The sequence below is a fragment of the Myxine glutinosa genome, unplaced genomic scaffold, assembly GCF_964187855.1.
Source record: "Myxine glutinosa unplaced genomic scaffold, kmMyxGlut1.1 SCAFFOLD_2440, whole genome shotgun sequence".
NCBI lineage: Eukaryota > Metazoa > Chordata > Myxini > Myxiniformes > Myxinidae > Myxine > Myxine glutinosa.
The window spans coordinates 1-67,500 of NW_027618534.1; the positions used below are offsets into that span (position 1 = coordinate 1).

Here is a 67,500-nt window from a genome sequence, read left to right on the forward strand (position 1 = left end):
TGAATTACCATTCAGGTCTTTGCTTATCAATGTGTAGTAGATTAAGGGTTGTTGTGGTTGGAGGGTCAGGAGCCCTTCTGAAAAACAGACCGGAAACGGAAGAAAAAAAAACACGAGGAAGAAAAGCGACGAGGATTCTTCTTCCTCGCCCCGCTCCGACGAAAAGTGGGATCGACCTTGCGCCGCGTGGAAAAGCGGCGTTCCCAAGCCCGTCTGGCGAGAGGAGTTACCGGGACGTGTACCTACCCGGTGGAGACGTCAAGTTGCCGTGGGGCCGTGCACCGACCCCGCGTCTGGCACCGTTCGCGGCACCGTCTACAAAGACGCGTACGGGTCGCACGTTGGGGCCTAAAACGCGGTGCAAGCGGCGTGTGGCTTTTGCTTGCTTTACAGTACCCGCTTCGCGTGGCCACGAGGGGGCTGCAGCCGTGGTCCCCGGTACGATACCTGCCCGGTGGAAACACGTCCACCCGGGGTTCGTTCAACCGCCCGAGTGCGGCGAAGCCGACCATCATCTTGGTCAGGAGGGGCCCAGAGACATTGTGAGGGACAGAGACCAAAAGGGGGTCGTGAGTACAAAAGGGGACACACATATATAAGATGGCCATCTTAATCATCTAGGGGATTGATTGTGGATTGTGAATTGTTGATGGTGGATTGCTCGGGGAAAATATCCTTGATTGTAGCATTGAAATTGTATGGTATCATTACCCTTGAAATATATCATTGAAACTCAGTTTTCTCGGGTGGAATTCATATGGATTGCGTGGCGAAAGCGCATAGGTGATACAACTTTCTGGCGAAGTTCCTCTCACGGTCCGGGGGTCACCGAGACCAGGTAGTCACCGAGGGGACCACGTAACAACAGCGTCAGTCATGTACATGAGGTAATTCGGGCGGACGCTCCTCCTTCAACAAACCACTCGGTCCAAAGCACTAAGAGTCCATGAACTGTCGCCCCACCTTCTCCTCACAGTCAAACAGGCCACGAACGCGAGACAACAGCGCCCACTCAAGCCAAGAACCAGAACGAGAGAGCGAGAGACAAGGTTGCGACCACTCGCCACGCACGCCAGGACCAGAGTGAGAGAAAATGTCGTCTCCTGTTGCTTTTCCTCGGAGCGTCACAATGACGTCATCTTTTTGACCAATCGGCCAGTGCGGACAAATCGCCCCAACCAATCGTCCTTCAGGGCATGGACTCACGACCATTCTTGGTGCCAATGACAAAGGTCGAGGCATGGCCCCCCCCATCACGAGTCATAGTCTAATCTCTCAAGAATGTTCGGATGACGTCGACGGCACGAGGCGGGGTTTACTGGCACGATCGGCAAATGTGCTGGGTTTTTGTTAGTCCTGACGGCATTGGTTGTGAATGGAACGTTTGTGGCATGGCTTTTTATTTGTTATAAATACAGAGGGAAGATCACAGGGAGAAAATTACACACTGGGGAATTAATCTTTAAGTTCTATAATTAATAAGCACAAAGCCACGCCCCTTATGGTGACATGCAAACGCTCTTACACGGACAGTCGGTCTACTTAGGTACATCGAGATCCTTCTACGCGACACTCGGAGCATGCTAAATCTACACAATTCTAAATTCCCTAAGGTATTTCATCCCTACCCCCACAAACGTAACAATACCTACTGCAATAAACGTAATAACACAGCATAATTTACAAATAATGACCACTCAATTGCCACATTGTGCAACAAAATTATGACGTCACTTCAAAATACACTCTTTTGGTTTCGTTTTGGGAAAATAAAGTACAATGCCCCTAATTAAAGCTTACAAACGGGGAGGAACAACAGATAATAATCACCACGGTCTAACCAGAGTGGCCTCAAAATAAATATCACTGGTTAGATCTCGACCTTTAGGGTGACCATCCTCAATAAGGTGACCATCCCCACCAGAGCAACATACACAACTGCCATGCAGACTTCTCCGTGCTGTTTAACCCTCCGGGGATCTTTGCCTGGACGAGGGTTAACCATGACCATCACCGCCGCGCCTCAGCACATTGCACCATTCCTGTGTGTTTTATATTTCACGGCGATGGCCCCGCTTCACACAGGGGTGACAAAGGCATCATCGGCTTGAGGTTGGTGAATGAACCTCCAACGATCTACTCATCCTCACAACAAGGTGAGTTGTTGTTTTCCTTTTTTTTTTTTTTTTTTTTTTCTATACAAGATCGAGGCTCGTGAAAGAGCGAACATTAATCACACAGAAAGACAAACCGACACATAAAACATATAACATCGGGAGCGGTAGACAAGATGGGGAGAGAGGGGGAAGGACACAAACACAACATTTGAGAGCAGGGACCGAGAGACATGGAGACATCGAGAGATCTGAGAGAGGGCGAGGGCTTTGGGGGGGGGGCATGGGAGGGCTTTGTTTGTGATCGTACTGCTTTGAGCTCCCAAGGTTAATCACAACCAAAAAGGGTATTTCTCCCCCCCCCCACCCTGAGAGGACACGTTCCTTTGAAGCTGTCCATGCGCTCACGCTTTCAAAGTTAAGTAATTTTTTCACAATTGTGTTTTTGTCGTAACTGTATCTATCTTTCGGTGTGTATACTTATAGTGTATCTTTAGTAAGATTCTCGGTGTTAATTTTTCATACCTGCATACAAAATCGTCGGTTAATTCGTGTCGCGTATTCTGAGGCCTAGTAGTAGTAGGCTACCGTGTCCAACCTTGAGGCTTTGTTTTTCTCTCAGCGGTTCGTCGATTGCGCTGCAATTACTTTCGTTCCCTGTTTTTTGTACCAGGCTTTCACCCCATACTTCCTTGTAGTCCGGCAGCTAAGCTAAATATAGCATAACAATTGTGCATTTTGTGAGGAAAGCACCAAATTTTGGCACACTAGTAGACTATCATATTATGAAAAGATCTGGATATTGGGCCATCTCAGATTCAGAGATTTGATTTTTGCAAGATTTGCAGATTTTGCAGATTTGCAAGCTGAGATTGCAACGCCAGGGACGGCCGACTCCTTCCTGCTAGCTGCCCACGTCACCCGCACAAGAAGAGCTGATCAAATCACTGCAGCGGCACTGCACATCCTGCAACACCGTGCGTATGAACGCCACTGTATGACATATGCTGATGATGCAGAAGACCTGCCTGAGTTCGAAGACTGGTGTCACCAGAGAGGAGAAGACATTCCCAACTTTCAGTACTGGGCAACTGTGCTGGAACTAGAGATGTTGGTACTGGTCTACGTGTGTTCTCTGCGGCAGGCTTCATTCACGATGTACCTTGATGCCCTGACGGAACTGGTCCCATGGTTCCATGCCTTAGACCACACACACTATGCCAGGTGGGTCCCTGTTCACCTGAGGGACATGGTTGCACTCCCAATGAAGCACCCAGATGTAGCCAGATAATTCAGGGCTGGCAACTTCACTGTACAGAAGACGAAGAAGGTGTTCTCTTCGATCCCAATCGACCAGGCGCATGAACAGAATAACGCCTGCATCAAAGGAGATGGTGGAGCAGTCGGCCTCACTGACAACCCAAGTGCCCTGCGGGCGTTGGATGATTGCCAGGCCAGAAGTTGCCAGGGCCATAGAAGAGTTCCAAGATGGCCATCAACACTGGGGGAGGCGAGAGGACACACGTCATCATGACCAGACACCAAGTGTGCAGACCTCTTTCGCCAAGGATGTCCGTGCCCTTGTCAACGTCATAGAAGAGCTTGGCAACCCCTTTGAGGAAGAGAGCATGGATCTGGTTGTCCTTGACACAAAGGAAATTGCAGGTCCTGCTGCAGTTGAGACTGTCAGGAATGTGAAGAAGATTGGCCAAGAGCAGTTCCAGGCTTTCACCAGAGAATGTCTGGTGGAAAGGACCAAGCCAATTGATGATGCAATTTGGCGGAACAAGCTGAAGGTGTCATTTTGGAAAATGGCTGCCACAGCCATCAGGGGCTGAATTTGAGATGGCCCAATATCTAAATCTGTTCATAATAGGATAGTCTACTAGTGTGCCAAATTTGGTGCTTTCCTCACAAAATGCACAATTGTTATGCTAAGTTGCCCCACTATTGTTTAAAATCTCAACTCAGGAAAAAAAAAAAAAAATTATTTCCTTCTCTGCTCTTATTCGTTTATTCGTTGTTCTTATTTGTTCGTTCGTTCTTCGACCACGTTGTTCATGATCTCGTGATCACGTTGTTAAAAATGTTTAAACTTTCCCCTCAAGTTCTGTATTCTGTCGTATATTATAACACCTTTTTCTTCTTCTTCTATAAAAGGATGCTTTCGACTTGCTCAGCAAATCTATTGATTCCAAAAAAAAATTCAATCTCTTACAGTTCCTCTTTTCTACATTCCCCAAACTCTCCTGCACTCCTTCAGCATCCTCAAACGTATTTTTGACTCGAAGGTCTCAAGAAACTCATTTTGCAATAAGTGTTCGTTTCCCATTGATCGTACACTTTTCAAAATCCAATCTGACCCCTCCCCTCCAAATCTTCCCCATCACCCCTTCCCTCCAAAACTTCCCCATCACCCCTCCCCTCCAAAACTTCCCCATCACCCCTCCCCTCTAAATCTACCCACTTGCCCCTCCCCTCCAAATCTTCCCCATCACACATCTCTTTCAAATCTTCCCCCTTGCCCCTCCCCTCCAAATCTTCCCCATCACCCATCCCTTTCAAATCTCCCCCCTTGCCCCTTCCCTCCTAAACTCCCCCCACACTCTTCCCCTCCGAGACTCTCCCTCACTCCTCCCCTCCTAGACTCCCTTCTCACCCCTCCTCCTCAAAGCGTCCTCCCTGCTTCTTCCCCCTTCCAACTTTCAACTTCATCTCCCCCAACCTTCTGCCTCGCTCTTCCCCCTCCTCAAATAACACCTCACTGTGCCTCACCCAATCACCATCAAACCTTTTGTCCACCCCATTCTTCCCTTTCTCCAAACTATTCTGAAATCTCTGACACACCTTCAACAGCTCTCCCTACCTCTTCCACATCTTAGCCTACCCCTCCCCCCCCCCTGTTCTGTATCCGATGCTCCCCCTTCCTCTTCATTAACGGTATGGACCTCAAAAATCCAGGGCCTTCGCTCTAACTTGACTGATCTCTCCATACAGGTTGCTTCTGACAAACCAGACGTGATCTGCTTCACAGAAACTTTCCTCCTTCATGATGTCTCTGATTCCTTGGTATCTCTCCCAGGTTACTCCCTCCTCTGGTATGATAGACCTGAGCCTCGTCCTGGAGGTGGGGTTGCTATCTTTATAAAAAAACCCTTTTCCTCACTCGCCCTGCACTGCCCTCTCTCCACCTCACCCCCAGGAATACCTTTGGCTATGGATTCCCCTTTGCTCCCACCTTTTGTTCATATGTGTGTTGTGCCGTCCACCAAACAGTGATGACTCCATCTACATCTCGATGTCTGATAATATGGACCAACTTTTATCTACCCATCCCAACTCTCTCTTCCTCACATGTGGTGATTTCAATTGTCACCATGCCAGTTGACTGGGTGTGGGTACCTCTCTCACCAGCCATGGCTCTTCAGCAAAGGACTTCTGCGACTCACTGGGACTGACACAATCTGTCAATTTCCTGACGCGGATCTCAGTCAACGGAGCATCTTCTCTGCTGGACTTGGTTATGAGTAACTTCCCTGAAAATGTCTGCTGCGCTACTTCTGCTCCAATCGGCTCATCTGATCATGTGCTTGCTAAAGTGGACATCTTTCTGACCATTCTCAGAGAGCCTCCTCAGCGTCGACGAGTCTGGCATTTCACTCAGGCCAACTGGCACAGTCTTCAAGCAGCCATCAATCATCTGGACTGGTCTCCCATCCCTACCGCCTCTGACATCAATTCATCCTGGGAATTCTTCCAAAGTAAATTGCTCTCTCTCATGCACAGATTTATCCCATCTCGTCTTCAGTTGTCATACCCTTCCTCCCATCCATGGCACACGGAATCTTGTGGTGAGGTTGTTGCCCAGAAACAACTTGCTTTTGTCTCCTGGAAAGCAAATCCAACGGAAGGAAATCTCATTTCCTTTCACAAAGCCTGAAACAAGTGTGTGTCCACCCTCAGGAGAGCCAGGAAACAATATCTCTCCATTCTCAAGACCGAACTCTCTTATCTGTCTCCCTCTTCCAAATCCTGGTGGCATCTGGTCAAATCTGTTTCTGGTGTTTGTTCCCCCTCCATCCCCTCCCTCACCTCAAACGGCTACCCTGCACGTGAAAAAGATGAATGCCTCAACTCTGTGTTTGCCTCTAAATCTTGTGTCCCAAACCCATCCCTCTCTGTACCCACCGTACCCAGTCGTACCCAGCTGCTCCTGGACTCTGTCTCCTTTCCTCCTGACAAGGTGGAAAAGTTTCTGTCAACCCTCGACTCTGATTCTGCAACTGGACCTGACTGCATCAGCCCACGGGCCCTAAAATCCTGTTCTTCTGCTCTTTCACTCCCTCTCTCTGTTCCCTTCACCCTCTCTTTTGTTCAAGGTCATCTGCCATCTGCTTGGAAATCAGCCAACATCACCGCTTTGCACAAAAAAGGTGCAAAAATAGATCCTAGCAACTTCAGACCAATCAGCCTTCTCCCAATTATCAGCAAAGTCATGGAATCCATCATTGCTTCGGAAATGAAATCTTTCCTCTTCTCCAACGGCTTGATCTCTGATCATCAATTTGGTTTCAGACCTGGTCACTCTACTCTGGACATGCTGCTTCTGCTTTCTCAACAATGGATGGAGGTCCTCAATGCCAAACAGGAAATTAGAGCTGTCTCCCTTGACATATCACGTGCGTTCGGTACGGTCTGGCACCCCGCTCTGCTCACCAAACTCTCCTCCTTTGGTATCCATGGAAATGTCCACACATGGTTGGCGGACTTCCTCTCTAGTCGTAGTCAACGTGTGGCCCTGAATGGGTTTCTCTCATCTCCTCTTCCTGTTCAGGCTGGAGTTCCCCAAGGCAGTGTTCTGGGCCCTGTGCTTTTTCTGGTCTTCATCAATTATCTCTCTTGATGGCTGCAGTGGATCTGCAGATCAATGATCTCTCTTCCCGGTGTGTACCCTGGTTAGAATAGGTGCACCGTATCCCTGCATGTCGTAAGAGGCGACAAAGAGGGTTGGCGTCAGGAAGGGCATCCGGCCATGAAAACATTGCCTCAAAAAGAGAACCATGACAATTACAACTACATATGGGCAGGGTACAGCCGGAAGTGGAGATCGGTTTCTGAGGTTTGGGACATGGAATGTAGGGACAATGACAGGGAGGTCAGGAGAAATGGTGGAAGTATTGATCAGAAGAAGAGTGGACATATGTTGTGTACAAGAGACGAGATGGAAGGGAAGTGGTGTGAGAATGGTGAAGGGTTGGCAGGGACAGAAATACAAGTTTGTGTGGCAAGGGTGCTCGGAAGGGCGTGAATGGTGTTGGTGTCCTGTTTTCTGAGGCGTTTGTAAACAGTGTGGTGAGTGTGACTAGAGTGAGTGAAAGGTTGATGATGGTGAAAATGATGATTGGAAAGCTCTTGGTGAACGTCATCTCGGGATCTGCTCCGCAGGTTGGTAGGAGCAATGAAGAGAAGGACAGGTTCTGGTGTGCGATAGAGAAGCTGATGGAAAACGTGAAAGATGAGGAAGTTATTGTGGTAGGAGGAGACCTAAATGGACATGTGGGAAGGAGTATGGACGGTTTTGAGGGAGTTCATGGGGGTTACGGATATGGTGTGAGAAATGGGGAAGGTGAAAGGATTTTGGCGTTTGCTGATGGAGCTGATTTGTTGATTTGTAATACTCAGTTCCAGAAAGGGGATAATAAGCTTGTTACATACACGTCAGGTGGGTCGACGACAACCGTTGACGACCTGATGGTGCGTAGGCGAGATAGGGGGCACCTCCAGGAAGACAAAGGTGATCCTGGGAGAGGAGGCTGTTTCACAGCACCACTTGGTTGTCTGCGACATAAGGGTGAAAGGTGCGAGGAGAGCTCGGCGGGTGAAGTACCAACTGAGAATGAAGGTGTGGAGGTTGAAAGAGGTGACAGTAAGGGAGGAATTAAAAGAGAGGCTGAGTAGGGTAGAGGATGATGTGGTAGAGCTTGAACGTGGTTGGATGTCAATGAAAGATAGTCTGTTGGGAGCCGTTGGTGAGGTATGTGGATGGACAAAAGGACCACCGAGGCACTCGGAAACATGGTGGTGGGATGATGAAGTTGGAAAGAGGATTGACGAGAAGAGGAAGAAGTTCAAGGAGTGGCAGAAGGCGAAGGGTACGGGAGCAGAAAAAGCAGAGCATGAAAGTTATAAGGCAGCCAAGAAGGCTGCAAAGAAAGAGTTAGCAAAGGCGCAGGAGGCATGTAGGAAAATGTTAGGAGAACGCTTGGATTCTGAAGAGGGTCAGAGAGCGATATTCAGGATTGCAAAGCAGATAGCGAAAGAGAGGTGTGATGTGATGGGGGTGAGTTGCTTGAAGGATGAAGTGGGACAAATCGTTGTGGATGCAGATGGAATTAAAGGAAGATGGAAGAGATATATGGAAATGCTGTTGAATACAGAGAATGAATGGGATAGCAACATAGAGAGTAACCCAGTTTTAGGACCGGCAGAGAAGATAACTGAGAAGGAAGTTGAGGAAGCGATAAAAGCAATGAAGAGTAGGAAAGCGGGAGGGCCGCCGGGAGTTGTGGGAGATATGTTGAATGCAGCAGGAAGTTGGTGTGTGAAGAGAATGACAGAGATCTGTAATCTGGTGGTGAAATAAGGCCACATTCCAGTGGATTGGGAACTGAGTACCCTCGTCCCTCTATACAAGGGGAAAGGTGACCCTCTGGAGTGTGGCTCATACCGGGCGATAAAGTTATTGGAGCATGGAATGGAGGTATTGGAAAGGGTGTTGCAGAGGAGGATAAGGAAGAAGGTGAAGATCGACGAAATGCAGTTTGGATTCATGCCAGGAAGAGGAACGACAGACGTGCTCTTTATTGTGAGGCAGTTGCAGGAGAAGTACATGGAGAAGAGGAAGAAGTTGTTTCTTGGGTTTGTTGATCTGGAGAAAGCATTCGATAGGGTTCCACGCTAAGTATTGACTTAGGCATTGAGGAAGTTAGAAGTGGAGGAATGGTTGATCAGAGTAGTGATGGCAATGTACAAAAGAGCGCGCACAGCTGCAAGGACAAATGACGGTAACAGTGGTGAGTTTGAGGTGAAGGCGGGAGTGCATCAGGGGTCGGTACTAAGTCCACTACTATTTGTAGCTGTGATGGAGGTGCTGGCTCAGAACGTAAAGGAGGGTTTACCATGGGAGTTGTTGTATGCAGATGATCTGGTGTTGATTGCGGATGATCTGGTGTTGATTGCGGAAAGTATGGATGGACTGAAGGAAAAGCTGAACAAGTGGAAGGAATGTATGGAAACAAAAGGTCTGAAGTTGAATATAGGAAAGACGAAGGTGATGGCAAGTGGTAAAGCATGTGGTGAGGTGGAAAGAACTGGGAAGTGGCCATGTGCTGTGTGCAGGAAGGGTGTCGGAGTGAACTCCCTTCAATGTACAATGTGCGCTGAGTGGGTTCATCAAAAATGTAGTGGTCTGAGAGGGTCATTAACCAGTGTGGCAGCTACATTCAAATGTAAGGTGTACACAGAGGGAGCTGCAGATGGAGGAAATGTTGAGTTGGATCTTGGAGACGGCGTGAAGCTGGAAGGTGTGAAAAGATTTTGCTACCTCGGAGACATGCTGAATGGAGAAGGTGGATCAGACTTGGCAATGGTTGCAAGAGTGAGATGTGCATGGAAGACGTTTCGGGAACTGAGTGGCGTGCTGATGAGGAGGGGAGTGTCATTGAAGCTGAAGGGAAAGGTGTATGCTGCATGTGTGAGAAGTGTTATGATTTATGGGAGCGAGACATGGGTCATGAATGTAGAGCAGCAATGAAGGCTGGAAAGGGTGGAAATGCGAATGGTTCGTTGGATGTGTGGAGTATCGTTGAGAGAGAGGAAGACAAATGATGAATTGCGAAAGATGATGGGAATAGAGCCTGTGATTGATGCTGTGAAGGGAAACAGGTTGAGATGGTTTGGTCATGTGTTGAGGAAGGATGAAAGTGACTGGTTGAGAAGAGTGATGGAAATGAATGTAGAAGGAAGTAGAGGACAGGGAAGACCGAGAAAGACTTGGCTAAAGATGGTGGAAGAAGAAATGTGGGCAAAGGGGTTAACAAGGAGAGATACAGAAAATAGGGCAAAATGGAGAAGATTGTCATCGGGACCGCAAGGCTAACCCCCGCTCTAGCAGGGAAAATGGCCTTAAAATGCATGTTGTTGTTGTTGTATCAATGATCTCTCTGACTCTCTTGAAAATCCTATCTATCTCTTTGCTGATGACTCTACTCTCTGTCGCTCCATTCCTCATCCCTCAGATCGGCAGTCTGCAGCCTCCTCACTCTCTGCAGACCTGGACAAAATCAGAGTGGGCAAACAAGTGGAACATGTCTTTCAATCCTGACAAATCTCACACTCTTACGATGCCTCTCCGAAAAGACCGACTGGAAAACCCTCCCATCCACTTTCTGAATAATCCTCTCCAAGAAGTTCTGTCACTCAAGCTTTTGGGTCTCACTATCTGCCATGATCTTTCCTGGGAAAACCACATTTCAAATCTGGCCTCCAAAGCCAGTCGCCGACTGGGCATTCTCCGTCGTGCGAAGTCCTTCCTTGGCCCACCTGAGCTCCTCACCACATACAAGGCTTTCATCCGCAGCTCAATGGAATACTGCTCTCCCCTCCGGGCTGGTGCTCCTGCCTCACACCTAGCTCGTCTTCACGCTGTTGAAACCAAAGCGTGCAGAATCATTGGAATCTCCCGCGATGAAGCTAACTCCAAGGGCCTTTCACTCACTCACCGCAGGCAGGTTGGTGGTCTTTCCGTCTTCTACCGACTCCTCTCTGGCCTTGCCCTTCCCCCCCCCCCCCAGCCCTCTCTGGGCTCTGTCCCCCAAATATTCCTACAGGTCATACAAGGTCTGCCTGCAACCCTCTTATGGTTAAACTGCCGAAATCTCGGCTCTCTGCTCACCTTCACTCCTCTTTTCTCCCGCCTCTGGAACAAACTGCCTCACTCTCTTAAATCCCACTCCACCCTCCAGGTCTTTAAAACAGCTGATCACCACCATCTCTTATCTTCCCCCATCCAAAACTTTGATCTTTTCTACCCCCGCTAATTTCACCCCAAATCCACTTTTTTGAAATACCAACTTCTGTCCCGGAAGTCCTTGGTGTCCTTGTGTTTTATACTTCTCCCACCCCCCCCCCCCCTTCCCACGCCTCCTCCCCCCAAGCCCTCTCCCTCCCACACATCTCCCTGCTCTCAAATGTTATGTTTGTGTGCTTCCCCTTCTCTCCCCATCTTGTCTTCCGCTCCCTCTTTTTATATATTTTGTTTGTCTGGTTGATTTGTTTGTGAAATAAATGTTAGCTCTTTCACGAGCCTCGATTCAGTATACAAAAAAAAAGTTTTACCGTCAGATTTTTAACCACGATATACCTGAAAATGGGTTTTATACCGTGATGGTGATGAAGAGGTTATTTGGCCCATTATTGTCGTGTTGCACTCCAAAGTTAATTTATTTACGAACCCAAGGTAATTTCTTCACTGCACCTTCACTTCTTTACACACTTTAGACCCTTTCCACCCCAAATAACCCTTAAAGATCACAGATGAGTGTTCTCCACCTGTCTCTCTCTGTCCCACTCATCCGTCTCTCCCACCTGTTTCTCTCCCCCACTCATCGACTGTAAGCGGACAGCACATTCACCAAGTGGAATTCGTTGTACATTCAATGTACTTGGCAATAAAGTTGATTTTGACCATGACAGAGAGAAGATCCCTGAAATTTGCAGCTGAATGCAACCTTATCAGCTTCACCATGATGGAGAGAAGATCCCTGAAAGTTGTGGCTGACAGCATCCTTGTCATCTTCACCACGATGGACAGAAGATCCTGGAAAGAAGAGGCAAAATGAACATAAAACAGATATTGTGACAGAAAAAGTTCAATGAAAAGATCAAGGTGATTGGCTGAAGATCTTCTGGTGTTGAAATTGAGCCCACATCATGCCGGTGAAATACCACCAGTAGGGTTGACTCATCCTGTTATCCTTCCGTCGTTGCGAAATGAGTACCGGCCTACTGGTAACAGGGGCACTGCATCAGCGGCACATCCTCACTTCTGGAAGATGATGCAACCAACAGCCACAGGCTGGATACGAAACAACAACTATTCCCATCCTCGCTAAAAACCATCCTTATTCAGCTTGTTCAGGGTCTGTGTCCTCTTCCCCCTTCTCTCGCTCAATATTCCTTCAAGCGGCGTCCTCTTTCATCCATTACCCTGCTATCAGTGAAGTATGAGGATCTGCACACAGACTCAATAGCTGAAGTGTGCTTCCTATTAATCCTGTACACCATCCTGTCAAACCTCAAAGACAAACCTTGTCTTTCTTCGCATTTGAGGTAAAGTTTGGAGTCCTTTGAAGGAAATAGAATTGCATTTCAATCTCAATGTGTATTTATTCTCTAAAACTAGTTATTCAAGTCTCTCTGAGACAGGAATTTTAATGGTGATCATTTTATTGCAAGGAATTTTCTATTTTTCTTCACATGATAAAGAAGAACCATCCCTTTTCAGCTTCAGAAATTTCCTGGAATCAAAATCTATTTTTAATGTCACCACGGTGTGCAGCGGATGTTGCAGAGAGGAACGAGTGGTCCCACGTGCACTTGCAGGATGCAAAATTAATGAAATGCCTCCGCTGGGACGTTTGTGCCAAGAAATGCACAGTACAACAAATTTACCTGCACGAGTGTGCATGTTCTGGTTCGGAGGTTCGAAAATCGATACAGATAGCTTCTTGCAACCAAATTTGTCATCCGAGTCCTTCGTAACCATAGGCAGGTCCAAAGCACAAGAAAAAAAGAACAGGACTTGTTCACCTTTGACGGCAATTACAGCTGTGAGTCCATTTATATATAAATAAATATTTTGCACGTGGAGTTCATAGAAGTGATCAGAGAATTTGCTTATTGGAGTGATCATCTTCTGTGGAATTTCATAAGATCTTAGCATCTTCCACAGGCTTCCTCTATGAACACGATCGAATTCCTTCTTGAAGTCAATGAAGTTGATAGAAAGAGGTGTATTCCATTCTAAGCATTTATGTCATTATCATATTAATAAAATTATACTCAAACTTCGTGAAGTTTGAGTGAAATCCACACTTATCTTATCTGACTTTCTGAAATCCACACTTATCTTATCCACACTTATCTTATCTTATCTTTAAAAAAAATTTTTTTTTTTTTTTTTTTTGGGGGGGGATACAGAGTCGAGTCTCGTGAAAGAGCTAACATTTATCAAACAAACAAATCAAGCAAACAAGCAAACAAAGTATATAAAAAGGGGAGCGGTCGACAAGATGGAGAGAGAAGGGGAGGAAGCACACAAACACAACATTTGAGAGCAGGGACATCGGGAGATGTGTGGGAGGGAGAGGGCCTGGGGGGAGGCAGGATAGGTATAAAACGCAAGGACACCAAGGACTTCCAGGAAAGAAGTCGGCACCTCAAAAAGTGGATTTGGGGTGAAATTAGCGGGGGTAGAAAAGATCAAGGTTTTGGATGGGGGAAGATAAGAGATGGTGGTGAACAGCCGTTTGAAAGACCTGGAGGGAGGAGTGGGATTGAAGAGAGTGAGGGAGTTTGTTCCAGAGGTGGGAGAAAAGAGGAGTGAAGGTAAGCAGAGAGTCTTGATTTTGGCAGTTTAACCACAAGAGGGTTGCAGGCAGATCTTGTGCGACCTGTCGGAATATTTGGGGGACAGAGCACAGAGAGAGCTGGGGGAGCAAGGCCGGAGAGGAGTCGGTAGAAGACGGAAAGACCACCAACCTGCCTGCGGTGAGTGAGTGAAAGGCCCTCGGAGATAGCGTCATCGCGGGAGATTCCAATGATTCTGAACGCTTTGGTTTCAACAGCGTGAAGACGAGCTAAGTGTGAGGCAGGAGTACCAGCCCAGAGGGGAGAGCAGTACTCCATTGAGCTGCGGATGAAAACCTTGTATGTGGTGAGGAGCTCAGGTGTGCCAAGGAAGGACTTCGCACGATGGAGGATGCCCAGTCGGCGACTGGCTTTGGAGGCCAGATTTGAAATGTGGTTTTCCCAGGAAAGATCATGGCAGATAGTGAGACCCAAAAGCTTGAGTGACAGAACTTCTTGGAGAGGATTATTCAGAAAGTGGATGGGAGGGTTGTCCAGTCGGTCTTTTCGGAGAGACATCGCAAGAGTGTGAGATTTGTCAGGATTGAAAGACATGTTCCACTTGTTTCAGATATTGCGATGTTCCAGATAAATCCGAAGATAAGTAAATAAATCCACACTTATCTTTTAATTTAAACTTATCTATTATTTAATTATTTATTTTTTAATTATAATTTAATTATTTATTTATTATTAATTATTATTAATTATTAATTATTATTTTTAATTATTTATTAATTATGATTAATTATTAATTATTATTTATTATTAATATTAATTCATATTAATTAATATTAATTAAAAATAATTTAATTTAAAAAAATAATTTTAATTAATTAATTAATTAATTAAAAAATAATAATTAATATTAATTTTAAAATATTATTTATTAATTATTATTAATTAATTATTATTAATATTAATAATTAATTTTTTATTAATTAATAGCCGCGTCGCAGACGCTGCTCATAGTGTGCCCTCTGCTGTTGTTGTTGTTGTTCTTCTTATTATTCTTGTTCTTCTTCTTCTTCTTGTTGTTCTTGCAGAGAAGACAAAACCTCGAAGCTCCACCCATTCTGGGAACCATAGCTCCACCCATTTTGGGAGAGGCTTCATATAAACAAATATCCACCATTTTATTAACTCGCATAGCTTTGAGGCCTGTTTTGTAGGCCCGTGGTGTCTTCCTCTCTCACACAGTTATATTTCAAATCAAATTCGATATATCATTTCATTTTTCACAGTCGTTAACATAGTTTTAGACTCGGTTGAAAAAAAACGGGAAGAAAATCCGATGAAAGTTGCCCTTTATAGAACGAAATGAATTCTCAAAGGCCTGTAACTTCAAGTCCATTGAGATTTTTTTTTTTTTTTAATCGTGGCATGGTCAGTCATACACTGCCCGAAATAACAGATGGGAAAATGCCGAGATATATATATTTTGTTTAAATCGCGGCATGCTCAGTCATACACCGCCCGAAATAACAGACGGGAAAATGCCGAGATATATATATATTTTGTTTAAATCGCGGCATGCTCAGTCATACACCGCCCGAAATAACAGACGGGAAAATGCCGAGATATATATATTTTGTTTAAATCGTGGCATGCTCAGTCATACACCGCCCGAAATAACAGACGGGAAAATGCCGAGATATATATATTTTGTTTAAATCGCGGCATGCTCAGTCATACACCGCCCGAAATAACAGACGGGAAAATGCCGAGATATATATATTTTGTTTAAATCACGGCATGGTCAGTCATACATCGCCCGAAATAACAGACGGGAAAATGCCGAAATATATTAAAAATTCGTCCATTTGATGACAATCGTTACGATGAAATATTTAATTTATACGTCGTCACAATAATGTGGAGAGAGGAGCATAGCTTCGTTCACGTGTCGCCACACACGGGAAATTGCCGAGATATATATATTTTTTAATCGCGGCATGGTCAGTCATACACCGCCTGAAATAACAGATGGGAAAATGCCGAGATATATTAAAAATTCGTCGCCACACACGGGAAATTGCCCAGATATATTTTCACTTTGCACAAAAATAACATCAAGTAATCGAATCAATAGGAATGTCCTGTGCCTATAACATCGACGTTATAGGCACAGCTGCATCTAGGCATTGTGTAACATCGACGCGGCTTTTGTTTTAACTAAAACTTTTTGTACTTGTTAATTAATTATTTATTATTTATTAATTTATTATTTAATTATAATTTAATAAATTATTATTTAATTTATTTAATTTATTCCAATTTAAACTTATTTATTATTTAAACGAATTTTAACTTTTACTTTAACTTTTAATTTTAATTTAAACTTTTTTATTTTAATTTAAACTTAAAGCGCGGCGTTACGCGCGCTGCTTGTGAGCAAGGAGGAAGCGGACAAGCGGTAACATATAAACGTCTTTATTGTAAGACTACACTGTAACACTGAAATGCTCCGGCTGGTCGCCCGGTGTATATCATGAGGCCACGCCTACCCCTCGGGCGTGGCCACCGCCCACTTGGTGCGTGGAATGATGTCACCACGCCAGTGGGCTTTTGTGTCCGCCACACGCGCCCCCCCAGAATTCCCGCGCACCTGGAGGGCCAGTTTGCGGGGCAGACGAATGACCCGGCCGAAGCGCCCCCTGGCGATCGGCGGCGTCCGGGGTGCAGGGATGCCAGGTGGGATGCCCCTGGCTGCCCTTGGGATGGGTGCAGGACCGGGGGGCGGCGTGGCGGCGGGGCTGGGCGGTGCCGGGGGTCCGCCCGCAGGGGGGCGGCCCCGACGTGGGGGTCGGGCCACTGGCGGTGGATGGTCCACATCGAGGTGGGCCGGCTTGAGGCGGTCTACCGAAACGCGGTCAGGAGTACCGCCGATGTCCAGGGTGAAGTGCTTCGCCCCGGTCTCCAGCACGCGGAAAGGCCCGTCGTACGGGGGCCACAGTGGTGTCCGATGGGCATCGTGGCGGACGAAGACGTACTCCGCCGTGCGAAGCTCCGGGGCGACGTGCGTCGGTGGGTGCCCGTGGCATGCCGTTGGCACCGGGGCGAACCTCTGGGCGGTCTCTTGCAGAGCGGAGCGCTGCGGTGCCGTGGACCATGGTGCTGTGGAGTCGGGGAGGAACTCGCCCGGCACCCGCAGCGGTTGCCCGAAGACCAACTCCGCCGCGGATGCGCGCAGGTCCTCCTTGGGCGCCGTCCGGAGGCCCAGCAGGACCCAGGGGAGCCTGTCGACCCAGCCGCCGTCACGGAGGGTGGCCCGGAGCGCGGCCTTCAATGAGCGGTGAAATCGCTCACACAGGCCGTTAGCCTGGGGGTGGTAGGCCGTGGTTCGGTGCAGCCGGACCCCGAGCCCCTGCGCAACCGCCCCCCAGAGCTCCGAGGTGAACTGGGGGCCGCGGTCGGATGAGATGTCTGAGGGGGCGCCGAACCGGGCGACCCAGGTGGCGATGAAAGCCTGCGCGACATCGGCCGCCGTTGTCGACGCCAAGGGCACGGCCTCCGGCCACCGGGTGGTGCGGTCCACCATGGTGAGGACGTAGGTGAAACCCCGCGAGGGGGGCAGAGGTCCCACCAGGTCCACGTGGACGTGGTCAAACCGGCGTTCCGGCACCGTTAACGGGGCCAACGGGGCCTGGGTGTGCCGGTGCACCTTGGCGCGCTGGCACGCGAGGCACGTCCTGGCCCAGCCGCGGACGGCCTTCCGGAGGCCATGCCAGACGAACTTGTCGGCGATCAGCCTTTGGGAGGCCCTCGCGCCCGGGTGGGACAGGCCGTGGATGGCGTCAAACACCTGGCGCTGCCAGCCCGCGGGCACGATGGGGCGAGGACGCCCGAGGGAGACGTCGCACAAGAGGGCCACGCCCGCGCCGTCGAACGGCACCTCGGTGACGCGGAGGCCCGTGACGGCGGTCCGCAAGGCCTGGACGTCGGGGTCAGCGGCCTGGTCCGCTGCCATCCGGGCATAGTCGATGCCGAGGTGGACTGCGTGGGCGACGGCCCGGGAAAGGCAATCCGCCACCGGGTTGTCCTTCCCCGCGACGTGCTGGATGTCCGTCGTGTACTCGGACACGGCCGAGAGGTGACGCTGCTGCCGGGCCGACCACGGCTCGGTGACCTTGCCCATCGCGAAGATCAGCGGCTTGTGGTCGACGAAGGCAGTGAACGCCCGGCCCTCGAGCAGATGGCGGAAGTGCCTGACCGCCAAGTGAAGTCCGAGCAACTCGCGGTCGAAGGTACTGTAACGGCGTTCGGGCGGGCGAAGCTGCCGGCTAAAGAACGCCAGCGGTTGCCAAGCTCCACGCACCCATTGCTCGTGCACCGCGCCCACCGCGTAGTCCGAGGCATCGGTGGTGAGGGCGATCGGTGCATCGGGCGCCGGGTGCGCGAGCATGGTGGCGTTAGCCAAGGCGAGCTTCGCGCCCGTGAACGCCGTGTCCATCTGCTCGGTCCAGGTAACATCGCCTTTGCCCGGCTTACCTTGGAGAGCTTCGTGCAGGGGGCGCAGGAGCTGGGCGATACGGGGCAGGAACCGATGGTAAAAGTTCACCATGCCCAGGAACTCCTGCAGCCCTCTGATCGTGCGGGGGCGCGGAAACCCCTTCACTGCCTCCACCTTGGCCGGCAGGGGGACGGCTCCGTGCCTGGTGACACGGTGCCCCAGAAAATCGATTGTGGCGGCGCCGAACCGGCACTTTGCGGGGTTCACAATCAGGCCATGCTGGCCCAGGCGTTCGAAGAGCGTGCGGAGGTGGCGTAGGTGCTCTTCGCGGGACGCGCTGGCGACGAGGATATCGTCCAGGTAGACGTAGACAAAATCCAAGTCGCGCAGGACGCTGTCCATCAGTCGCTGGAACGCCTGAGCCGCATTCTTCAGACCGAAGGGCATGCGCAGGAACTCGAAGAGTCCGAATGGCGTGATGACCGCCGTCTTCGGGACGTCCTCCGGCCTGACGGGGACCTGATGGTAGCCGCGTATGAGGTCCACCTTCGAGAAGAAGGACCTGCCCGCCAAACGGGCGGAAAAGTCCTGAATGTGGGGGACGGGGTAGCGGTCGGGAGTCGTGGCGTCATTGAGACGGCGATAGTCCCCGCACGGTCGCCATCCCCCGCCGGGCTTCGGCACGATGTGCAGCGGCGACACCCAAGCGCTCTCTGAGCGCCGAACGATGCCGAGTCGCTCCAGGGTAGTGAACACCGCTTTTGCCACCGCCAGCTTCGTCGGCTCGAGGCGGCGTGCCCGGGCGTAGACCGGTGGCCCGACGATGGGGATGTGATGGGCCACCCCGTGCTTGACGGCCCCCGCCGAGAAGGTGGGCCGCGTGAGGGCCGGGAAGCCGGCGAGGAGGCGGGTGAATGCGTCCGCTGCCGGAAGCGTACAGACCAACGTGGCCGGAACCGAATCGTTCGGCAAGCCGCTTGGCAAGCCGCTCGTTGAGCTGGGCAACGCACAAGCGAGCGAGCTGAACGTCTCGGCCTGGACAAGCCGTCTGCGCTTGACGTCGACCAGGAGCCCATTAGCGCACAGGAAGTCCGCGCCAAGCAGTGCCATGGGCACGTCGGCGGTGACGAACGTCCATCGGAAAACCTGCCCTCCAAACCGCAGAGAGAGGCAGCGTTTTCCGTACGTACGGATGGGCGTCCCGTTCGCGGCAAGCAGCGCGGGGCCCCCACCCGCGGCGTGCTTGTCTGACGTGCCGGCGGGAATGACACTCACCTGCGCTCCCGTGTCGCACAGGTAACGGCGCCCGGAGAAGGTGTCCGTTATGAACAGCAGGCTGCTCGAACGGCCGGCGCTCATCGCCACTATTGAGCGCCGGCCCGGGCGTTTCCCGACCCGTTGAAGGAGCACGGCGGATGACACCGCCGAGCTTCGTGGCCGAACTTGGCATGGAACCAGCACCAGGTGGTGGAGCTGGAGGAGCGCGGCTGGCTCCGCCAGGCCGGTGGAGTTGGCGGGTTTCCCCGCGGTGGCGGTTTTCGCCGCGGCGGTGGGCGGGGCGTGGCGGCGTTCACGAGGTGCGTATCAGCATGCTGCTGAACATCAGCGCGCTGTAGAAGCTGATGCTGTGAAACATGCTGCTGAACATCAGCATCGAGGGCCGTGACGGCCACGCCGACGCTCGCCCGCGTGTCCGAAGCGGCGAAGTACCTGTCCGCCTTGGCGGCCAATGCTCGGGGTTCCGTTAGCTCGGTCCCGGCCAACGCGAGGCGAACCTGCGCTGGAAGTTGGCGCCGGAAAAGCGCCCGGAATAGCGAACCGGGGGCTTCGTCGCCCAACAGTGACAGCATATGGTCCATTCGGACCGACGGGCGCGTCTCACCGAGCTCGGGGAGATCCAGGAGGCGGTCGGCCCGTGCGTCGTCCGAGAGGCCGAACGTGGCTAGGAGTAGCCGCTTGAGTGCCTCGTACTTGTGGCCGTCCGGTGGGTGGCGAAGGACGGACACAACTCGAGCGGCCGTGCCGGGCCCGAGGGAGGCGACGACATGGCAGTAGCGCAGGTCGTCGTTGGTGAGGCGCCGAAGCCGAAATTGGGCTTCAGCTTGAATGAACCAGACTTCGGCCTGGGCCTCCCAAAATTCGGGAAGTTTAATCGCCATTGCCTTGTCGTTGGCCATTGCAATGGCGTCGTGTTCGGAAGGATCGCTACGGCAGATCCAACGTCGAGGGTCACCAGTAAAGCGCGGCGTTACGCGCGCTGCTTGTGAGCAAGGAGGAAGCGGACAAGCGGTAACATATAAACGTCTTTATTGTAAGACTACACTGTAACACTGAAATGCTCCGGGCTGGTCGCCCGGTGTATATCATGAGGCCACGCCTACCCCTCGGGCGTGGCCACCGCCCACTTGGTGCGTGGAATGATGTCACCACGCCAGTGGGCTTTTGTGTCCGCCACAAAGTTATCTTTTAATTTAAACTTTTAAACTTATCTTATCTTATCCACACTTATCTTATCTTTTAAGATAAATCCACATTTATTTTATCTGAAATCGATACAGATAGCTTCTTGCAACCAAATTTGTCATCCGAGTCCTTCGTAACCATCGGCAGGTCCAAAGCACAAGAAAAATAAGAACAGGACTTGTTCACCTTTGACGGCAATTACAGCTGTGAGTCCATTTATATATAAATAAATATTTTGCACGTGGAGTTCATAGAAGTGATCAGAGAATTTGCTTATTGGAGTGATCATCTTCTGTGGAATTTCATAAGATCTTAGCATCTTCCACAGGCTTCCTCTATGAACACGATCGAATTCCTTCTTGAAGTCAATGAAGTTAATAGAAAGAGGTGTATTCCATTCTAAGCATTTATGTCATTATATTATTAATAAAATTACAGAAGTTTGAGTGAAATCCACACTTACTAATGTTTGGTTATCGAAGCTTCATGGTAGAGCTGAAAAAAAAAAAAAAAAAAAAAAAGAAGGAGAAAAGAGAAAGAGAAAATTATACAAATTGCTTCTATTAGCTGGATAAAGGTAAAGTCACACCATCGCAATAACCACATGATTGTAACTCCCACACAGAGACGCACAGCCTCAGGAGCCAAGAGACGAAGATGTATCACAGACAAAAGTTCTACCAGGACAGTTCAGGGGTGAAACTGTGTTCTTACTTCAGCAGTTCAAACACCACCATCTCCACATAAACACAAACTTACTTGTATTGAACCTCCCAAAGATCTCGCCTTCTTCAAAGCAACCTGAAAGAGGGGACAAGAGATCGTTTTATAACATCTCAGCTACAATGCAGGAAAATGAGTCGAACAAATGATGTTGATGTGTCGTGATGTACAATTATTATTTCTGTTTATACTGAAGTCAACGAAGGAGCTAAATGAGAGAAAGGAACAACTTCACATAGACGGGGAATAAAAAGGGAATAGGGAAACGATTACATCAACACACCACAAGTAAATCTCGTCGAGTGGTAGAAATTGGAAGAAGGACAAAACATTGAGGTGCAAGGGATGAGGGAGCTGAAGAGGATGGGGGGGGGGGAGTGATGGGCAGCAAAGTGTTAATTTTTTGGGGGAAAAAATAAAATAAAAAGCAATGGCAGGAATGAAGAAGCCCCCTCAACTTTTATGTTTGGTGAGATTTCTGACACACAACCATCATCTGTCACAGATTACACATTATTTGTTCATTGTAATCACATCTACGATGTAATGTTCTACAGGAGTGATGTGAGGCCTGCAAGTCAAAATAAAAAGCATCGTTCATCTCATCAGAAAGAGAGAAGACACATTCAGATGCAGGAGAATTCCCGATCCCTGAGGTCTCATCCTTCCTTCTTCCATGTGTCTCTCCGTCATGTCCCTCCACACTGCCATCTGTGTTTTCCACCATGTTCTGTTCTGTGTTCTATCTCGCTCTCCCGTGTGCTGTTCCATCTCCCAACTGGAGGTTCCAGGGAACCTGAACTCAACGGGTCTATCTCAATATGGTTAGAATATGGCCACCGATATGGCCACCAGGTCACATGACCTATGATGTCATCGCTATGATATGCATCCAATCAAGTGCCATACTATACATGGTCAAAGTTTCAACTCAATCGATCGTAAAATGAAGGCCGAGATGCATTTTTAATGTTTTCATCAAATCCAATATGGCCGCCATGTCACGTGACCTATGACGTCACCGGTATATATACCCGTAATATATGTGTTGAGGTTTGTTACATACTGTCTGCACACCAAGTTTCAGCCTTCTAGCTACATTAGGAAGTACCAGATTGACAAAAATTGATTTTTCAATATGGCCGCCCTGCCACGCCCATTTTTGGGCGTGCAACGCCCAAATGCAATCCCAAACTAGTTTATGTCTTAGAGATGCTGCATAACAAGTTTCATCAAATCCAATCAATATTTGTGACTTTTAGAGTGTAGACGTCGAATTGTTGACAGACAGACAGACAGACAGACGGACGACGGACACTGGGTGTCAACAAAAACTCAGCTGGACATAGTCCAGTTGAGTTAAAAAGTGAAATGAAGACAGAGCTCGTACACCACATGCTCGTACCTCTTCTGCTGAGTTGACATTCTTTGCTTTGTAAACAAATCCAGAACTTCCTTCTCCAATTTTGGAGATAACCTCCCACTTCCCGAACTGAAAACAAAGGCACAAACAGAGCTTCACAACAGTGCTTCTGAAACAAAACAGAAATAATAAAGCCATGTTTAAATGATTATTTCACATCAACTCGATAATTATCATCATCTTCATCATCATCGTATTCATGTTCCATGGCCTCGTCAGAGCAGATACTTGGCCACAATGCTGGTCACGTCACCACTCCGGCTCAGGAAGCTAGGGCAGGAATTTGAAATGTGTTCATGGTGCCAGCGATAGGTTGCCTCCTCTTTGAGAAGGACACCGTGGGATCTTTAATGTCCACCAACTAATGCCGGCATAAGGATGACCAGTTTAACGTCCATCCGAGAGACGGCACACACATTGATGAATCACACGGCCTATGTAACACCGGAATGACAATTCATAGCTGGGTTGGGATTCAAACCCAGGCTGGGCAGCTCACATCAACGACGGGAAGATATCTCATGGGAACTAAAAAGGAGGAAATAATTGGTATAATAAATTAATATATCAATACCACCAATTACGTCGTGACGTAATTACACCACTACCAGTCTTGCGTCGCCTCAACTCACACTTACATCACTTTACAAACCATATCTTATATTCTCGAACGTTTTCACAACTGCCAAGACTGACAGAAACGTCATAATACATCGCAAAGTACAAAATTGGGAAATTGCAAAATCGTACATAGAACAACTGTACGTTTGTGTACTTCAATACAGTTGTCATTAATCATAAATAAGAGGAATATCACCGGTAAAAAGTGAAATAGAATACGGGAAGTGTCGACGTTAGGAACGCGTCCCACGCTTATCTTATTAATGCTAATGACAACTAGAACGACACTCTTCGACGTCATGACGTCATGGCATCGACTGATGTGCCTCCACCAATATTATAAAACAAAAAAAAAAAAAACACCTTTAGAGGCCATTTTTCCCCGCAAAGCAGGGGTTGGCCTTTTTCGGGAACCGTGGTTGTTGTTGTTTTTCCGTCCCCTATTTCAAGCAATGTTTTACGGCCGGATGCCCTTCCTGACGCCAACCCTTTTTGCCGCCTTTAACGACAAACAGGGAATTACCAGTGAACTGGTACCAATATTATTGCAACATAATACATACTTGTACCAACTTTGATTTAAATCCATTCAGCTGCTCTCAAGTATCACATTTTTACCTAACCCGATGTGTACCCCGGTTTACAATAGGTACACTGTATCCCTGCGTGTCGTAAGAGGCGACTAAAAGGGTTGGCGTCAGGAAGGGCATCCGGCCAAAAAACATTGCCTCAAAAATGGAACCATGACAATTACAATTACATATGGGAAGGGTACAGCCCGAAGTACCCCGTGGGGGACCCCACTCCCTCTCGTCAAAATTCAAGGTGGGGAACCCGATCGAAGCAAGGGTGGAAATCACTCCATTTATGATGAGGAAACGTCTGATGCCCGACGTGGAGTTCGTTTTCTGAGGTATAATAAACTTGTTATTTACACGTTAGGTGGGTCCGCGACAACCGTTGACGACCTGATGGTGCGGAGGCGAGATCGGGGGCACCTCCGGGAAACAAAGGTGATCCCGGGGGAGGAGGCTGTTTCACAGCACCACTTTGTTGTCTGCGACATAAGGGTGAAAGGTGCGAGGAGAGCTCGGTGGGTGAAGTACCAACCGAGAATGAAGGTGTGGAGGTTGAAAGAGGTGACAGTAAGGGAGGCATTAAAAGAGAGGCTGAGAATGGTAGAGGATGATGTGGTTGAGCTTGAAAGTGGTTGGATGTCAATGATAGATAGTCTGTTGGGAGCCGTTGGTGAGGTATGTGAATGGACAGAAGGACCACTGAGGCACTCGGAAACATGGTGGTGGGATGATGAAGTTGGAAAGAGGATTGACGAGAAGAGGAAGAAGTTCAAGGAGTGGCAGAAGGCGAAGGGTATGGGGGCAGAAAAAGCAGAGCATGAAAGTTATAAGGCAGCCAAGAAGGCTGTAAAGAAAGAGGTAGCAAAGGCGCAGGAGGCATGTTGGAAAATGTTCGGAGAACGCTTGGATTCGGAAGAGGGTCAGAGAGCGGTATTCAGGATTGCAAAGCAGATAGCGAAAGAGAGGTTTGATGTGATGGGGGTGAGTTGCTTGAAGGATGAAGTGGGACAAATCGTTGTGGACCCAGATGGAATTAAAGGAAGATGGAAGAGATATATGGAAATGCTGTTGAATACAGAGAATGAAAGGGATGGCAACATAGAGAGTAACCTAGTTTTAGGACCGGCAGAGAAGATAACTGAAAAGGAAGTTGAGGAAGCGATAAAAGCAATGAAGGGTAGAAAAGCGGGAGGGCTGACGGGAGTTGTGGGAGATATGTTGAAGGCAGGAGGAAGTTGGAAAGTGAACAGAATGACAGAGATCTGTAATCTGGTGGTGAAAGAAGGCCGCATTCCAGTGGATTGGGAACTGAGTACCCTCGTCCCTCGAAACAAGAGGAAAGGTGACCCTCTGGACTGTGGCTCGTATCGAGCGATAAAGTTATTGGAGCATGGAATGAAGGTTTTGGAAAGGGTGTTGAAGATGAGGATAAGGAAGAAAGTGAAGATTGACGAAATGCAGTTTGGATTTATGCCAGGAAGAGGAACGACAGACGCGCTTTTTATTGTGAGGCAGGTGCAGGAGAAGTACATGGAGAGGAGGAAGAAGTTGTTTCTTGGGTTTGTTGATCTGGAGAAAGCATTCGACAGGGTTCCACGTGAAGTAGTGACATGGGCATTGAGGAAGTTGGGCATGGAGGAATGGTTGATCAGAGTAGTGATGGCAATGTACAAAAGAGTGCGCACAGCTGTAAAGACGAAGGACGGTAACAGTGGTGAGTTTAAGGTGAAGGTGGGAGTGCATCAGGGGTCGGTACTAAGTCCACTACTATTTGTAGCTGTGATGGAGGTGCTGGCTCGGAACGTAAAGGAGGGTTTTCCGTGGGAGTTGTTGTCTGCAGATGATCTGGTGTTGATTGCAGAAAGTATGGATGGACTGAAAGAGAAGATGAACAAGTGGAAGGAATGTGTGGAGGCAAAAGGTCTGAAGGTGAGTATCGGAAAGATGAAGGTGATGGCAAGTGGTAAAGCATGTGGTGAGTAGGAAAGAAAGAACAATCATGCGCAAGATTGGAGGGTCACGTTTCTTTCGAGGCTGTCCATGCCCTCACGCTTTCAAAGTTAAGTATTTTTTTCACAGTTGTGTTTTTGTCGTGGCTGTATCTGTCTTTCGGTGTGTGTACTTGTGGTGTGTCTTTGGTAAGATTTTCGGTGTTGATTTTTCGTACCTGCATACAAAATCGTCGGTTAATTCGTGTCGCTTATTCTGAGGCCTAGTAGGTTTCCGTGTCCAACCTTGGGGCCTTGTTTTTCTCTCAGCGGTTCGACGATTGCACTGCAATTACTTTCGTTCCCTGTTTTTTGTCCCAGTCTTTCACCCCATACTTCCTTGTTTAAAATCTCAACTCAGAATTTTTTTTTTTTTCCTTCTCTGCTCTAATTCGTTTATTCGTTGTTCTTATTTGTTCGTTCGTTCTTCGACCACATTGTTCGTGATCACGTGATCACGTTGTTAAAAATGTTTAAGCTTTCCCCTGAAGAACTGTATTCTGTCGTATATTATAACACCTTTTTCTTCTTCTTCTATAAAAGGATGCTTTCGACTTACTCACCAAATCGATTCATTCCAAAAAAAATTCCATCTCTTACAGTGCCTCTTTCATACATTCCCTAAACTCTCCTTCTCTCCACCCCCCCCCTCCCCCTCCAGCGTCCTCAAACGTATTTTTGACATGAAGGTCTCAAGAAACTCATTTTGCAATAAATGTTCGTTTCCCATTAATCGTATACTTTTCAAAATCCAATCTCACCCTCCCCTCCAAATCTTCCCCATCACCCCTTCCCTCCAAAACTTCCCATCACCCCTCCCCTCCAAAACTTCCCCATCATCCCTCCCCTCCAAATCTACCCCCTTGCCCCTCCCCTCCAAATCTTCCCCATCACCCATCTCTTTCAAATATTCCCCCTTGCCCCTCCCCTCCAAATCTTCCCCATCACCCATCCCTTTCAAATCTCCCCCCTTGCCCCTCCCCTCCAAATCTTCCCCATCTTTCAAATACTTTCTTTCAAATACTTTCAAAATCAGCATATATAACAAATGGATGTTTTATTGTTTTCTTTTCATCTTTGAATGTGATCTTTGAGTCTTTTTTAGGCATGTTGATTACCGTTGATTTATGTTCACCACAATAATTTGAATGTTTATCTAATCTTTCTTGTGTATGGAAGAAGTTAAGACAACGCATACAAATATATATTTTATTTGTTCTTTTACATACTTGTGGTTTTATTAATTTTGTAATATCTTTGATGTATGTATAATGTGAATTTTCATCTGAATTAAAATATAGAAGATTAATATGAGTTTGTTTACAATTGTCAGAAAGCTTTAAAACCTGAATGTTGTTTGTTTCTGTTAGACCATAAACATTTACTGATAAATTATTCAACTTTTCAAATTTAGGAATATCATTTAAAGTCATCGGAAACTTTAGATCTTTCGTATTTAATGTATTCTCATATTTTTTATAATGAGATACTCTTTCATCATGAAAATGTGGAGGATGTAAGTGTGCTAGAATAGACCAGAGAAAACATTTATTGTCTTTATTTTTGATATTGATAACTGCTTTTCTATTTTTGATAACACTGAGTAAATCAATGTAAGAAGAAGCTTTGAGAGGATCTGATTTAAGAATATGAATGTCTATGTAAATAATTTTTCCTATATTGAATCCACTTCCTACGATTGAATTATCCACATCTTGCTCTTGTTTAATAAGTTCATCATAGACTCCTGATGTTTTAAAATCTTGATATGAAGATATAAAGTGTGGCTCAGTTCTCATGTATGGTGTATCTATAACTCCTTCGTCCTTTGTCATTTCTAATTTTACTCCCATATAAAATTTAAGTGGTTTCATTTCTTTTAGTGTTTTTTCAATCAACGTTTGAACAGCAGGTTTAACTATTTCTACAGCATCAACTATAGACTCTGGTTCAGGAGGTTTGAAGTTAAAGACTTATTTTAATATGTCCTTTGAATGCACCATCAGAGTTTTTAATAGTAAACAATTTTGACAAGTGTTTGTTAGTTTTAAGATGGGCTTTAAACCCCTTCTTGAGGATGGTTGTTTTACAGACCTTACAATGTTTTGTTTTAGGTGGAAGAGGGGAAAGTTTGTTAAGAATGTTGTATGTATGTTTTGCGGTGAGAATATGTTGTTTATAATATTTTACTTCCTTCTCGCAAGTATCACAATAAACCATATTTATAGCGTGAGAAAACGTGGTGTTTTATATATATCACTGTGCTTAAAATAAAACACTTTTGAGCTTTACAGCTCCGTTTTATATATATCGCTGTGCTTAAAATAAAACACTTTTGAGCTTTACAGCTCCGTTTTATATATATCGCTGTGCTTAAACTAAAACACTTTTTCACTCAGAATCATCTAAGTCATAACTATCACATGAATACTCAGAATCATACTCAGAGTCATCAATAAAGCTACTCTCATAACTATCATTTGAGCACAAACTATTAGTATCATAACTATCATCTGTGTTCAATGAAATACTATCATCACCATCGTCCGAGTTCAATGAAATACTATCATCACTATCGTCCGAGTTCAATGAAATAGTAAAATCTTCACTGCTGTAATGACTCATATTTAATTAGCAGAAAAAACCTTTCCATCTATACCAATATACTTTCTTTCATTAACGGATTCAATCTCTATATTTTTAATATCAAAAGTTATCTTTAAATAATCTCTAACTATCATAGAACGAAATGACATTTCACCAGAAATATTAACATCATTCATTTTACTTAGATCTACACCCTTTGGATTATTAAAGTAAATACAAATTTCTCCACGAGTATTGTTGATGGTCTTATCATTCTTTTTCAAAGTATCGTGGTCAATCACTTTTTCAAGCTTTGAATAAATTGCCAGGAGTAGAGGAGAAACTTTTGTTAGATTTACTTTAATGGATGTCTTTCCAGGTATAGTTAGAGCTCTTCCTTTAAATGAAATAGAGGGGCTCATGTTATTTTCCATAACTGGTTTTACCCAAAAATTTCCATATTTATCTTTGTTCAATTTAACATCTTTGACATATTTTTCTATATCTTTCACCGAAGTAGAGATTGATTGAAATTTGTCTTTTGTGCTTTGAAACATTGTATTTATTAATGAATAAACTTGCGTTTAGTTTAAGTAAAAATTTACCATATAAATATGATAAGTTCTGAAGGATATTTAGAATTTCCAGACTCTCCATATGATAAATTAGAGAATTGTCCGGCTTGTGATAGAATAGGGCTTAATAATGAGGGAACATATAAACAATGTATTTTCTGTGATTTAATTTTAATTAATGATAATAAAAAATATAAAAATATATATAACTCTTTTAAATTAGAACCAAAAATGAATTACTTTACAAGATTAATAAGAGAGATGAATGTTAAGTATTGTGATGATAATACACCATTTCTTTCAAGGGAAGAGACTATTTGTATTGAGGAAATGTATAAGGGTTTAATGATATTTATTATTCAAAATAATTTTAATGGAAATGTTAATACAAGATACTATATAAATAAAATAATGAATTATTTTGAAATTAAACCCGAACTCAGGATAAAATATAGAGTTTCTAAAATAGCTCAAAAAAAGTTAGATGACTTGTTTTCCAAATATATAAATGAATGATTTTTTACCCGTTTGGGAAAATAAGATAAAATTTAATAACCATAAAAACATTCCAAATTCATTGAGATGTCTAATAGTTGGTTCAAGCGGATGTGGAAAAACCTGTTTGCTTTTAAAGATGCTCCTTGGTCCTAATTTTTTAGATTATGATAATTTAATAATTTTTACAAAGTCTAGTTTTCAACCCGAGTATCAACTACTCTCACAGAGTTTTAATGCAGGTCTTAAAAAGGAAGACATTATCGGTTTATTTAAACTTCAAAACAAACTAAATGATTATAATATTGAAGATATAATACAATTATTTTGTGATACACAGAAATCAAAATCGAAACCAAAACCCATAACTTGTATTCTCAGTGATAATACGGATGATATACCTTCACCTCAAGATTTAGATAAATCAAAAAAGAACCTCGTCATCTTTGATGATTGTGTTAATGAGAGAAACCAAACAGTAATGGATAGCTACTATACAAGAGGGAGACATTCTTCTTGTAATTGTATATATCTTAGTCAATCATATTTTCAACTCCCTCGACGCTCAATAAGAAACAATGCCAATACTTTTATTTTATTTAAGTTAAATTCAATAGATGTAAATAATTTTTGGAGAGATAATTGCTCTACGTTATGTAGTAAAAAAGAATTTGAAAATTATATGAAACACACGATTGAAAAATATAAATATACTGTTGTGAAACAAGATGAGATATTAAAGGATGTATTTTTATTTTAAACATAATTACATATATAAATGATAACTATTATTATTAATCTTGTGGGTAAATCTGCTTCAGGAAAGAACTTTCATAAATCTAAACTCTTGAATAGTAAAAATGAAAAGATTGTAAGTTTTTTTTAAAAACACCCTATGATTCGTTTTGTGAGTACTACAACCAGAGCAAAGCGACCAGGAGAAGTAGAAGGGAAAGATTATTACTACATTTCAATGGAGGAACATATGCGATTGAGGAACGAAGGTCAAATATTTGAGGAGGTCTCTCTTGGTTCTACAAAATATTCACATTGTAAGAGTGAGTTAAATAAAGTAAAATCTAATGGTCTTGGGATTTTAGAAACTAATCCTGAAGGAATGAGACAAATTATTAAACAATTGTGTGGTGATGGAGTTAAGATTTTATCATTCGGTTTTGATATCGATGAGGAGACTCAACGCAAACGTATGAAAAGCAGAGATACAAGTATTAGTGAAGAAGAAATAACAACTCGTATTAATACCAATAAAGAATTTGATGAAATATTTAAAGAAAAGGATTTATTTCAACACATTTACTATAATGACAAAGAAAAGGAAAATTTTCCCATTGACCTTTACAATTCATTAAATGATATTTTTCAATAAATAAATACAGAAAATGAATACCGAAGAAAGAGCAAGAAAGTTTAAAGAACATCAAGAGTTGGTTTCAAAAGTTGTAAAGCAACAGGAAGAGATAAAGAAGAAACGGAGACAGAAACTAACTGGTGAAGAAGCCTTTGAAAGAAAACAAGAGAAATTTTTTAAACCGCTTTTAAAAACTCAACACCCAACAGTTCCCACGGTAGAATTTACTCCGAAAAAACTTCAAATGCTCAAAGATTTTAGTCAGATAACAAAACAAGAACTTGGAAAATTAGAATATAATGATGAAGAATTATTTCAGAAACTTGAGGAGGTAAATCAACCCCCTAATTATGTAGTGGAAGCTCTTCAAAACAATGAATATTTGGCAGATTCAAAAACCAGAGCAGGTCTCATTCCAACAGAAGAACCAGCAGTGTTCCATCTTGTGAAAGAAAAGGTATTGATATTTAATGATGAATTGATGTTCTTGAGTTCTACTCAACCAAATGTTAAATTAACTCCAAGATTAATGTTTCTTCTAACAAACCCCGGATTCAGCGGTTCAAAATATTTTGAGGAACCACTTGATATGGAAAGAGAGGAAGATAGGGTATATATTGAGTTGCTAAATGCACTTGATTATGGAGTTTCTGTTGCTGGTAAAAGTAAGAAGAATGAGAAGGAGAAACATATTATTGATGCTTTAAGTAAGCTTGGTTCGGGTGTTAGTTTTCTTCCAAATGACCCATCACAATTAGTTAATAGGCTATTATTGTTGTTAGGTAGTAAGAAGGCTGGAAACAACAATTGTTTTAATGAATCCTCAGCCATTTTAGATCAGTTGATGAATCTGAAAATAATTAATAAATGTCAATACAAAGATATTTTATTAGATATTAAATAAGATGAGAAGCACAATTCTTAGTTTTAATTTCACAACGAGCGATTACACAGCTTCATTCCCTTACCCACTACAACTTGACCCCCTTACCTCATATGAGGCATCTTTATTGTCGATGGAAACTTATAAAACCTTGTTTAATATCACAGAGAAAAACAACAAGTTTAGTTATAATCCAGGAAGTGGATATAAAACTATAACCGTTTCACCTGGAGCTTACGAGATTTCTCAAATATCTTCAGAAGTCTCTCGCCTTATGAAAGAAAAAGGTGATGAACCAAAAAATATTGTAATAGATATTCAAAAACACACTTCAAAATCAACTATTAAACTTAAAAATAATTATAAAGTTGATTTCACGATTGAAAATTCGTTTAGAGAGCTATTGGGTTTCTCTTCAAAAAAGATTGAAAATAACGGGACGTTTTACAGTGATAATGTTATCCAAATATCCTCCGGTATAAATTCAGTATTAATTCATTGTGATTTGATTGATGGTGCTTATAACGATGGAATAAGAACAAATACAATATTTTCATTCAGTGCATACTCAACCCCGATTGGTTATAAATTTAATATGGAACCAAAAAATCTTGTCTATTTACCTGTGTCAGGAAAAACCATATACAGAGTAAATTTTAGGATAACCGACCAAGATAATCGTATGATATCCTTTAATGATGAAATTATATCCATCAGAATTCACCTACGTGAAGTTTTTCAATAAATAAATAATGGTTATTGTGAGAAAACACGAGTTGGGAAAATATAAAATAATTACAGGGGAGGGCATGTACCTTTCACCATACTATACAAGGTATGTGGGTAGAGGATACTATAAACCTAAGAGACAACGAGGTGTAGGTCATCAATTTCGAAATAAAGGAGATGGGATAATTGATACTCTAATGGGTATTGGTTCAACCATCCTTAAACATAAAGACCTAATTGGTTCAACTGCTTCTGCCGTGGGCTCCGTTGCGGGTGCTATAAAGAGTATAAAAGATGCTCAAAAGGAGTCTCATAAATTACAAGCAATCAAAGAAATAAAAAAAGGTAAAACTCAACTATCTTCACAAGAACGACAAAAAATCATTAAAATACTTGGGTCAGGGTTTCAACGATTTTAATACTATATAAATACAAGTATGGAAGCGATTGATAGTATCTATGATTTGGATGATACAATTATCATTTCAAACTCCACGAAAAAGGAAGACTATTTTAAGGTAAATGCTATAACAGGAACAGACTGGAATTCAAACGGAACAAAAAGTTTTGAAATAAATAATCAACAAACTTACTTGAATATAGCTGATAGTTTCTTGCTGTGTACATTTAAATTCACTAAGGCTGCGAATAATACTAATGCTACACTCGTAAATGATTTCTTCTGGAAAATGTTTGATAGTGTTCGCCTGTATATTGGAACACAAGAGGTTGAAGCGGTTGATTATGTCTCTGCTACATCTGAAATGATGAAATTTACACTATATTCGTTTGGTGATAGAATGGGTAAGGGAGCTGTTGAAGGTTTTATTCCTGATATGTCAACGGGTACAAACACAGACCCTGGTTATAGTCAAAGGAAGGCAATGTATAATGATGACACAAAACCAGAGAATAGTTTTACCGTAGCAGTACCTCTGAAAGGTATATTTGGATTTTGTGATGATGACAAAGTTTTGTATGGTCTTAAAATTAGATTTCAACTACAAAGGAATGATAATGTAAATAGGTTGCTTTTTGGGGTTGAAAATGCTTTTGGAGACAACAATAAATTTGTTATTAATGATTTGTGTTGGTATATCCGTGAATATACTCCTAATCTTAAAACGGAAGAGATGTTAAATAGAAGACTTAACTCAAAGAAACCGCTAAATGTATCATACCTTAAAAGAAGATGTCAACACGTTAAACTGGAACACACTACCGACACTTGGAATTTGGGTGTTCTTCAAGGAAAGCCACGATACCTCTGGCTCATTTTTTAAAAACCAGATGGAGAGGACGGTACTAATAAGAATAATGCGCTGAGTGATAATGCTAAGGTGAAACAACTTCTGGTTTCTCTTGATGGCACATTTTATCCGCGAGATAGATTGGAAATTGATTGGGAAAAAAATGATTATGCGGAAGCCTACAAGTCTTACCAAAAGGTGTGTGAAAGCAACGGTAATAATGATCCTATTTTGGATATGGTTGCGTTTCAAAAACTTTATACAATCTATGCAATTGACCTGAGTTCTCAAAAGGAAACTATAAAGTCTAATCGAGTGGATACTTCTCTATACATTGAAAGAGGGGAGAGTGAAGAGGTCAATGCATATTGTTTGCTTTTGGAGGAAACAGAATTACAGATTAATACAGATAATGGTGTTATGATTAATATCACATAGGTTTTTTCTCATAAATAAATGGTTGGGGTATATGTTAATCAAATCAATCTTAATAAATTAACATCTTGTATTCAAAATCAAAAGCCTTGTATTATTAATGTTAATACAATTCAAAGAAAAGGAGCAGTAAGAATTGATGTTTTACTCACACACACACAAGTAAAAACACTAAATGATGTTGGATCACTTAAAATTAAAATGACGAAACCTATGTTAAAGAAATATTCAATAGACGAGTCAAGAGGAGGATTTCTCCCGTTTCTAATTCCTTTATTTGCTGGTTTAAGTGCGGCGGGAGCATTGACTGGTGGTATTTCAGCAGCGGTAAAAACTGCTAACGAAAGGAAGGCACAACTAAAAGCTCAAAAAGAATTGGAAAGACATAACAAGGAGTTGGAGAAACAAATTAGTGGAAGTGGTGTAATTGTAGATTTTGCTCAAAAACTTGAAAGTCTACCTGATAAAGCTAGATTGTTGGTTGGAGATATGCTTTCCTCTATCGCTCAAGCGGGTGTTAAACTAACTAAACGGGGTAATGGATTGTATCTTTCTCATAAATAAATGGATAAATGGTTTAAACAATTTGGAAAGAATACAACGTCAAATATAGAACTAGCTAAGTATTGTAAAACACAAAAAATTGATAATGTGGTTATTTGTATGAGAGATAAATTAATACATATAAATAAGAATACAAAGAACATTATTATGAATTTAGACACAGAATGGTTCTCATTGGGTTTGTATTCATAATAGTCAGGATAAATATTATTTTGATAGTTATGGTATGCCACCACCTGTTGAAGTAATACAATTCTTACAGAATGGTGTTTATCAAACATTTCAAGTTCAAGAAATTAATTCTAAATGTTGTGGTCAATTATGTTTATATGTATTATTTCAACTCAACAATAATGAAAATTTTTATGATATCATTTTAAATCTAATATAAATGACTTATGTTGGAAAAGATGGTTCTATCTTTGGAAAATCTTCTCAGGATATTGATTTATCAAATTATTATACAAAGGCACAGGCTGAACGACAAAAATATAGTGTAAGTAAAAATATTAATATGAAGAATACTTATAAATTAATCAATTATCCAAACCCTACAGATGCGAATGACTTATTTAGATTTAGTGATTTATCACAATATATATTTTTAAAGAAAACAGCACGTTTTGTTAAACAAATAAAATTTACAACCACAACACCTGGTTATACTGACCATACACCTTTCCTCATTGAATTTAACTACCTGCTTACAATTGAATTTTATAAAGAAGGACATATAGTTAATATGCGAATTAATAAATGGGGGTATGATATGCCTGATTTAGGGTATAATTGGTCTTTTTCAATAAACATAGAAGCCCTACATGATTTAAATCAGTCTCGTAAAGAAGAATATTATCCACTTGGTGAGGATAAGGATTTATGTGGAAGTACAATTAGTAAACAACAAATACTTGATTTTAAGAAAAGAAAAATATATGATAGTATAGCGATGGTTCGCATGACAAAGAAGGAAGGTAATGAGATAAGGATAGAAAGCCGAGGAATACAAACCGATTTGGTAGTGGGAAGATGGGGTGGTATTACCTGTCATAATATTAATCTCACATATATTTCTGATACATAAATGGCAGGAAGAAGACTACAAGAGAATTATAATTTTTGTATTCAAGGATACCTACAAGAAAAGGGTGCTCGGTATTACATACCTTATGATTTGGAGCATATACATGGGAATTTTGTCATTAAAAACTGGCCTTATACTGATATTGTTAAACCCACAAATAGAGACTTGTTTGAAATATTAAATAAAAATGAACTTCTCAAAGTTATGAAATATAAAACTCTTTTAGAAATCGTCAACAAATCTTATTGGTATCCTATTATGAGAAAAATAATTATAGATACAAGAATATCTCAAAATCCAGATGAGTATATGTATAATATTCTTTGGGGCTCAAGCTCAAGGGTAGCAAGGGATGAGGAAGGAGTTAAAGAAGAGAAGGAGGAAAGAGAGAAGGAGGAGAAGGAGGAAAGGGAGAAAAAGAAGAAGGATGAAAGGGAGAAAAAGGAGAAGGAGGAAAGGGAGAAAAAGGAGAGGGAGAAAAAGGAGAAGGAGGAGAGGGAGAAAAAGGAGAGGGAGGAAAGGGAGAAAAGAGAGAAGGAAGAGAGGGAGAAAAAGGAGAAGGAGGAAAGGGAAAAAACAGAGAGGGAGGAAAGGGAGAAAAGAGAGAAGGAGGAGAGGGAGGAAAGGGAGAAAAGAGAGAAGGAGGAGAGGGAGCAAAGAGAGAGGGAGGAAAAATATAAAAAGATGGAAATCAGTGAGATTAATAAAAGATTGAAGGTATTACAGCAAATAAATCAAACTCAACGCACTGAGGAGGAAAATAAAGAAATGAAAAGTCTAATGGAAATATTATTTTCAAGAATAACGGCGTCAATGTCTTCACTTTCAGGGAGGAGATTTAAACGAGAAAGTGGTGAAGAAGAAGAAGAAGGAAAAGATTATGTGGTTGATGATGTTGGTGTTATTGACTTTAGTTAGTTTTATTTGTAAATAAATGGAGGAGAGAGTGAAGGCATTCCTTAGGATTCTTTATGTTTTAAAAATTAAGATAGAAATGTATATGTTGAAAACCAAAAAGGTTTTGATCCTCTGTCGGAATTTTTCTGATAAATAAATATGAGTTATTGTCTCAAATGTAAAAAGAAAACTAAATCTAAAAATATCTCTTATGTTAAAGCTAAAAATAATAGAGTTTATCAAAAAGGAATATGTCAAGTGTGTGGCTCTAAAAAGTGCCAATTCATCTCTCCTAAAAGAGGAGGAGACATACAAAAGTTTCTCTCAGGAAGTAAATTTACAACAACTGGAATTCCAGGGGAATTACATCTACCTGGATATTCGTTCTGTGGTCCTGGAACAAACCTAGATAAAAGATTAGATGAGGCTGACAATCCTAAATCTTGGTCTAAACCTATAAATAGGGTTGATGAAGTGTGTATGAAGCATGATATTGCTTAAGGGAAAACCGCTACATTGGATGAAAAACATGAAGCAGACAGAGAAATGTTATATAATTTGTCTTTGATACAAAATCCTACATTGAGAGAGAAAGTTGATAGGTTTATTGTTAAAAAAATGATAAGTGTCAAATTGAAACTTGGTCTTGGTTATTCACCCTCAAAAAACTATTAGACTCCAATGATGTCATCAAGACTGAGGAGCTTTTGGCTAATGAATTACACAAACCTATAATCACAAAGTTTAAAAGAAGGAAAGTTTATTCTAAATACACCGACCACATATGGTCCGCTGATTTAATTTAATTGAATAATGACAGGGGATACAGGTATGCTTTAACCGTTATTGATTTGAGGAGTAGATTTGCCTGGGTTGTTCCGTTGAAAAACAAGAGAGGTAATACTTTAATGTTAGCCTTTAAGCTAATATTTGATAGGGATAAAAGGAAACCAAAAAAGTTATGGACCGATGAGGGAACAGAGTTCTATAACAAAATATTTATGAAATTTCTTAAAGGGGAGGGTATTAAATTATACAGCACCTTTAATGAAGGAAAAGCAGTTGTTATTGAGCGTTTTAATCGCACTTTGAAAGAGAGACTATATAAAAAATTCACACAACTCGGTTCTCAAAAATGGGTGTATTTAATTCAGGATATTGCAGATAATTACAATAATACAGTTCATTCATCAACAAAATCAAAACCATCGGAAACATTTACAAAATTAGAATATGAAAAGGAGATTAATTTGAGAAAGCCCAAGTTTAAAGTTGGTGATATTGTAAGAATATACAAATGGAAAAGTCATTTTGAGAAAGGTTATACACAAAAATGGACTCGTGAATTATTTAAAATCATCTATCTATAATTCCAGTAATCTCTGTGTGTATGTGTGTGTGTCTGTGTGTGTTTGTCTGTGACCGCTGTTTCTCGACAACCACGGGTCCGATATACTTGAAACTTGCCAGGTATATTGCTGGGGACCCGAGGATGTGCCTTTTCAAGGTTTGAAATTAATCGGACAAGTGGTTCCCAAGGTATGGTCACCGTACTCGCAAGCCGTTCGCTTTGGCTTTGCGAATGGACCAAACCATTTCATGTAAATAGAGGGGGGGGGGGGGTTCTACCGTACTCGCAAGCCATTCGCTTTGGCTTTGCGAATGGACCAAACCATTTCATGTAAATAGAGGGGGGGGGGGGTTCTGTGGTCGTTACTGCCACGTGGTTTCAAAGTTTTTTTTTGTTGTTGTTGTTTGCACGCATGTTTTTTTGCACCCACGTACGGGCACGCCCTAGTTGATGTAATGGATACAGTCCCTTGGACCTACAAATTATATGATTTAAATGGAGAAGAAATCTTGGGTTCATTTTACTCGCAAGAATTACAAAAAACACAAGTAAGCAGTTAATACCCTTGAAAATAATAAATAAATAAATAAAATGTAATGGGGATACGTTTTTAAATCTGTGAACCCCAAACACAGAATCCCACAACTTTTTAGTTGGGGCTTAACTTTTGTGTGTGTATAATGGGGATACGTTTTAAAATCTGTGAACCCCAAACACAGAATCCCACAACTTTTTAGTTGGGGCTTAACTTTTGTGTGTGTATAATGGGGATAAGTTTTTAAATCTGTGAACCCCAAACACAGAATCCCACAACTTTTCAGTTGGGGCTTAACTTTTGTGTGTGTGTGTATGTGTGAGTGAGTCATAATAATATACAAACCCTAACCCAACCCCATCCCTAACCCAAACCCATCCCTAACCCAAACCCATCCCTAACCCAACCCCATCCCTAACCCAGCCCCATCCCTAACCCAACCCCATCCCTAACCCAACCCCATCCCTAACCCAACCCCATCCCTAACCCAACCCCATCCCCAACCCCATCCCTAACCCAACCCATCCCTAACCCTCACATTCAAAATCCCATCCCTAACCCAACCCCATCCCTAACCCAAGCCCAACCCTAACCCTCACATTCAAAATCCCACCCTAACCCAACCCCATCCCTAACCCAACCCCATCCCTAACCCAACCCCATCCCTAACCCTCACATTCAAAATCCCACCCTAACCCTAACATAATCTTTTTTTTTTCTTCTTTTTTAAATACGTATTTCATTTTTTTTTCCTCCTCTTCTTCCAATTCTGTCTTTCAAGGCTTTCAAGTTTGAAGAAGTAGAAATGGGAAGAAAGAATTTTCCAGCATTTTCTTCCTCGAACTTTCTTGATATTGCTTAAATCAAGCGTCATTAAACAAAGAACATTGTTCATTGCTTTAGAATGCAAAGAGTCTCCAAGATGGACCCCACAGGTAGAGTCTCCAAAATAAAACCAACTTTCCAAGTTCCCAAGGTATAACCACATTCCTGTTGAGCCTCCAAGATAGGTATCACATTCCGAGTCATCAAAACAAAACCCCCATTCCGAGTCTCCAAAAATATAACCATCTTTCCAAGTCTCCAAGGTAGAACCACAATTTTCAGAAATATTGGGGGTTTCCGTGATAAGTCTCACATAGTATAACTGCGGACCATCAGGGAAAACTTCCCTTTCCCAATTTTTTAGGGTTTCTATGATGTGTCTCACATAGTATAACTGCGGACCATCAGGGAGAACTCTCCTTGCCCAATTTTTTAGGGTTTCTATGATGTGTCTCACATAGTATAACTGCGGACCATCAGGGAGAATTCCCGTTTCCCAATTTTTTAGGGTTTCTATGATGTGTCTCACATAGTATAACTGCGGACCATCAGGGAGAATTCCCGTTCCCCAATTTTCAGAAATTTGTGGGTCTCCAATGTATGACTTGTATTCTGACTCATCAAGGTAGAACTTGTTCAGTGGGTTTTGTTTTGATAACTCACAACAAGTATCATCATGGTAAAACTCTTTTTCAGGATTTTGTGGATCTACAAGGTACAACTCTTTGGCTGGATCATCAAGGTAGAACTCGTTCTGGGGGTCTTGGTTGTTCAAAAAGTCTTCAAACAAAAAAATAACTTCATCCCAAGTTGTGTTAAAAGCAGAATTTTCATTTCGTATCTCAGATACAATTTCCTGTTGAAGAAAATAACAATGTATTAATTTAATACAATATTTTTATTTGTATAAATCAAGCTCTATGAATATTAAAATAAACTTTGTTAACTCTTACACGAGTCTCATCTAAAAAAAAAAAAAAATGTAAAAAAAGATTAAATAAATAAATAAATAATTAAATAAATAAATAAATAAACAAACTTACCTCCATTGATAAGAGGTTCGAGTCCAGTTCATCAATCTGAAGGTTGAGTTCTACACAGGTAGTAGGACTCCAAGGAATAGCAAAGTTATCCCATTCCATTTCGGCATAGTAGTCCATTCTCAAGTGAAGCAGAAAGCGTGTTTGAAAAAGCCTGTGTGGTCGGTGCCTTTTATAAGAAGGGCTGGGTGTGTGTCATTTCCTGTGGAAATTCCCTGGGCAAACCTGGGCGTGTCTTAACTTGAAATGATGTGATGGAAATTCCCTGAAAATGATGTAATGTATTACCTGGAAATGATACAATGCTGAAGAGTTTATAAAGTGGGTGGGGCTTAGCAGAAGTGGGCGGGGCTTAGTAAAAGTGGGCGGAGCCTAGTAAAAAGTGGGCGGGTCTAGTAAAAAATGTGGGCGGAGCTTACCAAAAAGTGGGCGGGGCTTAGCAAAAAGTGGGCGGCACTGGAGGCGCTCAGACAATAACATTGAGGGAGGTTTATCATTTTATTTTAGCTCAGTTAAAATATCTTGAGAAAGAACCAAACTCAAACATATTTTTTGTTAATGTATTAGACGGTGAGGAGAGTTGTAGGAGAATTAAATTATTTCCCACACATAAACAAATATTTGTAGGGTCGTTGTTTGAGTGGGTCAAAGATGATTCACCAGATGATATTAAGAGTAAAAGGTTAAAAGGTCCATAAGGTCAGAAGGATCACAGGTTCACACAGAAGGACCATTGTTTAAGTGGTCTAATGAATAAGGATAACATGTCAAAAGGTTAGAAGGTTCGTAAAGAACAGGGTGAGAGAAATAGAGGTGTTTAGGGGCAATGAGGGAGGGGAAAAATTAACATGTAAGTCAATGGGAAAATGAGAGTGTCCCAGAAGCAACATATATACACGACTCACATTACATTCAAATCTTTCACAGGTTATGCACTAGCTTGGAGGAGACATACCTTCTGCAAAGTCCAAAGTACACAAACCTCCATTTCAATCTTCGTAGTCGATCACACAATGGTTTCATCCACAAAGGTGAGCACGCACTTGTCTTTAATTGTGGATGTCGCATGTTTCTGGAAAAACAAAACAAAAGATCTGGAGTGACTCGATAAAACATTAAATAATTTTCATTCAAAATCTACTTAGGTTTAAAAAGAAAGCAGACAAGAAAAAGCAGCGATGTAATGAAGTGCCGCTCCCCTGTTGTTCGACGAGGTGAATGATCTGCTCAGTACCTGGCGAGTATTGTTTGGACCAGCAACATTTATGACAGGAACCAGGAACAAGCCCTGTAATAATGGTGCAAATGACAAAGTGCAAACCTTGTGATCTGCTTTCTATCACCGCTGAATTTAATCATTGAAATAGATCGAAATGGACCATGTTTCGTGTCTAATGAAGTGCAGGGTGAGCCGCGTGCATCGACTAAACAAACGGAATCCATTTTTATGTTAGTTTATACTCATTTTTCATTGATATCAAGCAGTAGATAATCTGCTCGACTCTCTCGATTCATCTGAAAAATAACCACCAACCACCGTTTTAGAGGCCATTTTTCCCCGCAAAGCGGGGGTTGGCCTTTTCGGGGACCGTGGTTGTTGTTGTTTTTTGGTCCCCTTTTTGAAGCAATGTTTTACGGCCGGATGCCCTTCCTGCCGCCAACCCTGTTTGTCGCCTTTTTACGATAAACAGGGAATTACCAGTGTACTGGTACTCAATTTGCCGACCTCGGAAGGATGACAGGCTGAGTCAACCCCCCTGGCGTTAATTCAGCGATCGACCGGGATTCGAACCCAGGATCCTTGGATCCTAAGCTGGCACCCTAGCCGCTAGCCCAACACCAGGGACTCTGAAAAATTTCATCTGAAAAGCCTAGAGCTTTCTCTGAAAGCTTTCATCTGAAAAGCTTTCATCTGAAAAATAGTTGCATGAAAAAAGCCAGTGTTAGAACATAATCCAAATGAAAGATTCCTACAGGGTATTTCTATCCCCATGCTTTTTGGAAGAAAAAAACCGGCTCCGTCCGACCGTCCGGCTATTTAAACGGATGTGCAGAAATTCATGAAACTTGGTAGTTATGATCTCCACATAGTATTAAAGTGCGAGAGCAGTGTCATGGCAATAAGCCTCTCCTCAGTGAAAGACACATGAAAGCCCGCTTGGAGTTTGCAAAAAAGCACCTATAGGACTCTCAGACTGTGAGAAACAAGATTCTGTGGTCTGATGAAACCAAGATTGAACTGTTTGGCTTCCGTCTGGCCACTCTGCCATAAAGCCCAGATCGGTGGAGTGTTGCAGTGATGGTTGTCCTTCTGGAAGTTTCTCCCATCTCCACACAGGATCTCTGGAGCTCAGCCAGAGTAACCATCGGGTTCTTGGTCACCTCTCTTACCAAGGCCCTTCTCCCCCGATTGCTCAGTTTGGACAGGCGGCCAGCTCTAGGAAGAGTCCTGGTTGTTCCAAATTTCTTCCATTTAAGAATTATGGAGGCCACTGTGCTCTTGGGAACCTTCAATGCAGCAGAAATGTTTTTGTAGGCTTCCCCAGATCTGTGCCTCGACACAATCCTGTCTCTGAGCTCTGCAGGCAGTTCCTTCGACCTCATAGCTTGGTTTTTGCTCTGATATGCATTGTCAGCTGTGAGACTTTATATAGACAGGTGTGTGCCTTTCCAAATCATGTCCAATCAATTGAATTTACCACAGGTGGACTCCAACCGCGGTGTAGAAACATGTCAAAGATGATCAAGAGAAATGGGAGGGGCCTGAGCTAAATTTCAAGTGTCAAAGCAAAGGGTCTGAATACTTATGTAAATGTGATATTTCAGTTTTTTCTTTTTAATAAATTTGCAAAACTTTCGAAAATCCTGTTTTCTCTTTGTCATTATGGGGTATGGAGTGTAGATTGATGAGGGAAAAATGAATTTAAACGATTTCAGCATAAGGCTGGAACATAACAAAATGTGAAAAAAGTGAAGGGGTCTGAATACTTTCTGAATGCACTGTATACGTTTTAAAATTATCCTTCGAGGAAAATGACAGGAATGCATGTCTGCTCTGGGGGTACATGAAAATATTGGATTAATTTAACATTTAAAATCAGAGGGAAGACATTGCTGTAATCTTCCATTCCTACTGCATCATTTGCAGCTAATTGCATCCTTCTTGGTTCTCGAGTTAAAAAACAAAGAACGCCATGCATCTTGTTGCATCATTCCAACTCATTTGTGCATGTGTTATCATTTTGGTTGTGTGTTCAAAGACAGTATGTAACCCCAAAGGGCAACTGAGTGAGCTTGTCAACTCGAGATCGGTTTTATGTTGTTGAAAAATTATTTTATGTCATAATAGAGCAAAGAATTCCTCTTTTTCCCATTTTCTTTCAAACACCATTTTGTATTGATTTGTTTTTCATAGTTTTTGTTTGTTTCACATAGTTTTTACAAAGTTTCCAAAATACCTGGTTGTTTTCGGAATGGCCATTGTTGGTATTTTTACGTTTCAGGCACGACTTTTTCGGTTGTTTTTCTTTGTCCTTTGGATTCTGTTCTGAAATGTTCATCTTTCATTTGTTGTACACCGTTCCTTTCCTATTACATCTCCAGGCGCTGCATGACGTCATTTCCAGGCATCGTAGGGGGCCCGACAATGACGCGCGCTGAAAGGGAGTGCTCAGTTTTCACTCCGGTTTCTTGTTTTCTTTTTTGTTTGTTTGTTTTCTTATCTAAGGCATCTTTTGAGCTGGGAAGCTGATATTTGGACATGACAATGCCCAAGTGTTTTGGCTGTAAAGGGTATTTTTGATTTATGGATTAATCAATAAATCGATAAATTATTTAATTATTCGATTCATGACTTAATCTGCTTAACAGAAACTTTCCTCCTCAAGATGTCTCTGATTCCTTAATATGTATCCCTGGTTCCTCCCTCCTCCGGTATGATAGACCTGAGCCTCGTCCTGGAGGTGGGGTTGCTATCGTGATCAAAAACTCTCTTCCTCACTCTCTCTGCACTGCCATCTCTCCACCTCACCCCCAGGAGAACCTCTGGCTACGGCTTCCCCTTCGCTCCCACCTTTTGTTAGTATGTGTGTTGTAGCATCCACCAAACGGTGATGACTCCATCCTCATCTCGCTGTCTTATAACATGGACCAACTTCTATCTGCTCATCTCAACTCTCTATTCCTCATATGTGGTGATTTCAACTGTCATCATGCCAGCTGGCTGGGTGTGGGTACCTCTCTCACCAGGCACGGCTCCTCAGCAAAGGACTTCTGTGACCAACTGGGACTGACACAATATGTCAATTTCCCGACCCGGATCTCAGTCAACGGAGCATCTTCTCTTCCAGACTTGGTTATGACAAACTTCCCTGCAAATGTCTGCTGCTCTTCTTCTGCTCCAATCGGTTCTTCTGATCATGTGCTTGTTAAAGTGGACATCTCTCTGGCCATTCTCAAAGAGCCTCCTTAGCGTAGACAAGTCTGGCATTTCACTCAGGCCAACTAGCATGGTCGTCAAGCAGCCATAAATCGTCTGGACTGGTCTCCCATCTCTACCTCCTCTGACATCAACTCATCCTGGGAATTCTTCCAAAGTAAATCGCTCTCTCTCATGCACAGATTTATCCCATCTCGTCTTCAGTTGTCATACCCTTCCTCCCATCCATGGTACACGGAATCTTGTGGTGAGGCAGTTGCCCTGAAACAACTTGCCTTTGCCTCCTGGAAGGCAAATCAAATGGAAGGCAATCTCATTTCCTTTCACAAAGCGCGGAACAAGTGTGTGTCCACCTTCAGGAGAGCCAGGAAACAACATCTCTCTACTCTCAAGACTGAACTCTAAAACCTATCTCCCGCTTCCAAATCCTCATGGCATCTGGTCAAATCTGTTTCTGGTGTTTGTTCCCCCTCCATCCCCTCCCTTACCTCAAACGGCTACACGGCTGACTCCGCACATGAAAAAGCTGAATGCCTCAACTCTGTGTTTGCCTCAAAATCTTGTGTCCTAAACCCGTCTCTCTCTGTACCCAGTCGAACCCAGCTGCTCCTGGACTCTGTGTCCTTCTCTTCTGACAAGGTGGACAAGTTTCTGTCAATCCTCGACTCTAATTCTGCAACTGGACCAGACGGCATCAGCCCACGGGTCCTAAAATCCTGCTCTGCCGCTCTTTCACACCCTCTCTGTTCTCTTCGCCCTCTCTTTTGCTCAAGGTCATCTGCCATCAGCTTGGAAATCAGCCAACATTACCGCTTTACACAAGAAAGGTGCAAAAACAGATCCTTGCAACTACAGACCAATCAGCCTGCCACCAATTATCAGCAAAGTCATGGAATCCATCATTGCTTCGGATATCAAATCCTTTCTCTTCTCCAATGGCATGATCTCCGATCATCAATTTGGTTTCAGACCAGGTCACTACTCTGGACATGCTGCTTCTGCTGTCTCAACAATGGATGGAGATCCTCAATGCCAAACAGGCTATCAGTGCTGTCTCCCTTGACATACAACGTGCCTTCAATACGGTCTGGCACCCAGCTCTGCTCACGAAACTCTCCTCCTATGGTATCCATGGAAATCTCCACGCATGGCTTGCGGACTTCCTCTCTGGTCGTAGTAAACGTGTGGCACTGAATGGGTTTCTCTCATCTCCCCTTCCTGTTCAGGCTGCAGTTCCCCAAGGCAGTGTTCTGGGCCCTGTGCTTTTTCTGGTCTTCATCAATGATCTCTCTGACTCTCTGGAAAATCCTCTCTATCTCTTTGCTGATGACTCCACTCTCTGCCGCTCCATAACCTCATCCCTCAGATCGGCAGTCTGCAGCCTCCTCACTCTCTGCAGAGCTGGACAAAATCACAGACTGTGAAAGACAGAACATGTCCTTCAATCCTGACAAATCTCACACTCTCACTTTGTCTCTCTGAAAAGACCGACTGGACAACAGTCCCATCTACGTTCTGAAAAATCTTCTCAAAGAAGTTCTGTCACTCAAGCTTTTGGGTCTCACTATCAGCCATGATCTTTCCTGGGAAAACCACATTTCCAAGCTGGCCTTTTTCTACCCCTGTTAATTCACCCGAGATCCACTTTTTTTGAAATACCGACTCCTTTCCTTGAAATCCGAGCAGTGTCCATGTGTATTTTTTTACCTCTTCCACCCCCGCCCCCCGCTCCTCTTCCCATGTCCCCTCGCCCCAAGCCTTCTCCCTTCCACAGATCCTCCGATGTCCCTGTTCTCCACTGTTGTACTTGTGTGCTTCCCTCTCTCTCCCCATCTTGTCGCCCGCTCCCTTTATCATATGTTTTATATGTCAGTTTGTTTTTATGTGATTAATGTTAGCTCTTACACGAGCCTCAATGTTGTACACAAAATAATAATAATAATAATCAAGACTTGATTAATACATTTTTTAAAAGTTAGATTCGGATAAAATGGTTGTGGTTTATGTATTCTATTAGCCAATTGATTAATTATTTTGTTTATTTTATGATTATTATTTATTTATTTCATTATTAATCATTTATTTATTTCCTTTCTCATGTGGGCATGCTGAATGGAGAAGGTGGATCAGACTCGGCAACGGTTGCTGGAGTGAGATGTGCATGGAAGAAGTTTCAGGAACTGAGTGGCGTGCTGACGAGGAGGGGAGTGTCGTTGAAGCTGAAGGGAAAGGTGTATGCTGCATGTGTGAGAAGTTTTCTGATTTATGGAAGCGAGACATGGGTAATGAACGTAGAGCAGCAACGAAGGCTGGAAAGAGTGGAAATGCGAATGGTTTGACGCATGTGCGGAGTATCGTTGAGAGAGAGGAAGACAAATGATGAATTGCGAAAGATGATGGGAATAGAGCCTGTGATTGATGCTGTGAAGAGGAACAGGTTGAGATGGTTTGGTCATGTGTTGAGGAAGGATGAAAGTGACAGGTTGAGAAGAATGATGAAAATGAATGTAGAAGGAAGTAGAGGACGGGGAAGACCGAGAAAGACTTGGCTAAAGGTGGTGGAAGAATAAATGCGGGCAAGGGGGTTAACAATAGGAGATGTAGAAAATAGGGCAAAATGGAGAAGATTGCCATGGGCCCGTGAGGCTAACCCCCGCTCTAGCAGGGAAAATGGCCTTAAAATGCCTGTTCTTGTTGTTGTTGTTGTTGTTTCTCATCTGGGCAATATCTCACGCACCTTTTGAGCTGGGAAACTGATATTTGGACATGACAGTGACCAAGTGATTTGGCTGTAAATGTTATTTTTGATTTATTGATTAATCAATTATTCGATTATTTATTAAATTATTCGATTAATGACTAAATTTTTTTTTTTTTTTAAGTTTCAGGTTCGGACGAATACTGTGGTTGTTTCGGTAATCTATGAGCCAATTGAGTAATAATTTAATTATTTTACCATTATTATTTATTTATTTCATTATTGATCACTTATTTATTTTCTTTCTCATCTGGGAAATATCTCAGGCATCTTCTGAGCTTGGAACCTGATATTCAGACATGACAGTGACCAAGCGATTTGGCTGTAAAGAGTATTTTTGATTGATTGATTCATCAATTAATCGATTAATTATTTATTGATTAATTTTGCTAATTAATGACTTATTTAATTAATTTCCGAAAAGTTACAGCTTTGGATGAACACACTGGTGGTTGAGGTATGCCATTAGCCAATTGATTAAGAAATTATTTTAAGATCGTTATTTATTGATTTTAATTATGCAATTAATCAATCAATTATTGGACACATCTCCCTCCCAATACCGCTCTTTGTGCTACACGGCGGCTCGGCGCCCCACCCTTGCAATGCCGCGCAATGAACCACCACCTTTCGAGGCCATTTTTCCCAGCAGATCAGGGGTTGGCCTTTTTAGGCACCATGCTCCCCTTTTTGAAGCAATGTTTTATGGCCGGATGCTCTTCCTGCCGCCAATCCTGTTAGTCGCCTCTTGCGACACACAGGGAATTACCAGTGAACTGGTACTCAATTTGCCGACCTCGGAAGGATGACAGGCTAAGTCAACCCCCCCTGGCATTAATTCAATGATCGACCGGGATTCGAACCGAGGATCCTAGGATCCCAAGCCGGCACCCTAACCGCTAAGCCAACACAAGGCTCTAAATCGCGCACTGGAAGATGTTATTTTTTTATTTAGCATGGGGACGGTGTACTTTGAATGAATCTGTACCTGTTCTTTGCTCTTTTGCACTTCTTCATTCTCTTCATGTGCCTCTTCTTCACTCTCTTCATGTGCCTCTTCTTTACTCTTTGTGAAAATATTCCATCCTTCCTTGAAAATGCTAAAACAGCATGCAATGGTGTTTCCAATCAACGTGAAAAACCACGCACAATTTTTGTAGCACTTGGTTTCTGAAAAAGGAGATAATTACAAAAACATGAGCATCAAAAAAAAAAGAAAAACAGATTACCAAACGATTTTCACAGGGAGCAGAAACTCAAGGTTTCAAGGTCATATCCTATGTTGCTTCGTGCGTCACATTACATTCAAATCTTTCACAGAATATGCACGAGAGCTTGGAGGAAACACTCGCCTTTAAGCTGTCTCGTCTGGGTTTGAATCCCGACCCAGCTATAAACTGTCATCCTGGTGTTTAGCATACAGGGCAAAACATAAAAATGTGAGCCATCCATCAGATTGGTGTTAATCTGAGCATACCATCGACTAACATTCGTTCGTGGAGGTTAAAGATCCCATGGTGTCCTTCTCGGAGAGGTGAGTTATCACTGGCACATAAAACAAATGACAAATTTCTCTTCTCACCAGCAGCATCTACTCACTGTTTCAGCGGCATAGCTACACACTCAGAAATAATCCAAATTTGTAACTATATGTTGCATCCGAAATGATGATCGTGGACAAGCTTCAGAAAAGCGCACAACTTCTGTTTCCTCAACATGTGAGTTGTATCGAGACAACTAATGCGTGCCGTTGAGAATTGATCCCTCCACTATTAATTAATCAACAGCTGGTCATTGCATCGAATAACAAAGGCTCAGAGGGTTAAAAAAAAAAAAAGGTTTTGGAGATTCAACAACAGTGGCCTAAAACGTCTTCTGACCGAGTTACGCTTCAAAAAATGCACTTGGACAAATGACGAGCATGTTATTTAACCGGCATTTTTATCATACATTTTCCACGGCTCTTATGGACAGTCTGGCATCTCTGCAAATACTGCACAAGTGTCATAGCTTAACTTAACATAGCATTAACAAGTGTCATAACTCATTCTTAACAGACATAGCCTTTGGCTTCCAAACAACACGATAGTTATCCCCATGGTTTAAAAAAAAAAAGGTGGATATTGTAATCGGCTCCGTGTGTCTGTCCTTCCACCTGTCAATGCTATCTCCTCCGAAAGCTAAACGGTTTCACATAAATTCATCAAACCTGGTAGTTAATGCTCACCACATGGAAAAAGGTGTGAGAGAAGGGTTTTGTGTTTTCACGAAAAACAATATGGCGGCCGAACCACGTGACCTGTGACGTCATAATTACCATTAAAATATTCTGCAGACCGAGTCCCTCCTATGGTGAAAATTTGATCTCAATCGGTCCTATTATTGCAGAGAAATTGGTTTTTAAAGGAAATTAAAACTTTAAATGGCACTGAGTTAATTAAGGATCATCAGAATTATCAGAATTCCCAAAGTTCAAAGCAAATTATTTGCAATTATAATTGAATGAAAATATTTTTTCAATTATATCTCTTGAACCACTTCATTGATCGACGTGAAACTTTCTAATGAAGGGGAACAAGTGTGCAAAATTTCAAGATGATTGGATGTATGGTCTGGAAGCTAGAAGTTGTTATTGTATGAAGAACAAGCATTCTGAGTATTGCGCTGCAATACATACTACCAAAGTTCAAAGTGCCATAACTTTGTCAAAAATGATCGAATATGCAAATTTATGCACGGTTGATGCTGGTTTTCAAACTTGATCTGAGGTATGCTGAGACACATGTGTGTCACGCCTCGCCTCGTTGATAAGCCCGCAAGGTCGCTCTGTGGAGTGGCCTGCACGTATTGCACTGTGTGAATTATATAATTACCAACTCACGGTCTGAGGTACTAGCGATTCAAGAGATATCCATCCATTAAAAAAAAAATATTTTCGTTTAATTAACGATATCTGCCAAACCAAGTGACCTATCGTAAATTCCAAAAGGACATTTTAGTAGACTGACATGCTGAACAGATCTGTGAGATTTCCCCCCGATTGGATCAAAAATGAGTGAGGGGCTCGGTTTTAAAGGTTCATGCTTAAAAACGTCGTAACTCTGAAACCATGTGACGCATGACGTCATGTTCACTGACTTTTTTTGTTTGTCATGGGTATGCGATTCTGCCTGCAAAGTTTGGCCTCGATTTGTTCAGCTGTTGCAGAGAAAAAGGGGTTTTCGTGTTTTCACGAAAAACAATATAGCGGCCGAACCACGTGACCTGTGATGTCATAATTACCATTAAAATATTCTACAGACCGAGTCCCTCCTACGGTGAAAAGGTGATCTCAATCGGCCCAATTATTGCAGAGAAAATGTTTTTTAAAGGAAATTAAAACTTAAAATGGCACTGAGTTAAGGAGCATCAGAATTATCAGAATTCCCAAAGTTCAAAGTGCCATAACTTTGTCAAAAATGATCGAAACGTCGTGAAGTTCGAACTTGATCTGTACCTTATCATGAGGAAACCATGTGCCAAGTTTGAAATCATTAGCATTAAGAGTTTAGAAAAAAGGTCCGGAAAACTGTTCTTTGCGTGACGGACTGATGGACTGACAGACGGAGGGACGGCGTGCAAACCTATAGTCCCCTCGGGTGTACACCGGTAGGGGACTAATAAGAAACTGCGTATGAACTTCTCAGGCCATGTCAATGATTCTGGCACTGAGATTTTTCAGGTTTATTTTCTTTAAAAATAATTTTCTCTGCAGTCGTTGAACTGATTGCCAGGAAATTTTCACCATATGCCTCGGCATGTACAATCTTTTAATGATAATGATGACGTCATAGGTGCCTCAATTATGACGTCATATTTCGACAAGTACAAAACTTCATCCGATCAGTATGAAATTAATTGAGCATCATCTAGGGATAAATTGATGGAGAAAAAAAATAATGTGAAAGTGGGGTTGTATCAAAGTGGGGTTGTATGAAAGCGGGAAGGCAGAGGAAACTGGTCATTACTGCCAGCAGTTAAAAAGTGGCAGTTCAAGTTATATTTATTTTAGCCACAAAGCGATTGATAGTTGGACACATTACACATTGTTAACTGGAATTTGGAAATATAGTATATAATCATGCTGCAGATTCCATCAATATTGTTTATTTGTCTGGCAGCGGTTCTCTTTACCTCTCCTCCTTTTGTCCTCCTTATCAAAATCAGCAATGTTCACTTCAAATCTTTCCTCGACGGTTTGCAGTTGTTGCGCATTAATCGCAAGAATAAGCGTCTTGAAGTCCATGAAATGTAAAATCTGCAAATACATAAATAGAGTTAGTATACTCAAATAACATCACCATTTTGAGTCCAACATTTTACTCAAACTTCGAATGAAAATACGATCCAAATGTACACTTTGTATGTATACTTTGTATGTATGCCGTGTGTATACCATCATGCATTTTAGGTGAGATACTGGTGGCTTTTAAAATGCGGTAATCATCCGTGCAAATACCTTGTCATAAGAAATGTCGAACTTGTTAAACATCTCTTCAAGAACATCATTGGGAAGGTTGAATAAAAAACTTCCCTCCAGAAGCTCGTGCATGGAAATGGTCTTCAAGTGGTCAGTGCGAAACATTAAAAATACTAGTTTTATGTTCAGGATTATCCAATCCATGCTGAGGTCTTGCTGAAAAATAAGCGTCATTTACAAACGACATTAGTGTTTGCTAAATTCAACACCTGAGATCATAGCAAAAATCATGTTACGTTTCTTAAACATATATATTAGTCCGGCAGCTAAGCTAAATATAGCATAACAAGCGTTACGCCTCGGTCGCCCGTCGGGGAAGTGATGTGAGTTGACAAAGTGGAACACGCAGAAAACATGCTATGATATGATATTTCGCTCACAAGGGTCAGACAAACATGGAGGCGGCCATCTTGGATTTTGACGTGGCGACCCAATTTTCAATAGCGTTCTTCCTTATGCCTAGATGCACCCACACACCAGAAGGTACTTCGCTTATTTTTCAAGATATTTCGCTCACAAGGTTCCGACATATATATGGTGGCGGCCGTCCTGGATTTTGACGTGGCGACCCACTTTTCAATAACGTTCTTCCTTATGCCTAGATACACCCACACACCAGATTAGAAGTTGGTACTTCACTTATTTTTCAAGATATTTCGCTCACAAGGGTCAGACATATATATGGTGGCGGCCATCTTGGATTTTGACGTGGCGACCCAATTTTCAATATCGTTCTTCCTTATGCCTAGATACACCCACACACCAGATTAGAAGTTGGTACTTCGCTTATTTTTCAAGATATGCAGGTTACAAGGTTCAGACATACATGGCATCAGACATATACATGGCGGCGGCCATCTTGGATTTTGACTTGGCGACCCAATTTTAAACAGCGTTCTTCCTGGTGCCTAGATACACCCACACACCAGATTAGAAGTTGGTACTTCACTTATTTTTCGAGATATTTCGCTCACAAGTTTCAGACATATATATGGTGGCGGCCATCTTGTATTTTGACGTGGCGACCCAATTTTCAATAGCGTTCGTCCTTATGCCGCGATACACCCACACGTCAAATTATAAGTTGGTACTTCGCTTATTTTTCAAGATATTCATCTCACAAGTTTCAGACATACATGGCGGCGGCCATCTTGGATTTTGACTTGGCGACCCAATTTTAAACAGCGTTCTTCCTGGTGCCTAGATACACCCACACACCAGATTAGAAGTTGGTACTTCACTTATTTTTCGAGATATTTCGCTCACAAGTTTCAGACATATATATGGTGGCAGCCATCTTGGATTTTGACGTGGCGACCCAATTTTCAATAGCGTTCGTCCTTATGCCGCGATACACCGACACGTCAAATTAGAAGTTGGTACTTCGCTTATTTTTCAAGATATTCATCTCACAAGTTTCAGACATACATGGCGGCGGCCATCTTGGCTTTTGACGTGACGACCCGATTTTAAACAGCGTTCTTCCTTGTGCCCAGATACACCCACACACCAGATTAGACGTTGGTACTTCGCTTATTTTTCGAGATATTTCGCTCACAAGTTTCAGACATATATATGGTGCCGGCCATCTTGGATTTTGACGTGGCGACCCAATTTTCAATAGCTTTCGTCCTTATGCCGAGATACACCCACACGCCAAATTAGAAGTTGGTACTTCGCTTATTTTTCAAGATATTCATCTCACAAGGTTCAGACATACATGGCATCAGACATACATGGCGGCGGCCATCTTGGATTTTGACGTGGGTTGCACCCACACACTAAATTCGAATGCGGTCCTTCGCTTACGCACGCACGCACGCACGCCCGCACACACACACGCACGGACAGACAGACGGACGGATGGACGGACACACGGACGGAGGGGAAAGCCATAGTCCCCCTTTCGCTCCGCTGAGCGACGGGGGACAACAATTGTGCATTTTGTGAGGAAAGCACCAAATTTGGCACACTAGTAGACTATTGTGGCGGACACAAAGAGGTTCGCCCCGGTGCCAACGGCATGCCACGGGCACCCACCGACGCACGTCGCCCCGGAGCTTCGCACGGCGGAGTACGTCTTCGTCCGCCACGATGCCCATCGGACACCACTGCGGCCCCCGTACGACGGGCCTTTCCGCGTGCTGGAGACCGGGGCGAAGCACTTCACCCTGGACATCGGCGGTACTCCTGACCGCGTTTCGGTAGACCGCCTCAAGCCGGCCCACCTCGATGTGGACCATCCACCGGCAGTGGCCCGACCCCCACGTCGGGGCCGCCCTCCTGCGGGCGGACCCCCGGCACCGCCCAGCCCCGCCGCCACGGCGCCCCCCGGTCCTGCACCCATCCCAGGGGCAGCCAGGGGCATCCCACCTGGTATCCCTGCACCCCGGACGCCGCCGATCGCCAGGGGGCGCTTCGGCCGGGTCATTCGTCTGCCCCGCAAACTGGCCCTCCAGGTGCGCGGGAATTCTGGGGGGGCGCGTGTGGCGGACACAAAAGCCCACTGGCGTGGTGACATCATTCCACGCACCAAGTGGGCGGTGGCCACGCCCGAGGGGTAGGCGTGGCCTCATGATATACACCGGGCGACCAGCCCGGAGGAGTTCAGTGTTACAGTGTAGTCTTACAATAAAGACGTTTGGATGTTACCGCTTGTCCGCTTCCTCCTTGCTCACAAGCAGCGCGCGTAACGCCGCGCTTTACTATCATATTATGAAAAGATCTGGATATTGGGCCATCTCAGATTCAGAGATTTGATTTTTGCAAGATTTGCAGATTTTGCAGATTTGCAAGCTGAGATTGCAACGCCAGGGACGGCCGACTCCTTCCTGCGAGCTGCCCACGTCACCCGCACAAGAAGAGCTCATCAAATCACTGCAGCGGCACCGCACATCCTGCAACACCGTGCGTATGAACGCCATTGTATGACATATGCTGATGATGCAGAAGACCTGCCTGAGTTCGAAGACTGGTGTCACCAGAGAGGAGAAGACATTCCCAACTTTCAGTACTGGGCAACTGTGCTGGAACTAGAGATGTTGGTACTGGTCTACGTGCGTTCTCTGCGGCAGGCTTCATTCACGATGTACCTTGATGCCCTGACGGAACTGGTCCCATGGTTCCATGCCTTAGACCACACACACTATGCCAGGTGGTCCATGTTCACCTGAGGGACATGGTTGCACTCCCAATGAAGCACCCAGATGTAGCCAGAGAATTCAGGGCTGGCAACTTCACTGTACAGAAGACGAAGAAGGTGTTCTCTTCAATCCCAATCGAATCGAAATCTTGCAAAAATCAAATCTCTGAATCTGAGATGGCCCAATATCCAGATCTTTTCATAATATGATAGTCTACTAGTGTGCCAAATTTGGTGCTTTCCTCACAAAATGCACAATTGTTATGCTAAGTTGTATTGCTAAGTATTGCCCCACTATATCGTAAAATGCATATCACATTGTGCGATAGAAATAGCTGTTGCAGTATTTTGCACTGCCTCTCTCTGTCCACTTCGTTTGGCTCATCATTACACATTGAACTGGAACATCACTCGGTAGCGCGCATAGCTCTGCCAGACTGAACAGGTTATGTTTTTTATCCCACTGATATGCTAGATCTGGATCTGGACCTGAACCAAGATCCACTCGGCTTGTTCTCGTCACCAAACCAAGTCTAACGTTGTTTCGTCCGAATCCATCCACAACTGTTTGAAACATCGTGCGACATATCGTTTTTAGCCCTATCTCCCAATGGTGAAGAATCACATTGAAAATTAAAAAGTTATCGTATCCAGATCCGGGTCCAGATCTTCACCTAAATCAAATCATTTCATCCTTGTCACACACCCAATCTCTCCACCAAATTTCATCTGAATCAGTTCACAACTTTTTGAGATATCCTGTTCACAGTCACAGACAGACAGACAGACAGGGATGAAAACATAACCTCCATCCACCTTTGGTGGCGGAGGTAAAAAATGACGCATTGCATTTCGACGACAGAGCAGGTGTTGTCATTGTCTGGCATTTTGTTTGTTTTGACCTTGCCATTCTCCTGCAGATCAAGCAGATTACCATGTCTTTGCATGAAATATAAATATGCAAAAAGTCACATTATTTTATGCATTTCACTTGAATGAGAGGTAACAAACCTTGTTTGCGAGAAGTATGCAAATTAATGTAAAAAAATCGGGGAAGCTGAGTATATAACCAGGATAAGTACACATGGCATACGCCTTCTTGATGCGGCTGTCACTCATGTTGGTAAAATGCCGTAGCAGGTATTTTACCTGTATATCTGCAAAACACAACATGACCACTGTTTCTGGGAAAGTCTTTTTACATATATATACTTTATTTCTTTCACACAAAATCTCACCTCGTGGAGGAGAACTTGCAGAAGGTAAAAAGGCAATGTACTGACAATATGGCCATGTATGGGATGGAGCAACAGTTAGACAAAGCAAATAATAAACAACAAATGAAGAGAGAGGGAGAGAGTTTTGTTTATTTATTTATTTTTTAACACAGAAACCTGCAAGTCAGAGGGTTGAGTTCCACAGCGTTAATGGGGGTAATTATATGCAAAATATGCATATATGACTGAATGCTGCGAATGATGTTGGCCTGCTGATTGTGTAATGACTGAGTCATGTTTGTTCCGCTGATGAGGTGCCTTTTTGAAGGCCGGGACATTAATTTGTAAATTGGTTGCGATAGCTCACCTTTTCATCAACACACTGAATATTTAGAGTCCACCAGCAAATGCTTGTTGGGAAACACAACTTAACGTCAATCCCAAAGACTGCACCCTTTCTGATGCAACGGCCTGCCAGTGAAGCAGCATCAATCTGATGACGTAGTTGCATCGAGGATCAAATCCAGAAATACAAGAAAATAGCTGAAAGGTAGGGGGGCTATCTCTGTGATATCCTGTCAGACATCAGTCAATTATCAGCACAGGCAGTATCTTTTGTTGTCACATTCCTAATTTTGCTTGTCCCCAAATACCAGTCCTTCACGACCATCAGGTCACCTTTACAAATAAAATGTATATTCCTCTAAATGGTACACATCCCATTTGGGTCATTGCACATGGAATTACCTCAATCTTTATTTATTTATAAATATATACACGACCAGTCAAAAGTTTCGGTCCACCCAGCATTTTTTGATATTTTACTGTTTAATGTGCAAAATGAACATAAGATGTGAACAAAACCTTCCCAAAGATATATCTCCTTATTTACTGATAAATATATTGTGCTTCAATGCATCTTTCTTATACAAAACGTAGGTTTAAAGCAACTTTTGGAAACAGGTCGAAATAAAAAGTGCAATCCTAAATCTAAACTGAAACGCTCTCAGGAGCAGAAACTCTTCACAAATAATCTGCTCTGTGTGGAATGAATGTCTGTGCTTAGTTTCTTCATCACGTGCAATGTCTATTATTGCCAGGCGTTGCAAAAAATGTTTACAGAAAGGCCAGCGAAACTATCTAAGGAGTGTTTTTGTGTTTCAGATTGCGTGCACATGGGTGCCAAAGCTCAGCTAACGCCAGAAAAAGACAGGCAATTGTAACTTTGAGAAAGAAGGCCTTGAAACAGTTGCAATGCTTGAGCTGTATAGCTGGGCTCTAATTTCCAGTGCTTGAAGATGTCTATTGCGCAGACTGGTGACTCGGATTACTTGTCCTGTGATTCTGTTGTGATTTATTGGTCGACCAGAACGTTTTCTATCTGCATTTTACCAGTTTTGTTGTGTCGTTTAATGGCACAAGCAACTGCATTCACTGACACTTGTAATTATCCTCAGTTAAAAGCAGCCCCTATCTCTGCGGCGATGTGTGGTGAGGCGAGCGAAGAGAGCCGGGCCGCACCAACATACAGACTTGGCATTTAATATGGAATATATTTTTTTTCTTGACTTGGGTTTACTTTCTGAACTCAGTATATCAATCTGGTGAGTTTCCTTTACCCTTCGGTGATGTCTTTGTTGAAAAAACCATGTCACTGATTGTCTTTCGCATCAAGAAGTCAATAACAGGATTATATCACAGGTGGCGTGACAAAATGTAAGGACAGGTACATTTGACGATTGGCTTCACAATCGGGTATATAAGGGTTGTTGCGTTCTGTATTAGTGGAAAACAACTGCTGCACGTCTACAAAAGTTATTGCCGCTTCCTCTGGAGATGGTCCGTCAACTTGACAATGCTGTTTGTCATGGAGTGGTGGCTTTACGAAATTCTGGCATGAAACAGCATGCTATTGCTCGGCAGTATGGCATCACTCAAGGTCAGGTGTCAAAGATCCTGAAACGAAATGCTCAGAGGGGTGTCCCTACTCCAATACCGAGGCCAGGACGTCCACGTAGAACCACAACGGGAGATGATCGCCAGCTGCACGGGTTAGTCTGCAATGGCCGTACCAAGTCAGCTAATCGGCTTCGAGCTGAGTGGCAGCAACTGACAAATGTGCCTGTATCCAGAAGGCTAGTCAACCAACGACTGGTTCAAGCAGGCTATCGTGCCAGGCGTCCCCTGAGAAAGCCACGCCTGACCAGACAACACAGCCAGCGCTGATTGCAGTGGGCCAGAGAGCACCGTCAAAGGCAGCCAGGACACTGGAATCACGTGACCTTCAGTGACGAGTCTAGATTTCTGGTCTATCGTCAAGATGGCCGCGTCCGAGTGCAAAGACAAGTGCATGAAGCCCACAACGAAGATTGTATAGTGCCAAGAGTCCAAGCTGGAGGTGGTCGGGTGACCGTTTGGGCTGCTTTTCATGCAGGGGGAAAAACTGACCTGGTTGTTCTGAATGGAAACCTGAACCAGTTCAAGTACAGGGTCATTCTGGAAGAAACATTGCTTCCATTTGCTCGTGCAGCCTTTCGAGGAAACTTTGTCTTCCGAGATGACAATGCACAGCCTCATCATGCTCGCATGATCCAACACTTTCTTGCTGACCGTGGTGTAGAGCATATGGAGTGGCCTGCCATGTCCCCGGATATGAATCCGATAGAGAACTTGTGGGCAGAATTAACGCGTCAAATCAACAACTTGGACCAGCAGCCTGCCTCTGTGTGTGAATTGCAGCAGACTATTGTCACTGCATGGCAAGCGATTCCTGTCCAAACCTTGGCAAATCTCGTGAACAGCATGCCTCGACGTGTACGTGCTCTCCTGAATGCTCGTGGGGGTTACACGAAGTACTGAACTGTAATTTTACTGTCCGTAATCCCAGTCATAATTTAGCTTTTGTTTTTGTTGAAATTTATTTTGGCTAATGTGCAAAATAAAGAGATACTTCTGGAAAACGTACAGAAGTTTAGCATGTTTAGCATGTTTAGCATTTAGTTTAGCATGAGTTCGATATCAGTTTACATCACTTTCAAGGATCAATTTATTTGCTTCGAAATGTCAAATGTGGTTTTTGTTTCTTTTAAAGGTCACATTAACAAAATCTAGAATAATTTCAACATAATTCCAATGAACTTTTGGTTCTAAGTCAACTTGAAAAGTAATTTCACCCCCACAAAAAAAAAATATTCCATATTAAATGCCAAGTCTGTATATATATATATCTATATATATACATATATATATAGTCCCTGGTGTTGGGCTAGCGGCTAGGGTGCCGGCTTAGGATCCTAGGATCCTGGGTTCGAATCCCGGTCAATCGCTGAATTAACGCCAGGGGGGTTGACTCAGCCTGTCATCCTTCCGAGGTCGGCAAATTGAGTACCAGTTCACTGGTAATTCCCTGCTTGTCGTTAAAGGCGGCAAAAAGGGTTGGCGTCAGGAAGGGCATCCGGCCGTAAAACATTGCTTCAAAAAGGGGACCGAAAAAACAACAACCACAGTTCCCGAAAAAGGCCAACCCCCGCTTGCGGGGAAAAATGGCCTCTAAAGGTGGTTTTTTTAATTTATATATATATATATATATATATATATATATATATTATATATACATATATCTATATATATCTATATATATATATATATATATATATATATATATATATATATATATATATATATATATATATATATATATATATATATATCTATATATATATATATATATATATATATATATATTGTTGCGAATATGGAATTTGGCCTCCATATCCGCTTGTAAATATTCCCCTATTTTCTCCAATACTCCCCAACTTTCCCCAATCCCCCATTCCCTAGTCCCATTGCATGTAAATAACAATCAGTAGAGCCGACCTTCCCCTTATTCCCCCATTAAATGTCGTGCCCAGGTCCACCGCACCACACGTAGCCAACTTTCGGACATCTTCCTAGTTATTCTTAATCTATGTCAGTTAAGGCCTCGTTTCCATTAATTATGACTCTTCGTTGCACCAGAATGTGATTATATGGCATCAGTAGTGAGTTTAGGACCTTTCCCATACCTCCTCCCATCTTCTTCCCCAAACAACAACAATAACAACAACTACAACAACAATTACAACAACAACAGAGGGGATGGCGGCGGAGCGGGGGAGGATGCGTCCTCACACCGGCTCGATTAGCTCCAGACCATGCGCTCCACGGGGTTACCCCGAAGGGGCTGGCTGTCAGCTCCTCGTCGGGGGCGGAGCCAGTAACCCCCCCCGCACGCACCCAATGAGAAGCAACGTGCCGATTCCACGAGGCGGAGCTAACGAGCCGAGGGCGTGTCACTCCCCGCCGGATATACGCGGCCACGCGCCGGATGCCCGGATGTGACGTGAGATTCGCCCCCAGCTGGAGAAAGACGGACCTGCGAGCGCTGAAACAGATGCGCCTGAGTTTGGAGAGGCCTGAGAAAGAACGTCACCTCTGAGCGCTGCGACGAGACCTCCCCGCATCTCTGGACCGAACCGTGTACCCTGCTTTGAGCCAAGAGTGCACCTTGAGCCATCGCTATCTGCCTTTCCTAGCCATCAAACCCCGTGTGAGTCAGCGTTGTCCCGTTTATCTGTCGTCTGTCTAGGGTTAATATAAGAGTGTGTCTAAGTGCCTGTCTTTCTATGCTGTCCCTCTTGTAGTTGTAATCTAACCTTCCGCCTTAATATAACCTCCTCCGGAGGTCTTGAGAACTGAACCCCTGGTGTCGTATTGTGTCATTATAACCCAGCCGGGTGTCTTCTTTTTCTTATTGAGCCAGCGTAGCGCGACTTCGTCGACGTTCGAGTACAATCGGGTAATTTGTGCGGACACGACGGCCATTCCGCTCGGCCCACCTTAACATCAAAGTCGTGTCTGTAACAATTGGTGTCGAGGAGTGGAATTCGAACCCGGGACTAAATTTATTAGGCCCAAATTTTGGGAGGGAAAATCGATTCGGAGCGCGTACTGCGCTCGACGAAATTATAACGAAAAAAAAAAATTGGATTTGTTTTACGAAACTCGAATTTTGCAAGTCGCGCTATGGCGGATCAAGACAGCTGGGGTCCGGTAAAGGAGAGTGAGGTAGGGTCGATCCAGGACCAAAATGAGGGACAGGAGGAGAGCGAAGCAGTGAGGGCGGCAGGTTCGCAAAATAGCGCCGTCACGCACGAAGAAGCGGGCGCGCAAAATGGCGCCTCGCTGGTCACCGTGCCCGCGACCGAAGTAGCGCCGCTGGGAAGATTGGAACTTTTTTTTATACAAATGACGGCCCTTATGGAAAAGAATAGTGAGCGATTGGAAAACCAAATGGGGGTAATGGGGAACCGGATGGATGCTCAGAGTGAGCAATTGGGGGTAATGAGGGACGAAGCGAGGGCTCAGAGTGAGCAAATGGGGGTAATGAGGGACGAAGCGAGGGGTACCAGTGAGGGGTTAGACAATAATTTTGAGGAGTTAGACAAGAAATTTGGGAAGATAGACAATAATTTTGAGGGGTTAGACAACGGGATAAAAGAAGTGAAAAATGGGTTAATGGGGGTAGAAAATAGAATGGCTGCCCAGGAGAATCAGATAGAGGGAGTGAAAAATGGGTTAGAGGGGTTAGAAAACAGTATGGAAGGCAAATTGAGGGACATGAGGGACCAAGCGGAAAGGGAAGTTAAACAAATGGAGCAGCAGATAGAGGGGGTCAGAATGGGGGTAGAAACCAAACTGGATGCTCACAGGGAGGAAATGGAGCAGATGAGGGTGGCATCTGGGCAGGAGATGCAAGTGATGGGAGAAGAGATCAGAAGAGGAGTGAGTGAGGAGGTCGGAGGAGTGCGCGAGGAGGTGAGGCACTGTAAGGAGCACATGGAAAAGGAGGTGAGAAAGGCGACTGTAAAGTTACAAGGGGGCATAGAGGACCTGACGCAAGAGGTGGAGCAGCTGACGGTGGGACAGACGGAGTTAGTGGAGCAGGTTCAAAGGAACACTGCGGTATTAGGAGGTTTAAAGGCGACACAGAAAGAACTAAAAGATGACTTGGTAGCGACGAAGAGGGAATGTCAGATGGTACGTGAGGGACTGACAACGAGGTTGGACGAGGTGATAGAGGTAATGGAGACGAAGGACCGGCAGGTGAGGACGCACATGGAAACGGTCAAGGTAGCCTTAGAGGATGAGCTTGAGGTGACGTACCGGGACATAAAAGAGGTGAAGCAGAAATTAGAAGAAGTGGAAGAAGGGGTGAGCGAAATTAAGAAGCGACGGAGAGGGGATAAGAAAGAGATAAAAGAGGAGATAAAAGAATTGGTCCAAAGTCTGTGTTTGGATCGTGATGATGTGCTCATTAACCGGATGAGGGATTCGCAGGTGATGGAGGAGAAGCGAAGAGGAAGAGGACCCGGTGTAAGTGGTGACCAATATGGTCGTGCGTATGATGCGCCAGGGGATTTAAGAAGCTTGGGGGTCGAGATAGACCCGGGTGTTCGTGAGAGGCCGTTGGTGAAGTGTGCGACAGGTCTGGTGTGCGAAAATGGAGGTGTGCAAGAAAGTCCGACTCTGGGGTGTGTGAGGAAAAAGTGCGTGCCAAGGAGTGAGTGTGCTGGCGAGAGTGAGTCGGTCGTAGCGCGTGTGCGAGGGAGCACATGGAAGCGCGGTGTGGTGAGTGTTACAGAGGGTGTAACGGGAGAGTGTGCGCGAGAAAGGGGTGTGACCGACAGGTGCATGAGGAAAGAGTGCGCTGTCAGAAGTAAGGAAGAGTGTCCACCTGTGGTGAGTGTTACAGAGGGTGTAACGGGAGAGTGTGCGCGAGAAAGGGGTGTGACCGACAGGTGCATGAGGAAAGAGTGCGCTGTCAGAAGTAAGGAAGAGTGTCCACCTGTGGTGAGTGTTACAGAGGGTGTAACGGGAGAGTGTGCGCGAGAAAGGTGTGTGACGGACAGGTGCATGAGGAAAGAGTGTGCTGTCAAGAGTAAGGGTGAGTGCGTTGTCACGAGTGGAGGTGAAAGTAGTGAGAGTGACATGGAGCGTGAGTTAGTTGTGACAGGTGAGCGAGGATGTACACCTGGGATGGAAGGATGCACACCTGGAATGGTAGAGCGTGAGTGGGAATGCACGCTGGAGTTGGTGGTGAGGCACGTGGTTGGGTGTGCGAATGAGGGCACACCTGTGATTGTCACAGAGGAGGTGACAGAGGAGGGGGCGCGAAGAGGTGTTTTGGTGAGGTGTGCGACCAACGAATGTGTGCCAAAGTGTTCGGTGGTCAGGTGTGTGACCAAGGCTGTGAGTGGAATGAGGGTACCTGGATGTGTAAGGAAGGGTACGAGGAGCATGGGCACCGCTGGATGTGTGAGCAAGGAACGGGCTGCGGGGTGTAAGCGTCCAGGTGAAGCATCGACGTTACACGGGTTAGAGGTTAGAGCGACTTTTAGCCGAAGCAGGCCCTCGGTGCGTGCCGGGCCTCGCTTTGAACGGCCGCGTCCAGGCTCCACTAGGCGGAGCTGGCAGCCCGATAGAAAGGGTCGTCATGGCGACCACCTTTTGTTGAGGCATTCCGGCAGGTCGAGATCGGGACATTGGATGGCTCCACGCCGAGGTGATGCGTGGGATCTCGGCCCGGGTAAGCCCCCGTCCCTGCACCGAGTGCCGGACGCATCCAGCCGCTGGCACAAAACAACCAGCATCCATTGCTTGGCTTTACGAAGCCGGGCTTTGGACAGGAATTGGCGCACCGAGAGGCAGTAGTGAGTAGACTGGGTGATGAGGTTAGTGTTTTGGACCCAAAATTAGAGAAAAACAAAATTTGATGATTGGCAAGGGATTGGCAGTAGTGATTGGCAGATGATGGGTAGTGATTGGCAAATTTTTAATTTGTTGAAATTTGATGTGCAAAATTGGTAGTGAGAGACCCCCGATGTGGTGGGATGGCAAATCCACCATCCTTCCCATGGTGGGGGCAAAGGAGCAATAGCTTATGGGGTGTATGGCAGTGAAAACTAGCCCGGGTGGGTTAGGATATTATATTGATAGGGATCTAGAGAAGATGACCTTAGGTGACGTTAAGTTTAGTTAGTGACTGATACCTGTAGTGGGGACGCAGGTAGATTAGTATGGATGATAATGACGAGGGAGCGCAATAGTTAAAGGGACGACTGGGAAGCGCAAGTTTCAGAAGGGAGTAGTTAGCTGAGATGATGCCGTGTTTGTGAGAATTGAACAGGTGTGATTGCACAGGTGTGCAACTGGACAGGTGTGTGGAGCAGTGTATGAGTAGTGAGTGTGTGGATCAGCGCGAATGCGCTTGGGGAGAGAAGGGTGCAGGTGGCACCAGGTGTGAGAGCACAGGTGTGCAGGTACAGGTGTGTGGAGAGAGTTGGAGTGAGTGGTACGGAGTGGTGTGCATGGTGCGAAGGTGTGGATGGGGGAAGAGTGGACCCCTTTCACGAGTACCCGGGGCGGGTAGTGTAAGTGTTAGGTAGAGGGTGCAGGTAAATTGTGGTTGGATATTGGCAGTTGTGGTGCGGTTGCAGAATGGTGTTGTGAATGGGTGCATTAGTGTTGTGGAAATGGCTGGGCGTGTAGCCTGTTAGTGTGTGTAGTTGGTTGGGCACTCCACCACTGTGAGGATGTCGGCCAGGTGAGGCCGCAGGTGGGCTCTGGGAGCCGGTAGTTGTGAGTGGGTGCCTGAGGATCCCGGGTGTGGATCGGGCAGCCCAGTGCCAGAGAGGGCACGGAGTGGGGAGAGAGCCAGAGGGCCTTCCCCTGGTAGTTAGGTTAGGGTAAGGAGCAGGTAAGCTCGGAGGCAACTGCAGTGGTGGAGGTGTGCAGGTGGGTAGACCCACTGGGAGAGGTACACGCCGCAGCCCAAAAATTGTGCGAGGGCACCGGGAGATGAATCGGGGGAGTGAGACCCCAAATTGAAGAGCACCACAGTTTGGCCAATGGGAATTGGTTTTTAGAACCCATAGTGTAAGAGGGCCAATGGTTTGGCCGGAGGAAGACCCCGGGTGGTGTAAAGTTGTTAAAGTCATTTAGGAAATAGTTAGGATTGAAGAACCTGTCGCACCATACGCAGCCACTTACCTGTGGTGATGATGATGACTCCACACCTGTGTTTTCTTTGTTTGTGTTGCAGAAATGAGAATTGCTGTTGGATTTGTGAGACGCATCACGACGTGGATGAGACATTGGGGTGATTCCATCTCTCCCTCCCTAGGAGGGACTGATGATGAATTGGTGATGGCAAATTTTGATGTTGAGTTGGAGATGGCAAATTTTGATGAGAGTTGAAAATGGCAAATTTGATTGGTTAGGAGGGAGAGAAGACGAATTTGGTTTATGGGAGGAACGGGGAAGACCGTAGGGATGTTTGTCGATTTGTAAAGTAGATGTTTATGGGTAGTGTTGTGTTTTGTGGATGCAGTAAGGGGTAAGGGAGGGGCCATGTAGGTTACCTGGTGGGGGGGGGGCGTACGATAGGAACGTACCTGTCTCACCTGGTTCCCATGTGCCCCCAGTGTGCATCACCTTACATTGCGTGCACTTTTGCGCCCTTACCACCTTACTCACTTGTCTGCTTCTTTTGTCTCCCACCTCCGAGGATCTGGCTTTGGGGTAGAGAGAGAGGAAAGAGAGGTGCTGGCTGCGCAGTTGTGGGCCTGCACTTTCGCTGTTTGCTGCCGGGATCGATACACCATATGGACCGCAATGTTTGTGGCCACCCACAATGGACCGCAGTTCGTTTGCGGCCAAGCACCACCCGGGGATGGACCTATGGGTCAACGTGGCACCTATGCCATAAAGGTGAACCACTGTTAACTAACACCAAGTGCACCACAAGAAGAGCAAGAGACACCTGCAGGGTTAGGGGTTGTCGAATTTATTTTTATTCCAATGAACAATGGTGACTGCACCGATTGGTGGTGGGGTGGTGCTGTTGATGCTCGGGAAGGGTGCTCTGCACGTTATTAAAGGCCGTCGGCCACAGAGCACTCGTGGGTTGGTGTATCGATGTTGGCAAGCGCGCTCTCTCTATGCATAACATCTGCATGTGTTCCTCCAAAGACAGGTCCTGGATCGTAGTGTAGATATCAGCGTAATCTTGTAAATAATGCTCCCTACCGGCTGTATGTGTAGTTTGCGAATTCTTTCCGGATTCGGTTATCCTGTGGGTGTGTTTCTGTGAGGAGAAGGGTGCAACGTCGCAGGGGGACATATTTACTCATTTGTGAATATCTGTAAAACTGTCGCACTCAGGGTAGAGTTAATAGTAGAGGGAACTACATTGCGTGCCACACTAAAGTAGGTAAAAATTTATCGGGTCGGGACGCCCCGAGGGTAGAGAAGGGTGCAATGTTGCGAATATGGAATTTGGCCTCCATATCCGCTTGTAAATATTCCCCTATTTTCTCCAATACTCCCCAACTTTCCCCAATCCCCCATTCCCTAGTCCCATTGCATGTAAATAACAATCAGTAGAGCCGACCTTCCCCTTATTCCCCCATTAAATGTCGTGCCCAGGTCCACCGCACCACACGTAGCCAACTTTCGGACATCTTCCTAGTTATTCTTAATCTATGTCAGTTAAGGCCTCGTTTCCATTAATTATGACTCTTCGTTGCACCAGAATGTGATTATATGGCATCAGTAGTGAGTTTAGGACCTTTCCCATACCTCCTCCCATCTTCTTCCCCAAACAACAACAATAACAACAACTACAACAACAATTACAACAACAACAGAGGGGATGG

General features: G+C 44.1%; 1 protein-coding gene across 2 annotated transcripts; it reads right to left on the reverse strand.

The window, feature by feature from the left end:
• Nucleotides 1–21,127: 21,127 nt before the first annotated feature.
• LOC137426251 (uncharacterized) lies at nt 21,128–56,671 on the reverse strand. 2 transcript variants are annotated; one of them, XM_078769415.1, is made up of 9 exons: nt 56,538–56,671; nt 52,364–52,540; nt 52,039–52,162; nt 48,854–49,035; nt 41,904–41,957; nt 41,625–41,741; nt 22,847–22,933; nt 21,478–21,519; nt 21,128–21,213 (listed from the first exon to the last, which is right to left on the reverse strand). In XM_078769415.1, the coding sequence occupies exons 1-6, from the start codon at nt 56,643–56,645 to the stop codon at nt 41,676–41,678; spliced, it is 711 nt and encodes a 236-aa protein (XP_078625541.1). In that variant the 5' UTR covers nt 56,646–56,671; the 3' UTR covers nt 21,128–21,213; nt 21,478–21,519; nt 22,847–22,933; nt 41,625–41,675. The 2 variants fall into 2 exon arrangements, with proteins under 2 accessions (XP_078625541.1, XP_078625542.1); XM_078769416.1 differs by lacking the exon at nt 41,904–41,957.
• Between the last annotated feature and the right edge of the window lie 10,829 nt (nt 56,672–67,500).

Excerpts from the sequence above, each read along its gene's own strand:
- LOC137426251 (XM_078769415.1), bottom strand. The coding sequence starts at position 56,645 with ATGAGTGACAGCCGCATCAAGAAGGCGTATGCCATGTGTACTTATCCT. Across the intron at positions 52,163-52,363 it reads TCGACATTTCTTATGACAAG|ATTTTACATTTCATGGACTT; the intron begins GTATTTGCACGG and ends ATGTATTTGCAG. Across the intron at positions 41,742-41,903 it reads GTCCAAACAATACTCGCCAG|AAACATGCGACATCCACAAT; the intron begins GTACTGAGCAGA and ends TTGTTTTTCCAG.